The sequence below is a fragment of the Apium graveolens genome, chromosome 4 (genome assembly GCF_009905375.1).
Source record: "Apium graveolens cultivar Ventura chromosome 4, ASM990537v1, whole genome shotgun sequence".
NCBI lineage: Eukaryota > Viridiplantae > Streptophyta > Magnoliopsida > Apiales > Apiaceae > Apium > Apium graveolens.
The window spans coordinates 316,565,418-316,637,506 of NC_133650.1; the positions used below are offsets into that span (position 1 = coordinate 316,565,418).

General features: G+C 35.3%; 1 protein-coding gene and 2 non-coding genes across 3 annotated transcripts; 2 read left to right on the plus strand and 1 right to left on the minus strand.

Moving 5' to 3' along the window:
- Nucleotides 1-14,413: 14,413 nt before the first annotated feature.
- On the minus strand, nucleotides 14,414-14,520 carry LOC141722573 (small nucleolar RNA R71). Its single transcript, XR_012575586.1, has one exon. It is a non-coding gene; the product is annotated as a small nucleolar RNA R71 (small nucleolar RNA).
- A 12,470-nt stretch (nucleotides 14,521-26,990) lies between these two features.
- On the plus strand, nucleotides 26,991-27,097 carry LOC141722397 (small nucleolar RNA R71). The gene has a single exon (XR_012575417.1). It is a non-coding gene; the product is annotated as a small nucleolar RNA R71 (small nucleolar RNA).
- A 10,951-nt stretch (nucleotides 27,098-38,048) lies between these two features.
- LOC141720315 (putative Histone-lysine N-methyltransferase ATXR5) lies at nucleotides 38,049-40,684 on the plus strand. Its single transcript, XM_074522654.1, has 6 exons — nucleotides 38,049-38,487; nucleotides 39,024-39,098; nucleotides 39,660-39,874; nucleotides 40,012-40,112; nucleotides 40,201-40,422; nucleotides 40,525-40,684. The coding sequence occupies exons 1-6, from the start codon at nucleotides 38,049-38,051 to the stop codon at nucleotides 40,682-40,684; spliced, it is 1,212 nt and encodes a 403-aa protein (XP_074378755.1).
- Nucleotides 40,685-72,089: the final 31,405 nt, after the last annotated feature.

Sequence of the window (72,089 nt, forward strand, 5' to 3'; positions counted from 1 at the left end):
ACACAACACTGTAGAACGGGGTTGAATACAGTGTTACTACAATCAAATCAATTTTGAACACAAGTAACAGTAAACAGATATATTCAATATGATAAACTCTGTTACAATGGAACTGTTCTCTCTCAGTGATAAATAAATATCACTAAGAGCTGCTAGGTTACAATATATAATTTTCTCGATAATGATAACACATATAGTGTAAAGCCTAAGTCTGTGTTTATATAGTACACAGTTATAAGATAACTTCTAATTGATATGGAATATAATTCTGTCTCCTAAAATATATCAATCAGATATCTTCTACAAGTCTTCCAGTCTTCTAACTCTTTCCATGCATATCTTTTTTTGTTTTATTCTCGATCTTTTACTGTAAATCAGCTTCCTTCCTTATATGAAAGTCTTCCCGCACTTAAGTTCTGATATGACCTTAAGTTCTGATATTAAAATCTGACTTCCAGTAAGTCCTGATTTCAGTAAGTCCTGATTTGTCATGTTATTAAGTTCTGAAAACTAAACACAAATTATATTAGATATGACATCTTAAATATATCTAACACATATCATCTTGACTAAGATGGTCTTCATGTTCAGCTACTAGCCCTTTTCCCTTTCCTTCACAAACTCTAGGGTTTGGTGCAGAATCCACAGCTTCAACCTTTATCTCTTGCTCTTGCTCAGCAACCAATGCAATGGACCCTCCTTTTATTCTTCCTTTCTTTAGCTTCTCATCTTGCTCTATTTCAAGCTCATAGGTCTTTAGAATCCCATACAGTCTTTCCAAGGTGAATTTCTTGTAATCTTGAGAATTTCTTAATGACACTGTCATAGGCTTCCATTCCTTTGGAAGAGATCTATGGAATTTGAAGTTTGAGTCTTTTGTCTGATAGACTCTTCTATGCAACTTTAGAGCTTTAGTAGTTTTTGAAATCTACTAAATATGTTAGTGAGTGACTCACTTTCTTCACTATGAAAATGCTCATATTGCTGAATCAAGAGTTGTATTTTGTTTTCCTTTACCTGCTCAGTTCCATCACATATAACTTGAATTGTATCCCAGACATCCTTAGCAATTTTGCAGTTTATGATGTTGTCAAACATGTTACCATCAATACCAGTAAACAGGATATTAATGGCCTTCTTATCCTTGTGAACTTGCTCAATATCGAAATCAGGCCATTCTGCTCTAGGCTTTGGGATGGATGGCTCATTTCCTGTAGCAACTCTCATAGGGACATGTGGACCTTTTTCAATACAATCCACATATCCTTCATCTTGAGAAATAAGATGCAGGTGCATTTTCAACTTCCAGTGGTGATAATTGTCTTAGTCCTGAAAAGAAATCTTTACTCCCACACTTTTTCTGTTCATCTTGTTAGTTGTTGTGATCTTTAAACTCCTTGTACTTCAAGAGCTTGCTCTGATACCAATTGTTATTCTCAAACAATCTAACAAAGAATTAAAGAAGGGGGGTTGAATGTAATTCTAGCTACTTTTTTTATTTTTAAGAACTGTTCTACTATGAATATATATCAGTGTTTGTTTTAGCTAAAGTGCGAAATGAGAGTATTAAAGAAATTAAACATAAATTAATCAAATACAAGTATTTAAAAAATTTCTGGTGGATTGAATTTATCCACCAGAGATATCTTAATATAAGAACTATGTGATGTAATGTCTTTGCACACAGCTGCTTACAAGTTGAACTTACAAGAATACAAAAATTCTTTACAGATATAGCTTTATCTATTTCTCTGATAATTGCTTACTTACTTGGATACTATTCTACTTGCTACACTTGGTTTATATATCACCAAGTTACATGATAAAAAGACAAACAAATTAAGACAAAATATTTCTAGTCTAATTTCATGCTTCTTTATTTCTTAATCCAGTATCTTAGAATATTTTCAGTTTAGAATGGAAATGGAAATGCTTTTTTGTTCTCTAAAACCTGTAAATAGGCTGCTACATTCCATTTGCATAAATCAACGCATGTGACTGTCAAGTCACTATCAACTATTTTTTTTGAATGTGTTCATTCGTTGGAACTCAGTTGGATCATCCGTTGAAACTCAGTGGGATCATCCGTTGAGATTTGTTGGATCATCCGTTGAGAGTCTAGTTGATCATCCATTGAGAGTTTGGTTGATCATCCGTTGAGAGTTTGGTTGATCATCCGTTGAGATTTTAGTTGATCATCCGTTGAAGCCTTGTGGAACATCCGTTGAGACTATCTTCATAGCAGTTAACTCCATTTCATTTAGACAAGATTACAAGGCATCTAATATTTAAAATTAGCCAACCTATCTTGTATATCAATCTAGTAGTCAACATAAATTAAAACATTCTACAAAATCTAGTTCTCTAAGGCATTAAAATATGCATAAATATGCTACTAAACTTATTAATACATAAGGTACCCTTTCAACGGATATTGAAGTGATCATCCGTTGAAAGCTGCAAAGTCACTAAATAAAATCTACTTAATGTTTTGTTTAACTTATCATCAAGTACACAATATATTCCTAACACCAATCTTTCCATTCCTATTCTTCTTTTTCTTTCTTGCATCTTCAGTTTTTATTTCCTTGACAGGTGTCTTGGAATCTTGGTTGACCATGGGCTTCTTTTCAGCTTTGGAAGTTGGAGTTGTTTCTGCATTTTTCTTCTCATTGTTTTCATCAGCAATTTCTTGCTTTATGATCAACTTTTCTTCACTGAAATCTACTTCACATGCTTTGAACATAGGTGAACCAACCTTTCTCAGCATAGCTGGGACATCTTCATTTTCTATTGCTTTTCCTTTATCACCTATAGCTTTCTTGTTGCTATTCAAAGCATCATAATCAAGACCAATAGCTATGTTAGCACATGGTTTGTTCTTCTCATGGTACTGACCAACCAACTCAGATGCATTTTTGAATGATTTTAGTTTCACCTCATTCTTCTCAAATTTTTCTCTTAACACGGATTCAATCTCACTTGCACACTTCAGCTTGTTTTTCAGATATTCATTTTCTTGCTTGACTGATTCAAGCTCCACAAGCAGTAGATCCATCTTTTGCTTCTTACTCTCAAGATTCTCATTAGCTTTTGTTAGCCTACTGACTTCCTCAGTAGCTTCTACTAAGCTAGTGTGTATATGAAACATCTCCACACTCATCTTTTCCACAGTCTCCTTATATTGACTAGCATTTAAATCAATGGTGGTTAGAGTGGGTACCTTTGATTTTGAGGTGGATGCTTCTCCATGCTCAAAAGCCATAAGTGCATAGTTTCCAACCTCTTCATCCTCATCATCAACATCAGTATCATCCCAACTCTTTCCTTCTGCAATATAAGCTTTTCCAAACTACTTCTTCAAGAGAGATTCATACATTGCTTCCAGTTCCAGGTAAGCTTTATCTTTCTTCACCTTCTTAGGATTTCGGCATTAAGTAGCAAAGTGACCCAACTCATCACAATTAAAGCACCTTATCTTTGATTTGTCCACAAATCCTGTTTTGTAGCCACCTTTGAAGAAGAAAGATGTGGAGTCTCATAAGAACTAATACAATTACAATGCACAAGTTTGCATCCACTCTATTCCTCGGGGAATTACCTTGAAGTTTTAAATCAGAGTTACAAAAGGTGCTAGTTGGATAGGTTGAATATGCTATTAGCTTTTTCTAAGTACAAGCACCTACATCCTGCGTAATTCATATTATTGAAAAAAGATAAGACAAGAAATCACTTATATGGCCAACACTTAAATAACCCTGATGCAAACTTGTTATAACTAAGCTATAATTTTTTCTGCAAAATCGGCTTATTAAGCCTCCTAAAGACCTGAAGCACACTGCAACACACCAAATAGTGCTCTAAAATAACATTATGTAAACATTAAAGACATGCATAACTAATATGCAATTCAAATAGCTCAAACAATATGATGTTATCCACTTATCTTGAATAGAAACACCCCCACCACCAAGACAGGCAAAAGAACAAATCCTATTTCAAATACCAACTCTCATTCATATCTACACATACCATCGCAGTCGCATAGAAAATCAAACTTTTTAAAAAATAAATTGTTCATTTGAGGGTTAGTAAGTATATTATAATATTAATTTTGTTATCTGATATGTAGAGACATAGGAGTGACCTCGGAAAATTCTTCCACAATGCCTTGGAGCAATTCCTTTGTAAATTTGCTATGCTTAGAACTGTAAGTGAAGTAATGCTAATAGTATTTAACTAAATCTATCACTTACTACATTTTTTTAAGATGAAGGTCAACTTTATGTTGGCGAATGTAAATATGCGAGACCTTCTTAAGCACATGAACACATAAGAATCTACAGTAACACATTGCGGGTTGTGGGCTCACCCAAATCGAGTTTAAGTCCTAGATTTTTTAACAAAGCCCTACTTTTATGATCTACAGGAAAAAATTGTTCATTTATTTAACGAATCCATTTACGGTGGGAGTATATATAGTTAAATATTAAAATTTTATATTTATAACAGTCTGATATCCGGACATTTTGTTCCAAGTTATCAGCAGATCGAGTTTGAAGACAACCAATCTAAGTCCTAGCTTTTTTTAACAAGGCTTCACTTTCATCTACAGGCAAAAAATGTTCATTTGTTTAACAAATATGTTTACGGTGGGAGTATACATAATTGAATATTAAAATTTTACATTTATAACAGTCTGGGTATCCAGACATTTTGTTCTAAGCTATCAGCCTGGACAATGATATTTTTGTTTATGACATCATTTTGAGACTATTGATTTTTTGTCTACAAAAAAATTGCTTCACAAAGAACACAGAGTAGGCAACAAAAAGTACATTCAGAATTTAGGGCCTACCCACAGAAAACACAAATACATGAATCAACAACATAATCTTCTGCCACAACACAATACTCAGGCTTGAATTCTTATCCATACCTTACACATATCACACTAACATAAGCACACATGCATACAAACACGTCAAGGTCACCAAACAAAAAAATTGATATTTAGCATCTAAAAATTGAAAAAGCCAAATAACCAACTTACTATGCAGCGCCCACAATCGAGCCCTTATTCAATTCACCGCACAAGAACAGACCCCAAATCTGATACTGAATTACAATTTCATATATGATGGCCTATCCCTATTTTGTTTTAATATATTTGTGTACCACTAAAATAGAACCCGACTCATGTAACCGAGTGGAAGGTATTTTTGTTAATCCAGGTTATCCAAGGGTAAATCAGTCTTTTCACAAGGTTTTTTTGGCACTTTTTACCCTTCTTGTTCTGCTTTCATATATAGCAAGAGAAGAAGAGAAAATAAGAGCGGGACAGGTGGAAAAAGTATCATTTGGTTGTATTTAACAGTTGGGTTGAGCCCAAAACAAAACACGCATGCACTATATATACACATGTACAGAAAGAAAGAAGTATGTAGTAAGGTTTTACATTAGGGTTTTATAATTAAATTAAGAACCGCCGCCGCATAGCGAAAAAATCGAGTGAGAGAATACTGAAATGTCAAACCTAAGACTCGTTCAAAGAATCAGGCTCGGTTCCCGAGGCAAATCCATTACCTCTTTCTTCCAACTAAAAACTTTGTTAGAGTTAGATCTGGAATTAAAAATTTGTTTTGTATTGGATATCTATGAAAAAGATGCTATCTTTATTTAAACTTCACTTGATCAATGTACTTTTATTATATTAAATAAGTCAAATATGAATGAAAATGCCAACTTTACTTGTTTAACAATAGATCTGGTAGACTACTCGATTTTTATTGAATTAAATACGTCTGATCTTCATAAAAATGTTACATTTACCGTAGATCTGCCGTAATAAAAGTTAACAATATCCACGGCTTTCATCGACTAAATATTACCAACTTTAAACATCAAATATTGATTAATCTCACGGAATTATTCATCTTAATTACCGTTGACAACTAATTTACCCGTTTTCTTAATTTTCGTGCCAACCTAAATGTAAAGAATTATGGGGTAATTTAACAAAAATGGAAAAAAATGTGGGAAACAGAGAGAATAGAATTTACTTTTACAGCCGCCGCAGAGTAAGAAAATAATAATGTAAATAAAAAGCTTTGAAATTTAAGAGAATTTTTACGTTATACGTGGAAGAATTATACTTATTAAATACAAGAAATAAGGGAATTTAATAAAATAAAGAAAAGAAAGTAAGTGTGGGGCGGGTGGAAAAAGTATTATTTGGTGGCATTTACTGTAATACCCCGACTTTTCAGAAAATAATTATACTTAAATATTCAACTAAAACTCCAAATTAAATCCATAATAAGAATAAGTTTCTAGTTTTCCATAAAATTCTAAAATCCGACAAAGAAATAAAATCATCTAAGCTAAAAATAAAGCAAATCCTGGGAGACGCAGCTCCAATACAAACATAATCAATAAAATATTATTCCCAAGCAAGCTCAAATCAAGTCCACCTTTAAGATTTCCCAAAAGCTAATCACCTGAAAATTTGTAAGTAATGAGCCAAGGCCCAGCAAGAAAACAATTCTACACTAGTGGATCAAGTATCATAACCTTACTAAGGTATCATAGAGTGTGCGCTCCCGAAGGCATCATAAGTAGCACTAGGTATCAAAGGCTAGTTCCAGAACTATCGGCAATTAGTAACCGGTTCATGAGTCAGAGCTCACTCGGAATTCTTATTTCTAAAATAGGGTACTTGATCCATAAATTTTAAAACAAAAGCAGTGCAAAAATATTTAAAAGATTATAAAATAAAATAAAGTGCGAAGAGTTAACTTACCTTAGCTGCAAAAATGGTGATCCAAAATATTGCCAAAAAAATCCTAAGTTTCAATTAATCAAACCAATTAAAATTAATAAATAATCCATATATAATGGTAAGGCGTAAACAATATTACTTCAATTTTTATATAGGCTATACAGTGCTAAACCATACTAGTTAACAAAGAACATATACCATTTTGATAATTCTGAACAATAAATAAGAAAAAAAAGTACTTAATACACTTTAGTATAAAATTATATTTTAGTAACATGCAATTTACAAAATCATATAATAGTTTGAAATTAAAAATATATCAATTCAACTAAAATATAAAATCATGCATCATTGTTCCAAAATAATTGAAATCACATATAAATAATGTATTGCATTTTATGTATAAATCATTAATAAAAAAATTATTTATGCATAAAAATCTTAAGACTTTCTAAGTATATATATGTAGAGAGATCCATTTATATAATATTATATTTACTATCTAATATACAAAAATTTTAGTGACATAAGAATGCATATTTAATACAACTATAGCTTTGGGAGCACATGAAAATTTATACGACCAATGTCAAAAAAAATAAAAATAATAAATATCTTTTAGGAAAGAATATATTAATAATTAATTTGAAAGTAATATCATTGACATATTTGTACAAAGAATGTAAACAAAAACATGCTCTATAAAATAAGGAGAATGATTTAACCATAGCTAAAAAGTAAACACTACATGAGTAGTAATAGTTCAAGTGCATAGTAAAAATATAAAATAATATATAAAACATGTATGTATGCTGAAAAAGAAGAAGTAGAATAAAACATACCTTGATACTTGATAAAAGATTGATGTGCAAACAAAAATGAACTTGATACAGCTGTATTTATTTAGAAATTAGTTAAAGCCCACTCCTAGGTTTGTGGGTATGGGTAGTTATCACCCACTAGTTTTGAACTCACGTACACATTATTATCTTTATAGTAGTAGTTTTTGACTAAGTAAAACATCTAAAGATTTAAAAATAAAGTATACTTAATTATATAGATATTTATAACCAAATAAATTATTTTGTAATGTATTAAATAAAATCTACATACATAACATGTGAATCATACTAATATTATTTTTTTATCAAAACAAATAATATAAAATTCCAAAGATAGATATATATTTGTAACGAAAAATAAGGGTTATCACATTTAACAGTTGGGTCGAGCTCAAAAGAAAACACGCGCGCACTGTATATACACATTTATAGAAAGAAAAAAGATTTTAGTAGGGTTTTACATTATGGTTTTACAATTAAATTAAGAACCGCCGCCGCATAGTGATATAATCGAGTTAGAGAACATCGAAATGTCAAACTTAAGACTCGTTCAAGGAATCAGACTCGGTTCCCGAGGTAAATCCATTACCTCTTTCTTCCGACTAAAAAATTTGTTAGAGTTGGATCTGGAATTAAAAATTTGTTTTTTATTGTAGATTTATGATAAATGTGCTATTTTTATTTAAACTTCAAATGTTCGATGTACTTTTATTGTATTAAATAAGTCAAATATGAATAAAAATGCCAACTTTATTTGTTTAACAATAGATTTGGTAGACTACTCGATTTTTATTGAATTAAATACGTTCCATCATCATAAAAATGTTACATTTACCATAGATAGTAATAAAAGTTAATAATATTCACGGCTTAGATCGACTAAATATTACCAATTTTATACATCAAATCAAATATTGATATTCTCATGACTTTATTCACTTTTATTACTTTTGACAACTAATTTACTCGTTTTCTTAATTTTTGTGACAACCTCAATATAAAGAATTATGGGGTAATCCGACAAAAAGAGAAAAGAAATGTGGGTGATGGAGAGAGTAGAATTTACTTTTACAGCCGCCACAGAGCAAGAAAATAAAATTGTAGATAAAAAACTTTGAGTTTTAAGGGAATTTATACATTATACGTGGATGAATTATATCTGCTAAATAAAAGAAATAAGGGAATTTAATAAAATAAAGAAAAAAAAATAGGAGGGGGCGAGTGAAAAAGTATCATTTGGTAGAATTTTACAGTTGGGCGCCCAAAATAAAACATGCGCACAAAATATATATACACATTTATAGAAAGAAAGACGTATGTAGTAGAGTTTTACATTGGGATTTTATAATTAAATTAAGAACTGCCGCCGCATAGCGATAAAATCGAGTCAGAGAATACCGAAATGTCAAACCTAAGACTCGTTTAAAGGAATCAGGCTCGGTTCCCAATGTTAATCCATTACCTCTTTTTTCCAACTAAAAAATTTTTTAGAGTTGGATCTGGAATTAAAAAATTGTTTTTTATTGTAGATCTATGATGAAGGTGTTATTTTTATTTAAACTTCACTTGATTGATGTACTTTTATTGTATTAAATAAGTTAAATATGAATAAAAATGCCAACTTTACTTGTTTAACTAGAGATCTAGTAGACTACTCGATTTTTATTAAATTAAATACGTCTGATCTTCATAAAAATGTTACATTTACCGTTGCATTAATCCTCCAACTTCAGTTGATTAAATACCTCAGATCTAAATAAAAATCTAAACTTTACTAAAAAGTTCAATTTTTATTACGTAATAGATTTAAACATTTTAGTTATAAAATTGAATTTTTCCATATATATATGAGCATATGACAATAAAAAAATTAATCTTTTAGCCAAATCTGCTTGAAAAAGTCAAAAATTTTATAGAGACATCTAGAAAAAATAAAAATATTCAATAGATAGTCAAAAATATTATTTAATACACTATAAAGACTTTTAATATGTATATGGACTTACTTGTAATTTCTCATGACTGAATGGAGTAAAATATTATTGCATTTAACACAAATTATAAAAAATAATGAAAGAAGAAAGGGGAGGGGGTGCAATCGTAGCCGTAAAAAAGAAGAAGATAGAATCAGAGGCGTTGAAAGTGTGGGCTAGGTAAAGTAGAGACGGAGGATCCAATATAAACCAAACAAACCCAATCCTCCCCCAATTCAATTTAACCCTAGTCTCCTTCTTTCTTACTCTTTCTCCCTATAACTTGAAATTTTGTATTTGTTTTCTGTAATTGGTGATTTTTTTAAGTTTGTTTTTGTCAAAAAGTTTTGATCTTTATTAGGCTCGCCTCTCCAGTTTTCATGACTGGTCTTGAGTTAAATGTTTTTCGATTTAAAGGTTTGTTTATTATTCAATTGCCCCCTATTAATTGTTTTTGATTTCAAGCTTTGAAATTTTCATTTTTCAATTGATTTTTATTTAAAGCTTTGAATTTTTGAATTTGATTAAAGCTTTGAATTCTTGAATTTGATTTGTATGTCAATTTTGTTTAAGTTTTTGATTGATTAATTTGATTCAATTTGTTTTAAGGAATTGATTCTTGCACAGTTTGTTATTTTTTAGTTGAGAGAAAGGGAGATAATGGATACAAGGCTTTAACAATCCCTTACTGAGGAAAATCAGGAATTGAATAGATGTATGACTGGAATCTTCCAGCTCTTTGATCTCCAGCAACATTTAGCGATTGATAGGCGTATCACAGGGTCACACGAGAAGACTCCCCCCCGGTAATTCATTGTTAACCCGTGCTTGTTGCTTTATTTGATTATAGTTCCAATTCTATACTTGTGATTTAAACCATGTCTAGGTACCCGAGATTCTAATTTGTTTTAGTCAGCATTTGAACATTGATTGTGCGGACGCAATATAATTGATCCAATTAATTCTTTAAATAGAATGCTTCTAGTGTCTAAAGTTCACCTCTTTAAAATAACTTTCATGTGTAATGCTCTCAGGCAATGTTCTTTAAAGCTTAAAATAATTCTTTAAATAGAATGCTGTTAGGAAATGAATAAGGGGGGGTGAATGTGTTTTACAGTTTTTGAACTTTTCTTGAACTTTTATAGTTGAACAAAATAATTAAATCTTGTAGTAAAAAATGTGTTCATGCAGAAATTAAGCTTGCAGAAAATAAAGAACACAAATCTTCAAAACTCACTTAATTTTATATTAAAATTAAGAATGTTTTGCTATAAAATTTCTAGGCTCTTTGTTGATAAAGAGCTTAGCTTTTCCTTGAGAGTGTTACAAGATTTTCTATCTAAATTGTTACAACTGACTAAAGGACCATTATTAACTTTATAACTCAGTTAACTGCTAGTTTACATAGTGTACAATAAGACATACTATTAACTTTACTAAATTGTCACTTGTAATTTCCATTTATAGAAAAGTATATCTTCTATTTCTGGCTTAGCATATCTTTAGCATCCTGTGATTATCTTGATCTTCCTTTGTCGGTTAATCTTCACCATTGATCTTGCATATTCTTCAAGCTGCTTTTGTAGACTTGTCAATCCAGCAGTTTGGATTGTTTGTTGATTGTTAATCTTGGATATTGAACTGATCTGCAATTTTGTACTTTGAGATTTTACTTCGAGATCTCCATTTGGTCTATAGAGATCTTGACATCTTGATAAGTATATTGACTTATCAAAATCTCTAATACTCCATAGGTAATTTGACTAGTAGAGGTCTCTGAGTTCTCTATAAGAGAATTTGGCTTTTAGAAAACTCTAGTCTTCATATCTTCACTTTGTCTTATCGATATCTCTGAGTTCTTCAATGGTTTACTGACTTGTCGATAGCTCAGAGTTCTCTAGTCAAATTTGACTTATCGGCAACTCATAGTTCTCTAGTGAATTTTGTCTTATCGATATCTTTGAGTTCTTTGGTGAAATTTGACTTATCGATAACTCAGAGTTCTCTAACGAATGTTGACTTATCGATAACTCTGAGTTCTCTAGTGAAGAAATAACTTTTCGATATCTCCAAACTCCATGTCTTCAATTTGGCCTGTCGATATCTCCGTGAGTTCTCTAGTGCCTTTCCTAACTTCTCAATAAGTCATTTTGAGTTCTCGAATGACTTTTTTATAACACTAAATATGTGACTTGTAGAGATCTTGACTTAGAATATTTTTCCTAAAACAGATTTATTCAACTCCAAGCTTCTTCATAATTCTTCTGAGGCATGATCTTCTTGATCTTCTTCCAGATAGAATTCTTAGGCTTAACACTGTTTATAGAAAAATTCTCCAATCTGCTCCTTTGACATTTTTATAGACTTTATGTGTTACAAGTACAAAATACAAATTAAGATAACAATACAACTTACTTAGGGTTGACAAAATGTCTTAGTCTTGTTAAAGTGGAGGCATGTATTATACAACAATCTCCCCCAATTTGTGAGAAGATTGCTTAACACAAATTTATGCATGTTAACAAGACTAACCCCAAAGTTTAAAATGATGGAAAATAAAATAAAATTAATACACAAAGCTTGATAGAATTACAACTTTTGTACAACATAAGATTTATAAGATTCAATGGTTACAAGTATCAGGTTAAGACAGTTTTTGTGTCTGCTTCTTGTTGAGTGGCATTTATGACACTTTATAATGCTCTAATAAGCTTTGGATTTGTGCATTTGTACTCAAGTTGTTAAGTGTTTTAACGTATTTTTGAGTGTTTTTGCATTTCAGGCATGATCTAGGTAATCAGGTGAATTAGCATTGTTTTGGTGCTAATATAGTGTCTAGGTAGTGTTGGAATAAAAGCTCGCGAAGACCGGCTCGAATCTGCAAGAAAAATGGAAGAAGTCAATTTAGGCAGAAGCCCAGCACGCCCGTGCTGAACAAGCGCACGGCCGCGCCAAAGTACAGGAAGCCAGCGCGCCCGCGCTGATGAAGCGCGCCTGCGCTGATGAAGCGCGCATGTGCTGATGAAGTGCGCGACCGCACCGTGTTGGGATAATAAAATCCTGATTCTATTATAATTCTGTTTTCTGGACTCCTGGGTTGATTGAATTGCTATATATTGATAACTGAAGATCGTTTTTTAAGAAGGAGACTTACCAGAGCACAAGGAAAAGACGACAAGAGACCTATAGCACAATTCAACAAAGGCGAAGACGATCTAGTTTATTCTTGTGAATCTTCGTTTTGAGTTTTAATCTTGGATGCTCATTTCTTGTTTGTTGAACCTATACTCTTGTTTGTACTTGGTTTTGTTTATTCGTTATAATGACTACATTTTATATACCATGCTTTCATCGAAACCCGCATTGATGATGGGTCTGATTATGGGCTAATCGTTATCGTGGGGTTCTAGCGGATTTATTTATGGATTTATTTAGTTAATTGGTTTGATGCCTTAGTATGTGGTGATTGTATGATACCCTAGTAATGGTTGTGCGTATTCGTCTTATGAGCGTCGCAAACTTATAAGATAGTGTGTTAATTCATAATGAAGCAAAAGTGAATTTAAGGATTCAGAACATGCCATTCTAGCATAGGTTCATGTATTGTCATGCATGATTCGTAGGTAATTTTAACCATCTTACTTGCCCTGTGTAATCAAGATAGATAACTTGCGCTTAAACTGTTATGTTGTCAAATTCTATAGGCATATAGGGTCTCAATATAATTGGTGTCTATTCAGTTTCTATCTCTTTTGTGGATGCTTTGTAGTAGGGTATTTGTACAATGAAAGTTGGCGTTTACTAGTTTCGTGTTATTTGATTAGTGTCATCACCATTACATGCTAAGGTTAAGATCAATAAGGCTATTGAATGAAGTATTTAATAAAGTTAGAATCCCATATTTGTCATACTTATTAATTCAATCAATCTTATTCTCGTAGTTATAATTATCAGTTTAATTCTTAGTTATAAACATCCTCAATTAGTTATCGTCTTAGCATTGAATAATAACCATACATTATTGCTTAACTGTATGAATTAGTTAGTTAACCAATACAGTCTCTGTGGGAATGAACTAGAAAAGATTCTATACTACTTGCGAGCTCGTATACTTGTGTGTATTATTAGTGCGTGTTTAGCGACTAAAAAGTTTTTGGCGTCACTGCCGGAGACTACAGTGTTAATTGATAGTTTATGTGCTTTCCATCAGTGGTTGTTAAAGTTTATTGACTCAGACATTGTTACTTATCTGTTTCCTTGTCTTATTTTAGGTACTCTAGCGAGGGTGTATGCATATGCGTTCGCGTACTCGTAAGAGAACACTGGATAAAGCCGAGGAAGAAGTTGTGGTAGTTCGAAAGGAAGTTTTTGAGGAAGAAAAGAAGCAAGGAGAAGAAGAGAAAGTCGAAGAACCAGTTGTAGTAGCGTTGGGAGATTAAGCAGAAAATCTGAAGGCTTTGATGGACTATTCTCAGCCCATGATTAATGACATTCAGTCAAGCAACATCAGATCGGCCATCAAGGCTAACACTTTTGAGATCAAGTCAAGCACGATTCAGATGATACATAACTCAGTTCAGTTTGGGGGTTCTCCTATAGAAGACCCCAACATGCACATCAGGGATTTTATAGAAATCTGCGACACTTTCAAATTCAATGATGTGACTGAAGATGCTATCAAGCTACACTTGTTCCCATTCTCTCTGAGGGACAATGCTAAGTGTTGGTTACATTCTCTGCCAGCAGGATCTATCATCACTTGGGAGGATATTGCACAAAAGTTTCTCACTAAATTCTTCTACATAGCGAAGACTGCTGCAATCAGGAATGCTCTTACCCGGTTTGCTCACCAAACAGGGGAATCTCTATGTGAGGCTTGGGATCGATATAAGGAGATGCTAAGGAAGTTCCCATAACATGGCATGCCTGATTGGATGATTATTAATTACTTCTACAATGGATTGGGTGCTACTTCTAGACCCATGCTTGATGCAGCATCAGGAGGAGCCTTGTGGGCTAAGAGATACGATGAAACTTATGAACTTATTGAACTGATGGCTGCTAATGAGTACCGGAATCCGTCCCAGAGACTAACTCAAGGGAAAGTCACTGGAATTCTGGAGTTGGACGTAGCTACTGCTATCGCTGCCCAACTTAAAGCTAATTATGGAATAAATCAAATCGCAAGTGTTTGTGAGCTTTGTGCTGGTGCCCATGAGACTGATCAATGTGCAATTTCTAGTGAATCAGCTCAGTTCGTGAGCAACTTCCAACGATCGCAGCAACCAGTGCCAGCCACCTATCATCCTAATTTCAGTTGGAGCAATGCTCAAAATGCGGTTCAACAACCTTATCAGCAGTACCCAGCTAAACAGTACAACCCCCCTGGTTTTCAGCAACCACAGTATGCACCTAGACAGCAACTCCACCTGCAACAAGACAATGAAAAATCTGAATTAGAGGATTTGAAGCTTATGTGCAAGAGTCAAGCTGTTTCTATCAAGACCTTGGATCAAATTGGGCAAATTGCCAATGCCTTGCTAAATCGTCTGCCTGGTACATTACCTAGTGACACTGAAGTGCCAGGAAAGAGGGAAGCTAAGGAGCAGGTAAAGGAAATCACTTTAAGGTCTGGAAAGGTTGCGAATCCCGAAGAAACTCAAGATTTGACTGAAGAAGTTGGTGCTGAGAAAGAAGTAGTGCAGCAGGACGGAGAAGTGGAACCAAGGAAGACTATTGTTGAGCACACTCCGCCTGAGGGTAATACAGGGGAGAAACAGATCTATCCTCCACCGCCTTTTCCCAAGAGGCTCTAGAAGAAAAAGTTGGACAAGCAATTTGAGAAGTTTCTGGAGGTGTTCAAGAAACTTCATATCAACATACCTTTCGCCGAGTCTCTCGAGCAGATGCCTAGTTATGCAAAGTTTATGAAAGGTATTCTCTCTCAAAAGGTGAAGCTAGATGATTTAGAGATAGTTGCTCTCACGGAGGAATGCAGTGTCATGCTGCAACAGAAGTTGCCTCCGAAGCTTAAAGATCCAGGAAGCTTCACTATTCCATGTACTATTGGAAAAGTGTATTTTGACAGATGCTTATGTGACTTGGGAGCTAGCATCAATTTGATGCCTTTGTCAATTTTCAAGCAGTTGGATTTACCTGATCCCAAACCGAATTATATGACCTTACAATTGGCCGACCGTTCTATTACATATCTGTGAGGTATTATGGAGGATGTCTTGGTCAAGGTTGATAAACTCATCTTTCCTGCTGATTTCGTAATTCTTGATTTCGAGGAGGATAAGAAGATTCCTATAATCTTGGGAAGACCTTTCCTGGCGACTGGCCGAACCTTGATAGATGTGCATAAGGGTGAGCTCACCATGCGAGTTCTGGATCATGATGTCACTTTTAATGTGTTCAATGCTATGAAATTCCCTACTGATAATGAGGAGTGCTTAAAAGTGGAGTTGGTCGATTCGGTGGTCACATCGGAACTTGATCAATTGCTAAGGTCTGATGCCTTAAAAAAGCCTTATTGGGGAATTCAGATAGTGTAGATGACGAAGGGGAAGAACAATTGCAATATTTAAATGCTTCTCCCCGGAAAAGGAAAATTGATATGCCATTTGAATCTCTTGGAATGGAGGAATTGAACAAAGCTCCTAAACACCTCAAGTCTTCTATTGAGGAAGCTCCCACTCTTGAGCTTAAGCCTTTACCTGAACATTTGAGGTATGCATTTTTAGGTGATGCATCTACTCTGCCTGTTATTATTACATCTGACCTTTCAGGTAGTGATGAGGAAAAGGTTTTGAGGATCCCGAGAGATTTCAAGTCAGAAATCGGATGGACTATAGCAAATATCAAGGGAATCAGTCCTTCTTATTGTATGCATAAAATTCTGCTAGAGGAAGGTAGCAAACCTATGGTTGAACAGCAAAGAAGACTTAATCCTATCATGAAGGAAGTAGTGAAGAAAGAAATTCTTAAGTGGCTAGATGCAGGGATCATCTACCCTATCTCTGAAAGTTCATGGGTAAGCCCGGTTCAATGTGTGCCAAAGAAAGGTAGAATTACTGTGGTACCAAATGAGAAGAATGAGCTTATTCTTACAAGGACAGTCACGGGGTGAAAAGTTTGCATGGATTACAGGAAGCTAAACAAAGCCACTAGGAAGGATCACTTTCCTTTTCCCTTCATTGATCAGATGCTCGACAGGTTGACCGGTCATGAGTACTATTGTCTTCTGGATGGATATTCAGGTTACAATCAGATTTTGCTTCATTTTCATCAAGGCATTCCAAGCCTGGGCACTTGTCATCATCAAAAGTAACATCTGTACTTTCCATAATTTTCTTTTTTTCAAGCACATAAACCTTGTAGGCAGTTCTTTCCAATGAATATCCCAAAAAAAATTGCCTCAAAAACTTTAGAGTCAAATTTTCCCATATATTCAGAGTTGTCCTTCAAAACATAGAACTTGCTTCTAAACACATGAAGATGCTTCACAGTAGGCTTCCTTTTAGACAAGATTGAGTAGGGTGGTTTTCCAAGATTCATGTTAATGAGATATATGTTTTGAGTATAACAGGCAGTGTTCACAGCTTCTTCCCAAAAACTAGTTGGTAACTTTGCATCTTGCAGCATTGTTCTAGCAGCCTCTACTAGTGTTATATTCTTTCTCTCAACTACTCCATTTTGTTGAGGTGTTCTAGCAGCTAAGAATTCTTGAACAATGCCTTTGTATTTGCAAAATTCAGTTAAGGTTGCATTCCTGAACTCTGTTCCATTATCACTCCTCAATCTTTTCACACAATTCCGATCTTCAATCTGCTTCTCAATCTTCGTCATGTGCTCAATTATGATGTGTGGATTTTTATCTTTAGAGTGCATAAATTCTACCCATGTATATCTTGAGTAGTCATCCACCATCACAAGTGCATATCTTTTTCTTGAAATTGACTGGACATTAATTGGTCCCAATAAATTTATGTGAATAAGTTGCAAAGGTGCACTTATCGAATTCACAGATTTACTCTTGTGACTTGATCTTTTTATTTTACCTTTTTGACAAGCATCACAGACTTCAACTTGAGCAAATTTCAGATTAGGCATATCTCTTACTAACTCATTTTTAACTAGAGTATTGATTGCCTTGAAATTCAAGTGAGATAGCTTCTTATGCCATGACTTGCTTTGCTCTACAGATGCCTTGGTATAGAAGCAACAAATTCCATCCTCATTTGCTGAGTCCAACTCTGCAACAAACAAGCTTCCCTTCCTTGTTCCTTTCAGAGCAACTTCACCAGTTTTCTTGCTGATAAAAGTGCATTCTTCTTTGTTAAATAAAACCTTAAAACCCTTGTCTGCAAATTGGCTGACACTGAGAAGATTTACTTCAAGACCAGCTACCAGTGCTACATTGTTAGGGCGAAAACACGCACTAATATTCACGCAAGTATACGCGTTCGCAAGTAATATAGAATACTTTCTAGTTCGTTCCCTCAGAGACTCAGACTAATTTATTGTCTAATTTAACTCACTCACCAATGTATGATTACTTCTCAATGTTAAGATAATAACACTTAAAATTGTTGATTAAATATTAACTATAATTAACTACTTAATTAACCACTTAACTAACACTTCAATTTATCAATAATAAAACACTCATGAGATCACAACTTCATTATTACTTCCTTCTATAGCCATTGTTATTACCTTTAGCATGTGACAGTGATGATATTAATCGAATAACACGAAACTGATAAAAGCCAACTTTCATTGTACTAATACCATTCTACCAAGCATCCACAATTAAGATAGAAGTTGAGTAGTCATCAATCATGTTGAGTTCCTATATGTCTACAGAAATTGACAACATAACGATTTAAGCACAAGTTATTCCTTTTGATTACATAGGGCAAATAAAACTGTTAGAGTTACCCACTAATCATGCACAACGTACATGAACCTATGCTAGCATGGCAAGTTCTAAATCTCAAGATCCACCGTCGCTTCACAAGAGATTAACACCCTATCTTATATGTTCGCGACGCACATAAGACGAATACGCACAACCAATACTAGATATCATGCAATCATCACACACTAAAGTATTAAACAATTAACTAAAGAATTCCATAATAAATCCGTTGCAACCCCATGATCAAAATTAGCCCATAATAGAACTTATTGCCATCATGGGTTCATATGAAATCATGATAAACAACATAAGAAAATAATAACTAAACTAATTATATTAAAACAGAGTACGTCACAAGAGTAAATAAGTCAAAGCAAGAAAACTAGCATCCAACATTACAACGAAACAAGAGTCACAAGAAAATATGCTTCCTCTTCGCTGCAGTATGTTAAATCGGTCTTCTTCCTTATCTCCTTCGCTCCTTGTGCAAAACACAATCTAAAACATAATCTCCTTCTTTTTTCTCTATGAAAACGTCTCAAATCTACTTATATAATAGTCCCATAAAACTCAGATTACATAGAAGTTGGAAGCCAAACAGAAGTAGAAGTCTAAAATAATTCAACTTTTTCCCCGACCCTGCGCGGCCGCTCAGCATTTCTGCGCGGGCGCGCAAGGCTGTTGCGCGGCCGCTCAGCATTGCTGCGCGGGCGCGCAGGACCCTACTGGAAAATTCCAGGTTTGCTCCGTTTCTTCGCCGTAATCTGCCCGTTCTTTTCCTCTCTCAACGGTGAACACATGCCAAGGCTTATTCTTGATGATTCCTCCTCCGAAATGCAACTAATACCCTGAAATGCATAAACACTAGAGAAACGCATCAAATACACAAAATACTTGATTTCAAGACACCAATTTAAGCCATTTTAAGACGTTCTAAGTGGTATAAAATGCCACTTATCACACCCCCAAACTTAAATCGATGCTTGTCCTCAAGCGTCACAGACTCAAAACAAATAAAAATATGCATGAATACAATCTATATGAAAATGCAACGATCCCCCTTACTACAATTAACCAACCAAATTGTCACATCTCAACGAATGCAGTTAGACACTAAAGATCAATAAACTCATGCAAACGGACATACAGCCAGAAACGTGGTGTGTGCAAATGCTTAACACATATGCTTCGGAACTAGACCAATTACTATGACTAGACTATCTTCAAGGCAATCCTACGATTATACAAAGAATAAAAATTCTAGGCACAAAGTGATATACAACACTACAAGAACTCTGGAGCTTACTACGGAATCGTGCTTTTTATTTACAACTCAAATGCTTATTTGACCGTGCAATGAGTGAGGTCCACAAAAGACTTATACAATGGTATCCATGTAACGAGCGTTAGATTAGCGGATCCCAGACTCTAAAAGCCTTAGGTCACTAGGCACAAAGTCCCCTAAGAACTTAATAACTCGAATACCAAAGAGCCCACTCTTGATCAATTATGCAAAAAAAAAAATTTTTTTTTTCTCTGAGCAAGTGCGTTTCGCTCCATCTTGCTCAACCCTAGACTACTCGCATAACATGCGAGCCGGCTACTAGCCATTTGACGCCTAGCCACAACTAGCAACAAATTCCATTTTTACTCCATTCTTTTTCTTTTTCATGCCTTTACCACTAAGAACCTATTATCAAATTCAAAGCATAATAAATAGATTATCCTCGAAAATAATCAGATCATAACAACAATCTAGCCCTTAAGCATTCTCTAAGACTTAGTGAAAATACAAGTGCTTCTAGCATGCATATCAACCTACACAACTTAATATCACTTTAATGCTATCACTACACTCGCATCAATATCATAATTCAGTCGATAAATCATTGCAAAAGGGATCATGGTATATGCATGAGCTATATGATATGACAAACAAATAAAGCTATATAAAAAAACTATATGGCAAAAATTATGCAACTATATGAACTAACTATCATGAATATGCAGCTATATGACACACACAAAATATTCCTTAACTACCACCCCCAAACTTAAAATCTTCACTGTCCCCAGTGAAGGTAGTAGAAAGGAACACAGGGTATACCTACTCGGAGTCATCATCATCATCACCCTCAGTGGGTGGAGTATCAGGCGGCGGGTATGCAGAGTCCTCACCAAAAACTGGCCACTGGATATCAGCTCCAAGGCCTCGAAAAGCAGTCCCTAACGCAAGAGTGAGCTCCTGAGCAAACCTGCTCTGCATCTCATACATGGCATCCATCCGCCGTGAAAGCCTCCTATACTGGGCATCACCCATCCCAGCACCCTCCTGAGCTCTCGAAGAACCAGCCTCACCACGCCCTGGCCTAGCCATAGTAGCACCTCGTGCTGGACGCCCTCCTGGAAGACGATAACCCAGCCCATGCTCCTCAGGCTCACCACCGGTCCACTCCTGCATCCCATTCAGAGTGCCAGAATCTATCGGAGCTGCTGGCAACTGCAACTGCTCATGAGTCGGCCAGTTCACTCCTACTGTTCGGCATAGCTTCGTAACCGTGGATGCATAAGGGATGTTCATATGCTTTGCTCCCCTCAAAAACTTCAGAATCCCTTGGTAGATAAACTCACCAAGGTCCACATAGTATTCCTCATTCAGAATTCCCCACAACAACTGTGCTCTCTCAACTGTGACCTCGTGTGCATGTGAAGAAGGCAAAATATTAGCACATATAAATGCATTCCATGCACGGGCATACCTGTTCATGGCGATCGCCGGAAAGTGACGATACTCATTATTGGCTGGACTGCGGTTCCAAACTGTGCCCGGTCGACAGAGAGTCGCACAAATCAAATCCAAATCAAAATCCTCAACAGTCTTCTCATTCCAGTTCTCCTCCTCGGGCTTCCTCTCTCGCTGTCCAATCACACGGCGAATTGCCGCAGGATGATAATCAACCGTCAGCCCACGAACTACAGAAAACCCATTCTTTTCATCCTTCGCATTCGCGTAGAACTCGCGAACAACACTCATCGGTACTGCTTCGGGTGACTCACAAAAAGCTATCCACCCCTTCTCTGCAATCATGGGCAACAACTCACCATCCCTCCCTGATGGTAAAAACCCCCTCTCCTTCAGAATCGGCTTCCCCAACAGCCTAGTGTACTCCTCCTCCGCAGCTCTGTCAGTTTACCGAGGCCTTGCAGCAGTACCCCTTGATGAATCAGCAGTAGGAACTGTGTTGCTACTGTCAATAGTGCGTGCTCTCTTGGGTGCCATTGATTTGTGAATAAAAGTGTGTAAGAACTGATTTTTGAGGTTTATGAGAGGGTTTAAGTGTAGGAAGTTTGTGGGAGATATGTAGGATAGGTGTATGTATATATAGGGTGTGGAGTAGGTTAAATTAGATTAGGAGTGGGGTTGAGGGATAAAATTATGGGGTAATGGGAAAAGAATTCGTGGGTTTATGGGTTGTGATGGGTTTTTGTGTTTTTTTTTTTTTTTTCTGAACTGCAAAAAAATTTCTGGAATTCGACCCCTGCGCGGCCGCTCAGCATTTCTGCGCGGGCGCGCAGAGGGTCTCTGGAAAAAAAAATTTCAGCCCCTGTTTTCTGATTTTTTTGTGTTTTTGGATAGGTTATTAACTTCTAAGGGTTCCTGTAACAACAATTCATGGGTTGCCTCCCACGCAGCGCTTCTTTTTCGTCATTAGCTTGACGTTCCGTACCTTTCTCAAGTAGTCAACAAAATGGCACTAACCACCTCTCGGTTTGCCATGTCCCCATAGTAGTGCTTCAACCGCTGACCGTTAACCTTGAATGCTTGGTCCGAATCATTCTCAAAAATTTCCACCGCTCCATGTGGAAACACAGTTTTGACAATAAAAGGTCCAGACCACCTTGATTTCAACTTCCCAGGAAAAAGTCGGAGCCGAGAGTTGAATAACAGAACTTGTTGCCCTGGCACAAATAACTTAGGATGTAGCTTCCTATCGTGCCACCTCTTCACCTTTTCCTTATACATTTTGTTATTCTCGTACGCTTGAAGTCGAAATTCATCAAGTTCATTAAGCTGAAGCATTCTTTTCTTACCAGCTGCATCTAAATCCAGGTTCAATTTCTTCAATGCCCAGTAGGCCTTATGCTCAAGCTCCGCCGGTAGATGACATCCCTTACCGTACACCAACTGAAACGGTGACATCCCAAGTGGAGTTTTGTATGCTGTTCTGTAAGCCAAAACAGCTTCATCGAGCTTTAAAGACCAATCCTTCCTTGACGGACAAACAACCTTCTCTAGAATGCGCTTTATCTCTCTGTTAGACACTTCCGCTTGACCAGTTGTTTGCGGATGATAGGCAGTAGCTACTCGATGATTCACATTATAACGCTGCATCATAGAAGTGAACTTACGGTTGCAAAAATGCGATCCTTCATCACTTATGATTACCCGAGGCGTTCCAAACCTTGTGAAAATTTGCTTATAAAGAAAATTTAGCACTGCCTTTGCATCATTTGTCGGTAAAGCTTTAACTTCGACCCATTTTGAGACATAATCGACTGCCAGCAAGATGTACTGATTATTGCAAGACGAGATAAAAGGCCCCATGAAATCGATTCCCCATACATCAAAGACCTCGACTTCAAGCATCACATTTAATGGCATCTCATCCTTCCTTGACAAATTTCCCACTCTTTGGCAACGATCACACCTTAAAACAAACTGATGAGCATCCTTGAACAAAGTAGGCCAGAAAAAACCTGCTTGCAGAATACGAGCTGCCGTCTTCTCACCTCCATAGTGTCCACCATAAACCGTGGAATGGCAGTCTCGTAATATCCCCTCCGTCTCACAGAACGGGATACATCTCCTGATGATCTGGTCAGCTCCTTGTCTAAACAAATATGGTTCATCCCACATATACCACTTCACCTCATGCAGAAACTTCTTCTTTTGAGCGGATATCAAATTAAGCGGCATTATATTGCTGACAAGATAGTTTACAATATCTGCAAACCATGGTTCTTCCTCCTGAATTGCAAACAACTGCTCATCCGGAAAAGATTCATTGATTAACGTCCTATCTTGTGAAGTAGAATCGGGATTCTCCAACCTAGAGAGATGGTCAGCTACTTGATTCTCAGTACCTTTTCTATCTTTGATCTCTAACTCAAATTCCTGAAGTAAAAGCACCCAACGAATGAGTCTCGGCTTCGAATCCTTCTTAGAAACCAGATAGCGAATAGCTGCATGATCAGTGAATACTGTTACTTTCGTACCAAGCAGATAAGATCGAAATTTCTCAAAGCCAAAGACTATAGCCAAAAGCTCCTTCTCAATAGTGGTGTAGTTCAATTGGGCCCCATTTAAAGTCTTACTCGCATAGTAGACCACATGGAAGAGATTTTTCTTGCGCTGTCCCAGAACTGCACCTACCGCATAGTCACTCGCATCACACATCATCTCAAACGGTTCTGTCCAATCTGGTGCTGTAATAACTGGTGCCGTGATCAAACTCTCCTTGAGAGTCTCGAATGCTGCCAAACATTCATCATCAAATTTGAAAGGCACATCTTTCTCAAGTAAATTGCACAACGGCTTAGATATCTTTGAAAAGTCCTTGATGAATCGCCGATAAAAACCCGCATGACCGAGAAAACTACGGATTCCTTTCACCGAATTAGGTGGGGGAAGATTTTCAATGACTCCCACCTTGGCCTTGTCCACCTTCAGACCTTTGCTAGAGACCTTATGCCCAAGGATAATGCCTTCACGCACCATAAAATGACATTTCTCCCAATTAAGCACCAAATTAGTTTCCACGCATCTTTTGAGTACGGCGCGCAGATTATTCAAACATTCCTCATATGAGTGTCCAAAGACGGAGAAGTCATCCATGAACACTTCGACGTTATTTCCAATCATGTCAGAGAATATAGCCATCATACATCTCTGAAAGGTGGCCGGGGCGCCACATAACCCAAACGAAACTCTATGAAAAGCAAATGTGCCAAATGGACAAGTGAAGGTAGTCTTTTCCTGATCCTCTGGTGCAATACAAATCTGATTATACCCGGAATAACCATCCAGAAGATAAAAATACTCATGTCCCGCCAATCTGTCAAGCATTTGATCAATGAATGGGAGAGGGAAGTGATCCTTCCTTGTGGCTTTGTTCAATTTTCTATAATCCATGCATACTCTCCATCCTGTAACTGTTCGAGTAGGGATGAGCTCATTCTTTTCATTTACGACCACAGTGATACCTCCTTTCTTAGGTACACATTGCACGGGGCTCACCCACGAGCTGTCAGAAATAGGATAAATGATGCATGTATCTAGCCATTTCAGAATTTCTTTCTTCACCACCTCCGTCATGATCGGGTTCAGTCTTCGCTGCTGTTCCACAGTTGGCTTACTACCTTCCTCTAACAGAATTTTATGCATACAATATGAAGGACTTATCCCCTTGATGTCTGCTATGGTCCATCCTATAGCCGATTTGAATTCTCTCAAAATCCTTAAGAGCTTGTCTTCCTCACTACCTGAAAGGTCAGCTGAAATAATAACAGGTAATGTAGATGAATCACCTAAAAAAGCATACCTCAAGTGTTCAGGTAATGGTTTGAGCTCCAAGGTAGGTGCTTCCTCTATTGATGGTTTGAGCTTTCCTTCAGCATTCTTAAGGTCAGAAGTACCAAGAGATTTAAATGGTATGTCGAGCTTTCGCTTCCATGGAGAAGCGTTCAGATATTGTAATTGCTCGTTGCTATCTTCATCATCGCTGTCAAAATCCCCCACTAAGGCCTTTTCCAATGCATCAGACATTAGCATGTGATCGAGTTCCGAAGTAACCGCAGAATCAATCACATCCACTTTTAAGCACCCCTCATCTTCTGTAGGGAATTTCATTGCCTTGAATACGTTGAAGGTCACATCCTGATCTTGGACCCGCATAGTAAGTTCCCCTTTTTGCACATCTATCAAGGTACGGCCAGTAGCCAAGAAAGGCCTCCCCAAGATTATGGGAATCTTCTTATCTTCCTCAAAATCCAGAATAACAAAATCTGCAGGAAAGAAGAGCTTATCCACCTTGACGAGCACATCCTCAACTATGCCCCTTGGGTAAGTAATGGAACGGTCAGCCAATTGTAGCGACATGTATGTGGGTTTTGGATCAGGCAGATCCAGCTTTTTAAAGATCGATAACGGCATCAGATTAATGCTTGCTCCCAAATCACAAAGGCATTTGTCAAAAGTTAGATTGCCAATGGTGCAAGGAATGGTGAAGCTTCCTGGATCTTTTAGTTTTGGTGGTAACTTTTGCTGCAGAACAGCGCTGCATTCTTCCGTGAGAGCAACGGTTTCAAGGTCATCCAGTTTCACCTTCCTTGAAAGAATAGTCTTCATAAACTTCGCATAACTAGGCATTTGTTCCAGAGCCTCAGCGAAAGGTATATTGATGTGAAATTTCTTGAACACCTCCAGAAACTTCCCGAACTGTCTATCCAGCTTTTGTTGCTGCAATTTCTTAGGAAAAGGTGGTGGAGGATAGAGCTGTTTCTCCCCTGTATTAGCCTCAGGCAGAGTGTGTTCAACAGTAGTCTTCTTTGGTTATGCCACTTTCTCCTTTTGCTTAGATTCTTCATCTCTAACTTCAGCTTCGACTTCTTTTGCCTTTTCAGCATCAGATACTTTTCCAGACCTTAAGGTAATAGCCTTGACTTGCTCTTTAGCTTCCTTCCTGCCTGGTACTTCCGTGTCACTGGGAAGAGTGCCAGGTTGACGATTGAGCACTGCATTGGCTAATTGACCGATTTGATTTTCCAAGGTCTTGATAGAAACCGCCTGACTCTTGCACAACAGCTTAAGTTCCTCAAAATCAGCACTAGTAGGTGCAGCTGCACTTCCCTGTTAAGGATATGATTGCCTTGTAGCATACTGCTGTGGTTGCTGGAATCCAGGTGGGTTAAACTGTTTACTTACTCCTTGCTGATATGTTGGCTGAATAGCATTCTAATTATTCCCCCAGCTGAAATTTGGATGATTTCTGTTGTTAGGATGATAGGTCGCTGGCACAGGCTGCTGTTGTTGCTGATAATTATTCACATACCGAACAGATTCGTTGACAAGAGAACACTGATCCGTAGCATGAGAACCTGCACAAAGCTCACAAACCATAGCTATTTGATTAACTCCATACATAGCCAGAGAATCAACCTTCATTGATAGCGCTTGGAGCTGAGCTGCAATAGCGGTGGCTGCATCAACTTCCAGAATACCTGCTACCTTGCCTGACATCATCCTCTGAGTTGGGTTTTGATGCTCGTTTGCAGCCATTGTCTCTATAAGATTATACGCCTCAGTATAGCTTTTAGCCCATAAGGCTCCTCCAGCTGCTGCATCGAGCATGGGCCGAGATTGGGCCCCCAAACCATTATAAAAACCAGTGATTACCATCCAATCCGGCATTCCATGATGTGGACATTTTCTCAACATTTCCTTGTAGCGTTCCCAAGCCTCGCACATAGATTCTGTAGGTTGCTGCGCAAACTGAGTAAGAGCACTCCTCATAGCAGCAGTCTTTGCCATTGGATAAAACTTTACCAGAAACTTTTGTGCAAGATCTTGCCACGTAGTGATGGACCCAGCTGGTTCAGAATGTAACCAGTCTTTAGCTTTATCCCTCAGTGAGAATGGGAAAAGCCTCAACTTGATAGCCTCATCAGTCACGCCATTATACTTAAAAGTACTGCAGATCTCGACAAAATTCCTTATGTGCATGTTGGGGTCTTCAGTTGCCGCTCCTCCAAAAGAAACAGAATTTTGCACCATCTGAATAGTGCCCGACTTGATTTCAAAGGTGTTAGCTTGAATAGCCGGATGAAGGATGCTTGACTGAATGTCATCAATTTTAGGCCGAGAAAAATCCATAAGAGCTGGATCAGCTTGAACAATACGATATCCCATATTTACTGGTTCTTTCTGCTCAGTTCCTGAATCCGAATCCTCAAAATCTAACTTCTCCGGAGTATCAAGAACTTCGTCTTTCTCCTCAGCTGTATCTAAGGTCCTCTTGCGAGCACGAGAACGAGTTTGCATAAACGCTTGCTAAAGTACCTGAAACACAACCGAAAAGAGTAATTAACTACTACGTCCTAATCACTGAGTCCTAATGACCAATGATGGTAAGTACATAAACTAAACAAATACGCCGAGTCCCCGGCAGCGGCGCCAAAAACTTGTTAGGGCGAAAACACGCACTAATATTCACGCAAGTATACGCGTTCGCAAGTAATATAGAATACTTTCTAGTTCGTTCCCTCAGAGACTCAGACTAATTTATCAATAATAAAACACTCATGAGATCACAACTTCATTATTACTTCCTTCTATAGCCATTGTTATTACCTTTAGCATGTGACAGTGATGATATTAATCGAATAACACGAAACTGATAAAAGCCAACTTTCATTGTACTAATACCATTCTACCAAGCATCCACAATTAAGATAGAAGTTGAGTAGTCATCAATCATGTTGAGTTCCTATATGTCTACAGAAATTGACAACACAACGATTTAAGCACAAGTTATTCCTTTTGATTATATAGGGCAAATAAAACTGTTAGAGTTACCCACTAATCATGCACAACGTACATGAACCTATGCTAGCATGGCAAGTTCTAAATCTCAAGATCCACCGTCGCTTCACAAGAGATTAACACCCTATCTTATATGTTCGCGACGCACATAAGACGAATACGCACAACCAATACTAGATATCATGCAATCATCACACACTAAAGTATTAAACAATTAACTAAAGAATTCCATAATAAATCTGTTGCAACCCCATGATCATAATTAGCCCATAATAGAACTTATTGCCATCATGGGTTCATATGAAATCATGATAAACAACACAAGAAAATAATAACTAAACTAATTATATTAAAACAGAGTACGTGACAAGAGTAAATAAGTCAAAGCAAGAAAACTAGCATCCAACGTTACAACGAAACAAGAGTCACAAGAAAATATGCTTCCTCTTCGCTGCAGTGTGCTAAATCGGTCTTCTTCCTTATCTCCTTCGCTCCTTGCGCAAAACACAATCTAAAACATAATCTCCTTCTTTTTTCTCTATGAAAACGTCTCAAATCTACTTATATAATAGTCCCATAAAACTCAGATTACATAGAAGTTGGAAGCCAAACAGAAGTAGAAGTCTAAAATAATTCAACTTTTTCCCCGACCCTGCGCGACCGCTCAGCATTTCTGCGCGGGCGCGCAAGGCTGCTGCGCGGCCGCTCAGCATTGCTCCGCGGGCGCGCAGGACCCTACTGGAAAAATTCCAGGTTTGCTCCGTTTCTTCTCCGTAATCTGCCCGTTCTTTTCCTCTCTCAATGGTGAACACATGCCAAGGCTTATTCTTGATGATTCCTCCTCCGAAATGCAATTAATACCCTGAAATGCATAAACACTAGAAAAATGCATCAAATACACAAAATAATTGATTTCAAGACACCAATTTAAGCCATTTTAAGACGTTCTAAGTGGTATAAAATGCCACTTATCATACATCTTCAATGACAACATTTCCAGAAATCAATTTGCCATATATATCCCATTGTGAAACCTTTGCTGTTGTCTCCAAAAGTCACTAATGGGCCAGCCTTCTCCTCAAACTGTGATAGCAGGGCCATATCACCTGTCATATGTCTTGAGTATCCACTATCTGTGATCCATATGACTTTTTTCTTTTTGCCCTACGCACAATGAGTTTAAGTGGGTTTAGCAACCCAAGCAGTGTTGGGTACTTTCTTCTTGTTAACAGATTTGATAGAGGTAGAGTTTGATGATTCAGAAAGAATAGAGTTCATTGAATGATGTGCATTATCCTTTTTAGCTGAAGAATTAATATTGATTTCCTTAAGATCAACTGTTAGCTTGTGGCAACTTATCATTACTTTCATGTTGCAAGGTATGCAATCAAACTTATCACAGAATGAGTAGGGATTTTCAGTTTTTGCTTCATTGTACTTGCATGCTCCCATTCCTAGCTTACTAACAACCTTTTTACAAAGGTGAGTTAGATAATTAACAGAGCCATATTTTTGACATTTTTTTCTTGGAGCATCTGCAACACAAGCAAAGTTGTTGCTCTTGTTTATCCCAATTTTTATTCCTAACAAACATAAGGGGAGTTGAATGTAATTCTGGCTACTTTTTCAATTTTAAAAACTATTCTACTATGAATATATATCAGTGTTTGATTTAGCTAAAGTACGGAATGAGAGTATTGAAGAAATCAAACACAAATTTATCAAATACAAGTATTTAAAAACTTTCTGGTGGATTGAATTTATCCAACAGAGATATATTAATATGAGAACTCTGTGATGCAATATCTTTGCACACAGCTACTTACAAGTTGAACTTACAAGAACAGAGAAATTCTTTACAGATATAACTTTATCTATTTCTCTGGTAATTGCCTACTAACTTGGATACTATTCTACTTGCTACACTTGGTTTATATATCACCAAGTTACATGATTAAAAGACAAACAAATAAGACAAAATATTACTAGTCTAATTTCATGGTTCTCTATTTCTCAATCCAGCATCTTTGAATATCTTCAGTTTGGCATGGAAATGGAAATGCTTCTTTGTTCCCTAAAACCTGTAAATAGGCTGCCACATTCCATTTGCCTATAATCAACGCATATGACTGTCAAGTCACTATCAACTGCTCTTTTGAATTTGTTCATCTATTGGAACTCAGTTAGATCATCCGTTAAAACTCAGTGGGATCATCCATTGGGATTTTGTTGGATCATCCGTTGAGAGTCTAGTTGATTATCCGTTGAGAATTTAGTTGATCATTTGTTGAAGCCTTGTGGAACATCCTTTGAGACTATCTTTATAGCAGTTAACTCCATTTCATTTATACAAGATTATATGACATCTAATATTTACAATTAGCAAACCTATCTTTTATATCAATCTAGTATTCAACATGACTTAAAATATTCTACAACATCTAGTTCTTTAAGGCATTACAATATGTAGAAATGTGCTACTAAACTTATTAATACATAAGCTACCCTTTCAACGGATATTGAAGTTATCATCCATTGAAAGCTATAAAGTTACTAGATAAAATCTACTAAGTGTTTTGTTTAACTTATCATCAAGTACACAATATATTCCTAACAATCTTCACAAATTTATGTCTACTGGAATTATAGCCATAAATTAAGAGAAACTTGATGATAACAAAACACCCTATGAATACAGACTGAATTATAGTAGATAAAATTTACAAGTGCTGCAAATTAATGACAAACATATAGAGGAAGGTTTGTAGAGAGTCTCACAAGCCATTTTCAAGGTGCTACTCTAGACTGAGCAGATTTAGATTATTTCCTTGACTGTCTGAACTTCTTACCCAACTTCTCATTATTTTCTTCAATCTGGTGTTAAAATTGCTTGTAGAATTCAGATTTATCCTCATTTATCTGATCCAGCTTTTCTTGCATATCCATGAGAGTTTCATTGCTTGAAATCTTAAGCTGATCTTCCAATCTGAAGAATCTTCTGATGCATTTTTCATCTTTGAACTCTATTATCTAGTAAGGCCTCAAATGCACTCTTTATCTAGTGAATAGAATAGTTAATGCTCTTGGGAGTGCATTTGGGTTTCTTTTGATGTTCATTATCTCCTCAATTTTATTTAGTACCATTTTCTTGGCAACAATGTTGAATCCAAAATTCTTCTTTATTGAGGAGAAAATTTTCACCAAAACAGATTAGCCTTCATTGAAAATTCTGTGAAGTGGCCAAGTCATCTCTTTTCCACCCTTGTACCTAAACACTAATCTTTATGGAAGATGTTTATAAGCATCAATAGCTCTACCTTCTTCTAGCTCATCCAGATAAAGATTTATGTCTGAGAATTCTTTGATGTAACAAATGAAGAGTTGATCTCCCTTATTGACAGTTGGTTTGGGTTTGGCCAATGATTTGGATTGAAGTCTGACAGGCTTGACCTTCTTGATTGCTCTTTACTTTGTCTTCTTTGGCTTGGATATGATTGGAATGTTTAGATCAGGAAGAGGTAGGCTTTCTCAATCTATAAGTTTATCCTTGAGAATTATGGTTTCACCATGGAAATTCATGTCAGGATAAACCTTGAATTCATCTTATTCCATTTTGGGCATGGCTATTTGACTTGAGGTAGTAGATTGGGTTGGCATATATTCATCCTCGTCTTCATTGAAATCCGACCTCCTATTTGGTTTGAGCTTGTATCTTTGTTTCTTAGTCTGCTTTGATTCTACTTGCTTTTTTTCATTCTGAGTCTTAGCTGTTATAGTGGGCATTACAGAATCTGTGGTTGCAGGCTTCTTAGCTTGGTTCTTGGCCTCTAAAGCAGCTTGCTTTTGTTATTGTTTGAGCCCCACCTTTTCTTTTTTCTTAGCCTCTGGAAACTGTGGATGTCCAACCACCACACAGATTCTGCGAGTCCTGTAACAGATATATTATCGAGTGCTACAACACCAGATACGGTTTCTGATAATGAGAGCAGCAGCACAAATTCTGAAGGTAGCAACGAACCCAAGAAGCTCAGATAACAGGAAGTCAGGTGGGTCCCGTGATTTTATATCAGGATAATAGATCTGCTACCGACTTAGCAAAAAATCTTGTTTTTCATGGGAGAAGCAAACATATAGACATTAGATACCACTTTATACGTGAATGTGTAGAGCGTGGGAAAATAGTCATCAAGCACGTGAGCACAGATATGGAGCGAGCTGATACCTTGACAAAGGCTCTGGTTACAGTGAAGTTCGAACGCATGCGCAGGCTTCTGGGTGTTAAAGACTTGTGCACAGAAGTTTAGATTACGGGGAGATTGTTGGTTTTATTTAATCTAAACTTGTTTATATATATTTTATTTATGTTTTTATTATGTTTGAAAATAGCTGGTGGACGTGCATTGCAGGTGCAGTAGTAGTTTTGATTAAGTCTTTAGCTGTTAGAGTCTTTTTAGGATCATGGAGAAATAAATGGAATAGTAGAGTACGTGTAGGAGTGTTTTCTATGTCTCAGCTACCACTATTGTTGGAAGCTTATTTATTCTGTTATGTATCTCATTTTATAAACATCAGACTTTCTACGTACTTTTCCTCTCTCTGTTAATATAAACACCTATATATATATAAGTTGATAGTTCAGGTTATTTCATCAAAATGTAGCTTAAATTGTTGCAAAACGTATCAATTTTTGAATGATATCCTACAAATATCACAATTTTATTGAAAATTTTGCAGATTGCACAGATTTTACAAGTCGAACGTTGCAAAATATATTATTCTACAAAACATGCTTACTTTGCACAAAATAAATGTTCATGTTCCAGAATATACATATTGTACTTGTAAATATATGAGATTTGCATGATTTTATTGAAGTAATGATATTTGTGAAACATGTTTTGCAAGATAACACATTTTAGAAGATATTTTATTTGCACAACATAGATGGACTTTATAAGGTGAACTCCATACAACTTTACTCTATAAGTGACTCATAACTTAACAATATTCAGTCACTAGTCAACTGTTTTTATATTTTAAAGCATTTTTAATCACATATTAAAAGATAGATGCACACGTTATACTTTACTACCCTATAACTAGTACCATTTATGTTTGTTAAAATAATTATTATTTTATTATTTTTATTTTTAATATTATATATATTGTAGACACAGATGAAATATAATTATATGAATCCATTATATTAACGAAATTCAAGTAATTATATTGAATTTATTTTATTAAATAAAAAAAATTCATAAAGAATCTCTCTTTTCTTCTTTTTTTTTAAAAAAATATTTTAAATATTCCCAATCTCATCGATTAATTTATAAAATTCATACAAGATTGTGTAATTATATCGATTAAATTTTGATCACTGGGAGGATAATAGTTTTAAAATTATCAAAGATTAATTTTTTAATTTCCAATCAAAAATCAACCAGAAATCGATTTATTTTATTTTTTATTATATATAATTACAAATTTTAATTACCAAAATTAAATCAAAGTTGCACAATTTTTTAATTTAAAAAATCATTGAACTTTAATTATAGAGTTTAGAGTAATTTTACAGTAGGAATCATAATAAAATCACACTTATCAAAAATTATTTTAAAGTAAAATTAAATTTAAAATTATTTTTTTCCAAATTTTAGTTGTTAAACTTTTTATAATCCCATACAGTCTATCCAAGGTGAATTCCTTTTAATCTTGAGAGTTTCTTAATAAGATTGTCATACATTTCCATTTCTTTGGTAGAGATCTGAGGAATTTGAGGTTTGAGTCCTTTGTTTAATAGACTCTTCCATGCAACTTTAGAGCATTCAGCAGTTTTTGAAATCTACTGAAAATGTCAATGAGTGGCTCACTTTCTTCACTATGAAAATGCTCATATTGTTGAATCAAGAGTTGCATTTTATTTTCCCTTACTTGCTCAGTTCTATCACATATGACCTGAATAGTATCCCAGACCTCTTTAGCAGTTTTACAGTTTATGATCTTGTCAAACATGTTACCATCAACACCATTAAACAAAATGTTCATGACCTTCTTAACCTTATGAACTTGTTTAATATCTGGATCAGACCATTCTACTCTAGGCTTTTGGATGGATGGCTTATTTACTATAGCAGCTCTCATAGGGACATGTGGGCCTTTCTCAATGCAGTCCACATATTCTAAATCTTGAGAGAGTAGATGCAGGTGCATCTTCACCTTCTAATGGTGATAGGTGTCTTTGTCCACAAATGGAATTAACAAGTGCTGCAATTTTTTGACAAACACAAAGAGGAAGGTTTGTAGAAAATCTCACAGGTCATTTTCAAGGTGCTCCTCTAGATTTAGAAAATTTAGCTTATTTCCTTGATTGTCTGAACTTCTTTCCCAATTTCACATTGTTTTCTTCAATCTGGTGTTGGAGTTGCCTGTAGAATTCAAATTCATCCTCATTTGACTCATCCAGCTTTTCTTGTATCTCCTTGAGAGTTTCATTGCTAAAAAGTTTTAGCTGATCTTCCAATTTAAAGAATCTTCTGATGTATTTTTCATCCTTGAACTCCATTATCCAATATGGCCTCAAATGCACCCTATCTCCAGTAAAAGGAATGGTTAATACTCTTGGTAGTGCATTTGGATTTCTTCTGTTGTTCATTATCTCCTCAATTGTGTTCAGTACCATTTTCTTGGCAACAATGTTGAATCCAAAATTCTTCTTTACTGAGGAGAAAATCTTCACCAAAACAGAATAACCTTCATTGAGAATTCTGTGAAGTGGCCAAGTCATCTCTCTTCCACCCTTGTACTAAAGTCTAATCTTTCTGGAAGATGTTTGTAAGCATCAATAACTCTAACTTTTTCTAGCTCATCCAGGTAAAGATTTATGTCTGAGAATTCATTAATATCACAAATGAACAGTTGATCTCCCTTGTTGACAATGGGTTTGGGTTTGGTCACTGACTTGAATTAAAGTTTGACAGACTTGACCATCTTGACTGCTCTTTTCTTTGTCTTTCTTGGTTTGGCATAGATTGGAATGTTTAAATCAGGAAGAGGCAGGCTGTCCCAATTATAAGGAAATCTGTGGAGAAAGGAAACACACAAAGTCTATTAACAAAGTTGCATTATGGTGATGTACAGATCCTAGATGAAGCGATTATTTTATTACAGTCCGTAATTGAAGATAAAAAGAATATTCCAGTACGCTTTGTGGTATATATTCAATATGCATATTCATTCTTATATTGGTTAATTGGTTATTTTTTGTTTTTAATATCATGGTCGTATCTATATAATCTGGCTTGTTACTTTTCATGTCATTTATACTAGTTGATTTTTACCTACTACTATTGAAGGAAATAATGGAAACTAAACATAGTCTCTAGTCGTTAGTCCACCTTTTGAAGAAATCTATCTATTTATAAAATTAGATGTTGAAGAAATCTATCAAATAGTTGAATTGGGGTTGCCGGAAAGTGTCCGGAATGCTGCTAGATTTTTTTAAACCTGAAAATACCAACTTACGACGGTTGTTCATCACATATTCCGTCGTAAATAGGCCCTAATTCCTAAAATATGACGTTTTTTCTGTCAGAAATTTCTAACTTACGACGCATTTTTCTGTCATAAAATTATGTTTTATCTTATTAAAAGTGGGTCCCGTAAAGTAATATCCGACGTTTTTTCTGTCGTAAGTATATAACTTACGACGTTATTTTTCATCTTATTTTGGTATCTTACGACGATATATACCGTCATAAGTAGATTTATTATTTTATTGATCATGTGGGCCCCTACTTTCTAACTTGCGACGCAATTTTATCTTCTCACAAAAAAATGAACTTACTACTCAACCAAAAATGACGATTTTTTTCCTTCGTAAATGGCTCAATTACGACAATTTCAGTTCAAAAAAACCGTCGTAAATGGCCAGATTTGTTGTAGTGTATCAGGTACAAGCTTTTAGATATTTTTTAAAACTTGGATATTGTGTCATTCTATTGTGTAAAATATGTACATCTTAAATGCCTTTGATGTGGTTTACATAATACCAAGTTTTGTGGTTTTCATTTATAGATGCTGGCCACAGTTTAAGTTGGGATACATCAAATATAAAGATGATGGTTGATTTTTTAAATTATTATCAGAACTGGGATCCTTCCTACACAAGGCATAGGACATTGCATAGCTGCTACACATGTTTCGTCCCAAACGACGTACCGGCTTAAAAATTTGGATTCTTAGTTTTCTTACAACTTGTATCATATGTCCTACGCTAGAGTGTATTGAAGATTATAGATGTATTGGTTGAATGATAATTAGTTGAATGTATTTTCTAAATTATGCAATGGACATATATTTAATGACTCCAAGGTTTTTAATTTTGTTAATGCATCAATTTTCTTGTAACAAAATGGATGTCTAATAATTCAATATACATCATTTTTACTGTGAAAAAGCTTATGTAAAAGAATAAAATATACATCACTTTTGTTGTGTTAAAAATGATGTCTAAAAGTACAATATACATTAGTTTCTCTGTGTTGAAGTCGAAGTCTAAAAATTGATAGACATCACTATTTTGAAGGAAATATATGTCTAATGGGCTCAAAGACATCGGTGTATGACCAATGTCTACAATAGACATCACCGACATCAATATCTGTTGTAAAACAACATAGATATGGTCGAAAATCGATGTCTATGGACATTTTTCTTGTAGTATATTGATTCATAGCAATTTTTATGGATCTTGTACATTATATCATAAAGGTGAGATGATGGGATGAGATTATCATTAAAGATACATCTTATAAAGCACATTCCTATGATGGGGTAAGTGGTGTAGGAAATGTAACAGGTACACATGGAATAGTGGACAATGTGCCAAGGAGAAAATCATGTTTAATTGCTACTTGAAATATTATGATCAAACAAGATTTCTTTCATGCTACTTTTATAGACCAATTTTTTTGCTTTTCTTTAACTCACCTACTAGCTAGATTTTACTTTTTTTAGGGGAATTTGATTTTAGTTTAATATTTTCTCAATGAATCAATGAAGTATTTCTAAAAAAATTGCATGCAAGTTGTCAATGAAATGAAGGAATTAAGAATTCTAAGAGTTTTGAATAAAGAACTTACATATCTTAAAACAATCCAAAAAAATTCAAAAAGTAAAGTGACCACTTTTTATTTGGGGGATTGAAGTTGGTAAATAAGCTCACTTTCATAATTTTATTCTTTTGATAACTTAATTAAATATTCACCTTTGATTTTTCAATAATGAAATTGTTGACTTTGTTTTATTATTGGTAATCTTGTAATTTAAATGTGAATTGGAGTTTACATTTTACATCATTTCTCTCTGGGAAAAAAAGACTTTTTGAGAAAAAAAAACTCGTACCTTCACCTATTAAATTAAATATTATTTACTTGAAAATAGTTAATTTTTTGAAACATGTAAATTTATGATGATATATAGAGGGTGTGCATATTGTGTATTGAGAGTGCTAAATTTGATCTTTAAGGAAGAAATAAAAATGATAAAATAAATGATAAATTTGCTTCACACATATCATTTTTTGGAATAACAATTCAATTAAAATAATAATTGACAAAATACATTTAATATTATCAAGTATTATAAAATATTGTAGAATTATTATTAAAACTACAATGATATATGTTGAAAAAAAAGATAATGTGTAAATTACTAAAATATATATTGATAACGGCTATATTGGTAACGGCTATATTGCTAACCCTAGAAAACTCCGCTCCTAGAAAACTCAGCCCCTAGAAAACTCCCCCTGTATTGTATCTATAAATCCCTTTTTCACAAGCCCTCTCCCTATCAACATCTTCAATTACAAAAATCCCCAATTACAAAACACAAGCTCAGACATTTCACAACAGATCTGAAGATGTCTTCATTCAACACACCTATAGCTTCCCAACCCAACCACCCCCCACATTCTCAACCCAACCACCTCCCACAGTTTCCACCTAAGAAGGTCCCGCGTGTGCACAAGTTTAGGTCAGTGGCCGATTTATATCAGGCCACAAAACAAGTTAATTTACCAGTCGATTCTCGGCCCCATCTTCCCAACATCTCCTGCCCCCCAGTCCACCCAAAAGAGAAATATATAGAAGATCTCCTGAAGGCAACCATAGTTGTTGTGGCTCCACATATTTATTATAATGAGCTCACATGTAAGATATGTGGATTTGGGGACAAAGAGGACCAAATATTGATATGTGATGATTGTGATAATGGGTTTCATATGAAGTGTCTGAGACCGGCTGTTCTTGAAATTCCCCCTGAAAACTGGTATTGTGATGGTTGCCGCAGTAAGCCAGAAGGTATCTGTCACTCTACTTCATTACATTTTATGTTTGTGCGGGTCCTAATAAAATTAATATCTAAGTTTTAGTCGCACTGATCTGAAATACAAGTTAGTAATAATTGTTGTGACCTAAGTGTTGATTTGAGATTACAATTGTTACAATTGTTAATAAACCACTGGTTGTAGAATTCTGATTTCAAACTAAAGGCAGATGATAATAATAGTTTGAAATTTTAATATATCTAAATGTAAATAAATTTTAGCTAAAATTCATTTATTATTATTATTATTATATTATTAAATTAAATATACAAATAAATGTAATTCACATAATTAAAATCTACACATTAAATGATAAATTTGTATTTTCAGTTTCAATAATGAAGAGTTTCTACTAAAAAAGGTAGAACTTTGTGTGTTTGTGAAAATTATAGAACTTGTGTAACTTTAAAAATCAAAGTAAGGTAAATAGGAAAAATGTGGTCCTGAATTTATTTTTATTTAATTTTACAATTGGGAGTTCTTTTTAAATTTGATTTGATTATATTGCAGAATTAACCAGAGATGGATCTAGTAAATCAAGGAAGAGGTATTTTGGGATTATAGCTAAATACATTTCACCGGAAGGTAAGATTTTATTATTTTTAAATCAAGTTATTGATCATTTTTGGAATTGTGTATATATATATATGTTGTTAATCTTTTATTATTGTTATTTAGTATATGAAGTGTTTTAATTTTAATTTTAATTTTGCTAATTTCCATATTATGTGACATAATTTTGCATTTTATCAATAGCATATTGTTTTATTTGTACTAATCTTGTCGAAAGCAAAAACAGACCATAAATCCGCCTAACTTCTTTGTAGCAGGTAGGGGCCTATTTCTCAAAGTTGTGTACATCATTTAAACTAACTAGGTACAACTAAAGATGTGCTAATTTTTCACATATACATTAAAAAAAATTGTTTCTTTACAAATGTAAATAATTGACATTTATCTTACTTGAGCTTTATTTAAAATATATTTAAAAATATAAACATGATTCATAATATTTTTTCTACTTATAGTTATATTATAAATTACTTAGTTGTATTATGAATTATTGTAATGACCTCATATTTTTGAATCCATGCCACTAATATTTTAATATTTTGATAGCTATCTTATATATTGTTGATATTCTAGGTCCTCAAAAAAGGCGTAAACGTTTGCCAAAAAAATCTACAAAATTTCTTCCGTACGTTCCAGCAAATGATGTTGAGAGTAGGAACAGACAAATGGATTCTTTACGTTTTGCTCTGCAGAGTAAGAACGTAGCATTTAGTGATAAACTGACATACTCACATGACATGGCTCCTAAATCTGCTAATCAATCCAAGTATGAGGCAGATGACATCCAGGTATATACATTTTAAATTTATACTTGGTAATTATATGAGCACAACTTGTTTCCTTTGTTAAGTAATGTTCTTTTCTTTTCGAATTTATCTTAATTGAATGCACATTGTATTTAATGTTATATTTCTTATATGGTTAGGAACTATCTACAGAAGATTACATAACAATAAAGAAATGTAAAGCAATGATGAAAGAAGGAAAATGTCCTCCTCTTAAAGTTGTTTTTGATGAAGTGGAAGGGTATAAAACATATTTCATAGATTAATTGGGTTTTGTTATTAATTATACAGATAGAATGTATATTAATTATGCATTTTTGCATTTCCAGGTACAAAGTTGAAGCAGATGGTCCAATCAAAGCCATGACTTTTCTTGCTGAGTATACAGGAGATGTAGATTTTGTCAGGAATCGAAGAGATGATGAGAATTTTGATAGCTTTATGACCCTCCTTACTTACAGAGACTCAGAAGAAGAAGATGGTCTCTTTATTTGCCCTGACAAGCGGGGAAATATAGCTCGCTTCATCAGTGGCATTAACAACCATTCTGCGTAAGTATTTATGTGGTTCATACCCTTTAATTCTATATTTTTCATTGTCTAGAAAATATGGATACCCATACCAAAATATTGACTAGTGCTGTAAAAATACAGGGAGGGAAGAAAGAAGAAAAACCTCAAATCTGTGAGGTACAATGTTCGTGGTAAATGTCATGTTTATCTTATCGCTCTTCGTAATATAAAAAAGGGAGAACGACTTTGTTACGATTATAATGGACAAGATAATGGATATGATACACAACATTTTATTTAGGAGGCATCGTAGGAATGAACATTTTTTTACCAATGTACTCATTCTTCATATTTGTTATTTTGTTATATATTTTAGTAAGGCTAAATGACTTATAATACATGTAGTTGTTGATATGTAGTTTCACATTAATGACTTATAATAGTTACAAATTTTAGTATCTGCAATGAATAGAATAAATTTGTAACAACTAAATCAAGAGATTACATAATATATTTTGAAACCACTGTATTGTATAAGTCACATATAAAACATTAAGAAAGTGCCACAACCTCTCCAGCATTACACACATATAACCTACATTCGGGAGCTAATCTACAGTTTCCTTTTTCACCACCATGAAGAAACTGCAAGTAATTATTTTTTAGAAAAATTGTAATTTTATTCTCTAACCCCTAAAACTCACATTCTAATCAACTTCCATAAATTTTTTTTCTCCAAACATAGAATTATGTTCCTTCCTCTTGCAAGTTTATATATTTATATATATATTCTTCTTCATTTGACACATAAAATCATAAATTTTTGAAGATCAGTTTTATGCATAGGGGCAAGTTTACTCACAAAAGTACTTAACATGTTTTATATTGTATTAAATAAGTGATAAATTTGACACTGAGTCAAACTTTGTGAGCTCCTTCATAAGTTTGATACCATATTAAGTAAAGAATTCATTTTAAAACTATAAAGTGTTAAAATTAGAAGGCCTAATAAAAATGAATTTATATTACAGTCTAACAATGGTAAGTGTTCATGTAGTTTTCATAGTCCATTGGTGTAGCACCTGCCTATACTTCCAAGAAAATTACAAATCAAATTTTATTATAATAAAGAGCAACTTCAACAAATTTCTAAAACTTTATGTGAAATATATATATATATATATATATATACTTAGTCCTCTAAGATACAAAACTTGTCTGATTCCAAGCAATATCTAGTTTTCTACGTCCTAACTTATTTTTTAATAATCAAATTTACTTGTGAATTGGGGGAGAGAGAAATGAAGCTATCAAAAAGTAAAAAGTAAGTGATATGTACTAGTTAGGGAAGATATCACACTACACGAAACACACAATACAAGAAATATGGCTTTTTTTGACCAGCTTATTTCGACCAACTCAAAATAATGACAAGAAATGACCGTGCAGAAATATCGGTCGGAATTTAAAACATAATAATGACCTAAAGATAATGGCGATCAGTATATGTGTATTACCGACCACTTATTCTGACCACGGTCAAAGGTTGTCAAATATTTTTTACTCTTGCTCGTGTGGTGTCTAGATCAAATAAAAATTCTGATCAAGTAAATTGAATGTTGTTCGGTCGATAAATGTAAAAGTCAAACCTTGTTGAATAACCGTTAAACTGATCTACACATCAGCTAACTTCGACCAGTATACCAATCGGGTGTTGGTCGGTTTTTCTCGGGTGAAAAAGATGATCTTTAATTTTCTCTGCAGTTATCAGAAAATGAAGTGTTTATGTTTTTTGACCGATTATGGTTATATATACATGCATATGATCTATTTACTTATAGTTTATATCATCTTTTGATTTTGTTTCAAAATTTATAAGTTAATCTTGAGGTATATTGCATACACACACATATATATTGATGATGGTTATAAGTGTGTGTGTTCATGCGCGCATGTCTTTATGTATAAATATGGAGTATATATGTGATCTAACATATTTTGTTTGTATTTTTTATAAATGTAGGCATGGATGCGAAAGATCGTTTCTACAGGGAAGTCGTCCGGTAACTCACCGAAGCGAAGGAAAACTTATCAAAGCTTGAACAAAAGATGTAGGAGAAGAAGATCAAAAATCAACTAATTTATGAGATGGACAAGTGTGGGATCAGGATGGAGGAATTTGAAGAGCAATTGAAGGTGATCGAGTATTTAAAGATGACTTACATCCATATTAGAGAATGTTGAATGTTGTTTTTTTTTGTTTTAATTATGTTAATTTATTCGGTGTAGGTATGAACTGCGATTTAATTCTTTTTGGATTGTAAATGATGAACAATGGATTTAATTATTGGTTTTTTATTTGAAATTTAAAAATTTTCCTGATAGCTTTAAAACTATCGGGCAAATTTTTAAGACATGATATAACCAATACCGACCAACTATTACAACTGATCTACTTAATCATGACCGATTGTGGCTTTTCTTGGGATTTATGCGAACAATGACTATATTCATCGTATATCGATCGAACTCATACAATACGGTCGATATCAGCCAGTCATTTCTATTTTTTAATCTAACATATCATCTGACTCTATACCAACCACATTGGTCGGTAATTACACAGACAAATTTACCGACTGAGGCAACAGTCGGTAATATTTATCTATTACGACCAACTTTAGGACCAAACATGATTGCAATTAGACATATTAAAATTTTTCAACCAACCTATTTGATTGATTGGTGTGAGATATAATATTTTAATCACATAAAAGTTCGGAAAGTGACCAATGGGGTTGCTTTGGAGGTTTTCCAATTATTTTTGCTTTTAGTACTTCTTGACGTCATTTTTTGTATAAGTTTAAGCTATTTACACACACAGACATATATATATATTCCTCTATAGCTTGAGATATCTACACTCTTTCCCTTTTAATCTTCATCCAACTTTGTAGCTGTAGATATGGGCGTAGATGCAGGTGAACAATCAACCATACCAAACTTTTTCAATAAATCTTTGATATACTTAGTGTAGCTGATGAAGATTCCATCACTTCTTTGACTGACTTGAATTTCAAGAAAGTAACTCAATATCCCCACCATACTCATTTCATATTCACTCTGCATAAGCTTAGAGAATCTTTGGCAAAACTTTTCATTTGTAGAACCAAAGATAATATCATCCACATAGATCTGAACTATGATCATATCATCACCATGCTTCTTGTAGAAGAGAGTCTTGTCAATAGTACCTCTAGTGAATCCATGCTTAATCAGAAATTCTGACAGTGTGGCATACCAAGCTCTAGGTACTTGTTTTAGTCCATAGAGAGCCTTGAGTAACTTGTATACAAAATTTGGAAATTCTAGATCTTCAAAGTCAGGTGGTTATTGCACATAAACCTCTTCTTCCAACTCACCATTAAGGAATGCACTCTTCACATCCATTTGATATACCTTGAAATTTGAATGTGCAACAAATGCAAGAAAAATCCTTATTGCTCCAAGTCTTGCAACTGGAGTAAAAGTTTCATCATAATCAGTTCCTTCTTCTTGTGAGTAGCCTTTTGTAACCAACCTTGCTTTATTTCTGGTGACTGTTCCATTTTCATCCATTTTTTTCCTGAACACTCACTTTGTTCCAATTATACTTCTGTTCTTTGGTGCAGGAACCAGTTTCCAAACTTGGTTTCTCTCAAACTGATTTAGCTCTTCTTGCATAGCAGATATCCAATCAAGATCAAGAAGAGCTTCCTCAGTTTTCTTTGGCTGAACTTGTGAAAGAAAACATGCATGAAGGCATTCATTTGCAGTTGTAATTCTAGTCCTCACTCCAGCAGTTGGATCACAAATAATTGCTTCTTTAGTGTGACTTCTATCCCTCATTCTGGTATGAGTTTGTTGACTTGAGTTTTATGTGTTTTCTTCACCATTGACATGACTTGCAGAACCTTTCTCTCTTTCTCCCCCTGAGTTTGTGCTATCAAATTCAGGTCCATGAGCTTCCATTCTCATGATTCACTTGTTAGTTGACTTTCCATCTATTCTATGATGTGTGTTGACTTCAGCTTCAGAATCACTATCAATGTTCAGATTTTCAAACTTTAGGGCTTCTGCTTCATTTTCATCAAGGCATTCCAAGCCTGGGCACTTGTCATCATCAAAAGTAACATCTGTGCTTTCCATAATTTTCTTTTGTTCAAGCACATAAACCTTGTAGGCAGTTCTTTCCAATGAATATCCCAAAAAAAATTGCCTCAAAAACTTTAGAGTCAAATTTTCCCACATATTCAGAGTTGTCCTTCAAAACATAGAACTTGCTTCTAAACACATGAAGATGCTTCACAGTAGGCTTCCTTTTAGACAAGATTGAGTAGGGTGGTTTTCCCAGATTCATGTTAATGAGATATATGTTTTGAGTATAACAGGCAGTGTTCACAGCTTCTTCCCAAAAACTAGTTGGTAAATTGCATCTTGCAGCATTGTTCTAGCAGCCTCTACTAGTGTTATATTCTTTCTCTCAACTACCCCATTTTGTTGAGGTGTTCTAGCAGCTAAGAATTCTTGAACAATGTCTTTGTATTTGCAAAATTCAGTTAAGGTTGCATTCCTGAACTCTGTTCCATTATCACTCCTCAATCTTTTCACACAATTCCGATCTTCAGTCTGCTTCTCAATCTTCGTCATGTGCTCAATTATGATGTGTGGATTTTTATCTTTAGAGTGCATAAATTCTACCCATGTATATCTTGAGTAGTCATCCACCATCACAAGTGCATATCTTTTTCTTGAAATTGACTGGACATTAATTGGTCCCAATAAATTTATGTGAATAAGTTGCAAAGGTGCACTTATCGAATTCACAATTTTACTCTTGTGACTTGATCTTTTTATTTTACCTTTTTGACAAGCATCACAGACTTCAACTTGAGCAAATTTCAGATTAGGCATATCTCTTACTAACTCATTTTTAACTAGAGTATTGATTGCCTTGAAATTTAAGTGAGATAGCTTCTTATGCCATGACTTGCTTTGCTCTACAGATGCCTTGGTATAGAAGCAACAAATTCCATCCTCATTTGCTGAGTCCAACTCTGCAACAAACAAGCTTCCCTTCCTTGTTCCTTTCAGAGCAACTTCACCAGTTTTCTTGCTGATAAAAGTGCATTCTTCTTTGTTAAATAAAACCTTAAAACCCTTGTCTGTAAATTGGCTGACACTGAGAAGATTTACTTCAAGACCAGCTACCAGTGCTACATCTTCAATGACAACATTTCCAGAAATCAATTTGCCATATATATCCCATTGTGAAACCTTTGCTGTTGTCTCCAAAAGTCACTAATGGGCCAGCCTTCTCCTCAAACCGTGATAGCAGGGCCATATCACCTGTCATATGTCTTGAGTATCCACTATCTATGATCCATATGACTTTTTTCTTTTTGCCCTGTGCACAATGAGTTTAAGTGGGTTTAGCAACCCAAGCAGTGTTGGGTACTTTCTTCTTGTTAACAGATTTGATAGAGGTAGAGTTTGATGATTTAGAAAGAATAGAGTTCATTGAATGATGTGCATTATCCTTTTTAGCTGAAGAATTAATATTGATTTCCTTAAGATCAACTGTTAGCTTGTGGCAACTTATCATTACTTTCATGTTGCAAGGTATGTAATCAAACTTATCACAGAATGCGTAGGGATTTTCAGTTTTTGCTTCATTGTACTTGTATGCTCCCATTCCTAGCTTACTAACAACCTTTTTACAAAGGTGAGTTAGATAATTAACAGAGCCATATTTTTGACATTATTTTCTTGGAGCATCTGCAACACAAGCAAAGTTATTGCTCTTGTTTATCCCAATTTTTATTCCCAACAAACATAAGGGGAGTTGAATGTAATTCTGGCTACTTTTTCAATTTTAAAAACTATTCTACTATGAATATATATCAGTGTTTGATTTAGCTAAAGTACGGAATGAGAGTATTGAAGAAATCAAACACAAATTTATCAAATACAAGTATTTAAAAACTTTCTGGTGGATTGAATTTATCCAACAGAGATATATTAATATGAGAACTCTGTGATGCAATGTCTTTGCACACAGCTGCTTACAAGTTGAACTTACAAGAACAGAGAAATTCTTTACAGATATAACTTTATCTATTTCTCTGGTAATTGCCTACTAACTTGGATACTATTCTACTTGCTACACTTGGTTTATATATCACCAAGTTACATGATTAAAAGACAAACAAATAAGACAAAATATTTCTAGTCTAATTTCATGGTTCTCCATTTCTCAATCCAGTATCTTTGAATATCTTCAGTTTGGCATGGAAATGGAAATGCTTCTTTTTTCCCTAAAACCTGTAAATAGGCTGCCACATTCCATTTGCTTACAATCAACACATATGACTGTCAAGTCACTATCAACTGCTCTTTTGAATTTGTTCATCTATTGGAACACAGTTAGATCATCCGTTAAAACTCAGTGGGATCATCCATTGGGATTTTGTTGGATCATCCGTTGAGAGTCTAGTTGATCATCCATTGAGAATTTAGTTGATCATCTGTTGAAGCCTTGTGGAACATCCTTTGAGACTATCTTTATAGCAGTTAACTCCATTTCATTTATACAAGATTATATGACATCTAATATTTACAATTAGCAAACCTATCTTTTATATCAATCTAGTATTCAACATGACTTAAAATATTCTACAACATCTAGTTCTTTAAGGCATTACAATATGCAGAAATGTGCTACTAAATTTATTAATACACAAGCTACCCTTTCAACGGATATTGAAGTGATCATCCATTGAAAGCTATAAAGTTACTAGATAAAATCTACTAAGTGTTTTGTTTAACTTATCATCAAGTACAAAACATATTCCTAACAATCTCCACAAATTTATGTCTACTGGAATTATAGCCATAAATTAAGAGAAACTTGATGATAACAAAACACCCTATGAATACAGACTGAATTATAGTAGATAAAATTTACAAGTGCTGCAAATTAATGATAAACATATAGAGGAAGTTTGTAGAGAGTCTCACAAGCCATTTTCAAGGTGCTACTCTAGACTGAGCAGATTTAGATTATTTCCTTGACTGTCTGAACTTCTTACCCAACTTCTCATTATTTTCTTCAATCTGGTGTTGAAATTGCTTGTAGAATTCAGATCTATCCTCATTTGTCTGATCCAGCTTTTCTTGCATCTCCATGAGAGTTTCATTGCTTGAAATCTTAAGCTGATCTTCTAATCTGAAGAATCTTCTGATGCACTCTATTATCCAGTAAGGCCTCAAATGCACTCTTTATCTAGTGAATAGAATAGTTAATACTCTTGGGAGTGCATTTGGGTTTCTTTTGATGTTCATTATCTCCTCAATTTTATTTAGTACCATTTTCTTGGCAACAATGTTGAATCCAAAATTCTTCTTTATTGAGGAGAAAATTTTCACCAAAACAGATTAGCCTTCATTGAAAATTCTGTGAAGTGGCCAAGTCATCTTTTTTCCACCCTTGTACCTGAAGACTAATCTTTCTGGAAGATGTTTATAAGCATCAATAGCTCTACCTTCTTCTAGCTCATCCAGATAAAGATTTATGTTTGAGAATTCTTTGATGTAACAAATGAAGAGTTGATCTCCCTTATTGATAGTTGGTTTGGGTTTGGCCAATGATTTGGATTGAAGTCTGACAGGCTTGACCTTCTTGATTGCTCTTTACTTTGTCTTCTTTGGCTTGGATATGATTGGATTGTTTAGATCAGGAAGAGGTAGGCTTTCTCAATCTATAAGTTTATCCTTGAGAATTATGGTTTCACCATGGAAATTCATGTCAGGATAAACCTTGAATTCATCTTATTCCATTATGGGCATGGCTATTTGACTTGAGGTAGTAGATTGGGTTGGCATATATTCATCCTCGTCTTCATTGAAATCCGGCCTCCTCTTTGGTTTGAGCTTGTATCTTTGTTTCTTAGTCTGCTTTGATTCTACTTACTTTTTTTCAGTCTGAGTCTTAGCTGTTATAGTGGGCATTACAGAATCTGTGGTTGCAGGCTTCTTAGCTTGGTTCTTGGCCTCTAAAGCAGCTTGCTTTTGTTGTTGTTTGAGCCCCACCTTTTCTTTTTTCTTAGCCTCTGGAAACTGTGGATGTCCAACCACCACACAGATTAATTTTCCATTCCTGTACATTTTATCAATTCTTTTCTTTAGCACTGAATCTCTAGGATCTTGGAAGAAAGAAATAAACCTTCCAAGCAGCTTCTTCTCATCAGGCTTGGGAGTTTTATAGGCGAGATCCAATGGATTTTTGTCTGAGTTCTTAGGATAATTGTTTTTTAGCTGAAAAATCACATTGGCATTTGGAGATTTGATTATTGAGGATTGACCCCTTTCCAAGTTCCCCAAGCTCATGTCATTGGCTGAAATTGGTCTCAATTGAGAGAAATGAGAAAAGGCTTTGTCTTGTTTCTCAATTGGACCAAATTTCTTCCTGATGTTCTCATCAAGCTTATCCCATTTTTCATTCAACTCCAATTCAGCTGTTGCTATTTTGATTAAATCAATGTTGTCAAGCATTGGTGGCTTTGTGAAGGCAATTGATAGAACTATTACCATGCTAACATTTATGTTGAGCACTTTCTTTCCCTCATTAAATGACTCTCCCTGGCTAATTGGAATGATAGAGTCTGTCTCCCCCTTTTTGTTAGCATCAAGTTGAGCAGAGTTTGAGGTCTGTGCAGCCACCAACTGTTGCAGTAAACTTGTTTGAGTTTCCTGATTCGTAAGTATATTGGACATTGATTTCTCTATATTTGTCAATCTTGAATCCATGACCTCAACCTTCCTGTTCAAATCAGTTTCCTTCCTTAGCTTTTGAGCTATTTCTGTCATTGTGGTGTTAGGGAGCCTGGCATCCAACCTTACTATAAAGTCTTGTTTCATTTTAGAAAGTTCTTGCTTTGGAGCATCCACATCTTGACTTTATTTGAGAGCTTGTATCTTGTGTAGTTGAAGAGATTCCAAGTGAGCTTTAAGTAAACTTTTGGTGTTGGCACTTGTGGATGCTTGAATTGTTGTTTGGGTGTCATGAATGAGCTTGAAATGTGTGGATTGGAGATGTGAATAAGAGCATTCCTTGTGCATTATCCATGATGGAATATCTTCATCTCCCCCTGTGTTCATGCCTTCTTCTTCATCATCCTCACCATCATCCCCAAAGGATTCTTCAGCATATTCAAAATCATCACTAGTTGTTGCGGGCATGGTAGTGATTGCATCCTTGGACCTTTGCATGGAGGCAGTTGTGTGCACCAAGTTGAGAATTCTCTCAGTAGCCACATTATCCTGTTCATCCAAAACTTGATAAGCTGGGACATGGTGAGTAAATGCCTCAGCTTCATAAGAAACAGAGTCTAAAACAGCTTGATAATCTTGCTGAAATAGCTGTTTCTTTTCAGCCTCATTGACATCCCTTAACTCACTAACAATGGGCTCTTACCATTCTTATGTACCTACTTTTCTCTCATGATCTCCCTTTTCTTGCATCAAGTGCTCCCCTTGGCTTCCCACCCTCACCTTCACCTACTAAGGTAGGACTCCACTCACTCACTTTTGCAAAGCTAGAAGAAATAGCTTGCATAGATTCACTCTTTTTCTCTCCTTTTGCCTGAGAGCAACTCAGCCTCTCACTCTGTTCACTCCCTTCCCTCAATCCTAGGAGTGATTGTACAACTACTAAATCATTTGCACTTGTAACAATAGTTGAGATTTCAAGTGGTGCAAAGATAGTCAACGGATGAGAAACATCCGTCGAAGTAGTAGTTGAGAGTTTCAACGGATGACTACTGTTAAGCACATTTATCAGGTGTGTAGTTGTTATGTTTATTAATTCTTACTTTCCCATTTCTATTGTTTTTCTTTTAGATTTTGCTTTACCCTCAATTTTCTCCAATTTTTCATTCAATTGCTTGATTGACAGATGGCCTACGTTGACTCTCTTATCCTTTTTCACCTGACTTGTTTCTCCTGGAACAAAGTTCTTGGAAACTAATCCATACTTCTCATTTAACTTAGCTAGCTGGGATTTGCTAACTAGCTTTATTTCACTTAACAGATGTGGTTCCTTGTCTTTCGACGGATAATTCTTTTGATTATTCGACGGATAACATTTATCATCCGTCGAATCCACATCCGTTGAAAGTCCTTCTTCCAAGTTGGAATTCAGTTTCTCTTTGCTCTTTTTCCAGGCTTCATCACAAAAAGATTCTATACCTTGAACTTTAGTAATTTGAGCATGAACGTCTCTGGATGATTTCCATGCCTTGATTACTTCCTGTTCTTGTTCAAGCTGCTTTCTTAAAATCTCCTCTTTCTTTAGGGATTCAGTTAGTTCCTCTTTAGCAGTCTTGCATTCTATCTTCAATTTCAAACTCAACAAATTGAGTTTCTAACATATTGTTTCTTTCACTTAAAAACAGATTGTTCTCTTTAATTTTAGTGTTTTCTTTAGTGAGAGATTTGAGTGTAACACGCATATAATATAATTCAGTAGACATGTCATTTATAGCATCATTACACTCAGCTTTAGATAAATGTGCTAGATTAGTGGTGATTACCTGATTACTTGATGAACTAACTTCTGCTTCATTTTATTTGGCCATCAGGGCTAGATTGACATAGCTTTTATCCTCATCTTCATCCATCCGCAGCCCAGTCATTTTTTTGAGTTAGAAAGGCCATTTATTTTTGTTTGAGCAAATCAAAATACTTTTTTTGTAATACACAGGCTCAAACTTCTTTCTGTCAGAATCAGGCTTTCTGCATTCACTTGCAAAATGACCACTCAAGCCACACTTAAAAAATTTGAATTTTGACTTGTCAACTATGTTTCTGTTTGGTTTGGTTGCTCCAAATTTTTTCTTGAATTTGAGCTTGGCAAACCTTCTGGATAGAAAAGCTAGATGTTCATCTATGTCATCCATATTGTTAGGTCACACAACACTGTAGAAGGGGGTTGAATACAGTGTTACTACAATCAAATCAATTTTGAACACAAGTAACAGTAAACAGATATATTCAATATGATAAACTCTGTTACAATAAAACTGTACTCTCTCAGTGATAAACAAATATCACTAAGAGCTGCTAGGTTACAATATATAATCTTCTCGATAATGATAACACATATAGTGTAAACCCAAAGTCTGTGTTTATATAGTACACAGTTACAAGATAACTTCTAATTGAAATGGAATATAATTCTGTCTCTTATAATATATTAATCAGATATCTTCTACAAGTCTTCCAGTCTTCTAACTCTTTCAATGCATATCTTCTTTTGTTTTGGTCTCGATCTTCTACTGTAAATCAGCTTACTTCCTCATATGAAAGTTTTCCCGCACTTCAGTTCTGATATGACCTTAAGTTCTGATATTAAGTTCTGACTTCCAGTAAGTCCTGATTTCAGTAAGTCCTGATTTGTCATGTTATTAAGTTCTGAAAACTAAACACAAATCATATTAGACATGACATCTCAAATATATCTAACAATCTCCCCCAACTTGTAAATTATGCAAAATATATAAGTTAATAGATTTGATGATGTCAAAAACATTTAAGTACAAATGCAATAAGAGTTTAACTAGATACCTAACTAAAACTTACAGTCCTTGTAGCTTTTACCAATCTCACTGAGTCAATCTGAATTCATAATGATTCTTGACAAAGCTTGATATCAGCTTTTCTTCTTTAATCCTCGGGACTTGAGAGAGTGTAGTCTTGACTTGCTTCATCTCTTCACTCTGATTTCTAATCTGGTAGATTACAGTCCTTAAAGCAGATATATGGTTTCTTTCTAAACCATCATTCAGTCTTATTACCCTAGGATAAGAAGAATATTCATTGTAGCATAGACATTTCTCATTCAGTAATACTTCAAGCTTAGCAAAATCCTTCTTCATTGGAGTTTCACTTCCATCATCTTCAACAATATTAGGAACGAATTCTGTAACTCTTGAACCAGAAATTCTTGCTTTATCTCTGTGGTCTTCAATATGAAATTTGACCATCTCCTAGTAATATTAGATTTTACCTCTAAAAGGTAATGAAAGAATTGAAGTTCTTTCAGTGATTTATTTAACACGTCTGATTCTGACATTTGATATGTCCTTTTATCTTCAAGAAATAGAATCAGATTTTCCTTGACATTGTGCTTGTTATGAGCATCCAGTACCACTTGAACAGAGATAACCTTATCAAGGTGTTTCTGTGTAACATCTTCAAGAGGTCTGTCAGTCAATAGAAATGGATCTCTAGTAGCAACTTCAACTCCTTGTTTTAATCTTAGCTTCATCAGAACCTAGTCCAACCCTGTCTCTTGGTTCTCTAGCATTTAACCCAATAGTCATGAAAGTAGATAGTAATTGACTTTTCTTTGGATCTGATGATTTGACATTTTTCCACAGAAGTTTCTTTTTATCAGCTACTTCCATTTTGTCTAAATCAACTTGAGCACTGTCAGAGGTTAATGTCTTGATGACTTTATCAGAACTCGATGTTTCTATTGTAACTTGCTATTCTTGACTCTGAACAACTTGAGCCTTGTCAGAGGTTGTCTTTGATTCTTCAGAAATCTTCCTTTTCTTCAGAGTTTGAACATCTTCATCTTCAACAATAGTTTTATCAATAACTTGAACCATTTTGCACACTGGCTTTATCATAATTTGAGGAATTTTTATCTCCAGTGGCTTGGTTGGTTCATCAACTTTTCCTTTCCCTTTGTCTTTGGGATCAATCTCAGATTGTGATCTTGTTTTAGGATTTGATGCCTCAATATTTGACTTCTCCTTGATCACAATGCCTTTTACCTTAGGCCTTGGAGGTTTCTTTGCAACAGAAGCTTTTGGCTTTAGATTTTTGTTTTCAGCTTTAAATCTAGCTTCTTCCTCCTTGAGATTTTCTAAATCCATTCCTGGATTATGCTTCAGAAATAATCTTCTAGCAATTTCCTCATCAAGTGTCTGAATCTTGGGATCCTTGTAGTAGACAATAGTCTTCTTTTCCTTGAGCTTCAGAGTTTGCATAAACCTTTAAGAATCTTGACTTCCACTTTGTATTAGAACATCAGGCTTTGTCATCAGATTTTGGTCATCAGAACTTGATATCAGATTTTGAGTTTCAGTACTTGCTATCAGATTTTGAGTTTGAGCAGCTTCGGAACTTGTCTTCTTTTGAGTAGAAGATTTGCTTACTTCAGTAATTAGTTTCCTTGAAGAAACCTTGATGCTCTTCCTGCTCTGCCCTTTACTTTGAACTTGACCTCTACCCTTGCTAGGGTTTCCCTGGTCATAAGCTTCATCATCTTTCTTCTTCAGTATTTGATCATTAGAGCATTTAGACTTAAATATCTTCTCCCCCTTTTTGGCATCATCTGATAATAGGAGTGAGAGAAGAAGTTTCACTGAAGATTGAATATAATTCAATTGAGCCTGTTGAGAAGCTTGATTTTCCAGGATCTCAGAGATTTGGGCTTGTTGCTTCTCTTGAGCTTTCTTAATTACTTCTAACTTTTCAGAAATAGGTCTAATAAACCTCTTTTTATCAAGCTTGGTCTCCATATCTAGATTTTAGCTTTTTCAAGAAGCTTATCAACCTTTTCTTCAGTTTGTGAGTGTAGACCTTGAAGGTTCTTGGTAGATAGAGCAGTGATCTTGAGCTGTGTCTTAACATCCGAATTTATCACAAGCTCATCAGCTTTAGCAATGTGCTCTGTCAGTACTTTAGAGCTTGGAATGAAATCAGTTTCATTCCACTTCTTAGTCCACTCTACTCCCCTATGAGTTTCATCCCAAGGTACAAAAGCATCTTGTTCAACAAATTTCTTGACCAATGCTTCTTTTTCAAGCACAGGAGCTGGAGTATGTACTGAGACACTATCTCTAGAGCTTGATGAAGACTCATTATCCTCTGATAACACAACAGTGTGTGAGGCTATAGGAGTTTCTACTTTATCTTCATCTAAATTCTGATCTTCAGGTTCTTGATCCAGAATTGGTGTAGATGGTATCTCAGCATCAGCATTTAAGATTGGAGAATTAGTTGGAGATATCTAAGTTGTTGTAGGTGGAGCTTCCAGATAAAGAACATTTAGTATATTCAGATTGTGAATATCTATTTCAGAATTTGTAACTTGTTCTTCAGCATCATCTGTAGCTTTCATAGGAGAGACATGAGGTGTTGGCACAGTATCTTGAGCTTGAGTAGGGGATGGCAGAGTTTCAATTACAACAGGTTCTGATGAGATCAGAGATTCCTGATCCCCTTCCTCAGCTTCAGTTGTATCCTCAGATGTAGGCTTAGCATTATACCTCTTTGCCCTCATTTTCTTCAATCTTCTTGCCAATGAAGGAGTCGCTTTAGCAGCATCAGAACTTACAGTTCTCTTTCTTTTCAAGGAATCAGAATCTTGAGCTGCAGTTTCTTTCTGAGAAGTGACATTCTCAGCTTCAACTTCTTTCTGAAAAATCACATTTTCAGCTTCAACAATCACAGGTTCTGATGCATGAACCTGTACTGGCTCCTCTTCACTATCAGATTCATCCCTGAGAATCATTTTCCTTCCCTTTTATGGAGGTTGAGGAACAAACTTTGTCCTCTTAGATTTGGAAGATGAAGGTCTGATTTTATGTGTTGATGGTTGAGGTTGAGATGACTATGTTGGTTTGAAATATGTCATGATGGTAGGTTATAATTGAGAAGTGGTTGGTCGTGCAGTGGTTGGAGGTTCTGATGGAGGTTGGGATGGTTGGACATCAGGATATAGAGCAGTGTATGTGGATGGGTCAGAGTTTACCAAAAACTGTTTGACAGATTGTGGGATTTGGAGGGGTCTCAAAACAGTTTTCTTATTATCAGCAGATAATAAGTCAGTAAATGCTCTCATTGCTAGTTTAAATGGTTCAATTAACTCACTAGCTAATTGGGGTGCATCAGAACAACAAGAACTAAAATAAGCTGACATGATCTAGCAAAATATATAGTGTTTCTATCTTCTGTCATCCTATCCCCAATAAAGCCTAAAACAACATTTTCATAATCAAAATGAGTTTGATTTATGAGAGAATACCCAATTTGTTGACTGAGAATTGGGATTGGTGATGCACTCGAAGAAGAAACTCCATTCCCTCCTTATGTGGGGTCTCTTCAAATATCCCAGCTTCGCCAGAGTCTTTTCATAGCCCAGATTGGCCATTAGCTATTAAAGAACTGGCTCTTCAACTATTGAATATGTGCAGTTCTCTGGAAGATGGAGTGCTTGTCGAACTGTGGCTAAGGTCACCACATGGGCATCCTCCCCTGTTGTATATACAATACTTGGGGACCCATTGGCACCACCATCATTATACACGCCTGACCTCCAAAACTCCAGCACTTGAGTTCCGGAGAATGTGTCTGGTTGGGTGAGTGCATAACCTATCTCAGAGTTAGCGAGAAAGTCCTGAACGAAATGAAGATCTGATGGGGCTTCACTCTTGCTAAGAATAGCCAAGTAATTGTTGGGGACAAACTTTGCTCCATTGAAAATAATGTCTTTTGGTGCCATTTCTGTAAGAAATAAGTGAGAAAATATATTGTGCACAAAGTGTTTGATAAAAGTCCTGTATGAAAAAGCTTCAAAGAATATTAGAAAGAGAGAGAATAAGAGAGATCAAGAATAGAAAAGTAGGTAAAAGATTAGAAAATCCTTCAACTCCCATATTTATACTCTATCCACTCAACAGTCCTTTTTAGAAGTAAAACTGACACTTGTACACCTGTCAACCAGTAAATAGTTAAAGCAGAGTTAGTGGGCACGAGAAATAAGCAATAATTAACGTGCACATTTAGTTTTTCAAGACAAACACGTTTACCACTAACCCAAATGATTATGACTATTTTTATCTCACCTATTTATATTCTGATTAATTATGACTGTTTCAGAATTTACCACAAATAATTCAAGTAAAGAATAATGCCACGTAAGCATCAGATATTCCATCAGGATTTAATATCAGAACTTGACTATTATCATATTTTAACAGTCATCAGAATATGGCTTCTATACTCAAAAAGTGAATGTTTATATCTGTGATTCTTTATACAAATACTGACTTATTTTCTTCAGAGTTTAATCATCAGAACTTCCATCAGAACTTATCCTCAGAATTTATGCAAATGACACTTAGTTGTTTGTCAAAAACAACTTAATCACCACAGTAATTTTCATCATTCATATGGAGTGAGAGTGTGTGCATTAGCAAATTATCATATAAAGATTAAAGTCTGATAAACTGCAGTACATCTTAGAAATAAGGCATAACTAAGAAAAGTGCTTAAAATATGTCATTAATAATGAAGTCTACTATAGGATAAATTTGTGCATGAGTCCACCTCAACTGTTTGTGCTCATTTTATGCATATTTTAGAATTCTTTTTCACAGTGGCTTCTCAGTGTAAATGAGTCACAACTGCTATCAAAATTTATTCTATTATCAGAATATTTCTCCAGTAATCAGAGAATGTGAAAAGTCACCAAGAAAAAATTATTTGCTTTTATAATGCATATTACTTAATACCGGCAATGCACTTGGGTCTTCCCTTCCACAAATTTACTCTAGATCTCAAAGGAGTACCTGACTTTAATTTTTTTTTCTTTTCTTTTGATAAGTGAGGCTTATCAACCATGTGGTTCATCCTTAAGATTTACTAACATCAGAATTTGACAGATAAGAAGCAAAAATCTAGTTTGTGACTTAGTAATAAGATACACAAAGTAAACTTGACTAAACTCAAAATCAGAATTTGCTTGTATTAATGAATTTCCACATAAATAACTAATTCAAACATGGGATTTGTAGTATGTTAAAGACTACTAGGTCAGCATCAAACACAGTTATCCTCAATGGATTGAATAGTCATAGAACATTCAAATCACTATTAGAGTATAAAGATCCACATCATATAACAATCAACATTTAATGTATTTCAATTTTAAGCACAGATTACATGAAGATAAGACAATCTGTAAACACTGATCATAAAGTCTAATACATGAGAACAAAAACTAAGCAGATTTAGAGAAAGAACCTGAAACCATTCCAAGTTCATTTACCAGTCTTGTAAAAGTAGCTTCACATAGTGGTTTTGTGAAGATATCTGCTAGTTGTTGATCTGTTGGAACAAAATGCAATTCCACTGTACCTTCCATCACATGTTCCCTTATGAAATGGTACATAATGCTGATGTGCTTTGTCATTGAGTGTTGAACTGGATTACCTGTCATAGCAATAGCACTTTGATTATCACAGTAAATAGGTATTTTAGAAAATTCTAACCCATAATCCAGTAACCGATTCTTCATCCAAAGAGTCTATTCACAACAGCTTCCTGCAACAATATATTCTGCTTCTGCAGTTGATGTGGAAATTGATTTCTATTTCTTGCTAAACCAAGAAACTAATCTGCCTCCAAGAAATTGGCAGCTTCCACTTATGCTTTTCCTGTCTATTTTGCATACTGCAAAATCTGCATCTGAGTAACCTATTAGCTTAAAATCTGATTCTCTAGGATACCACAATCCTAGATTAGTTGTACCCTTGAGGTACTTGAAAATTCTTTTCACAACTATTAGATGATGTTCTCTTGGATCAGCCTGAAATCTTGCACAAAGACAGGTAGCATACATGATATCAGGTCTACTTGCAGTTAAATAGAGTAAAGAGCCAATCATATCTCTGTAGTTAGTAATATCTACTGATGAACCAGTATCTTTATCTAACTTGATTGCAGTGGCCATGGGAGTGGATGTAATTGAACAGTCTTACATTTTAAATTTCTTGAGTAAGTTTCTGGTGTACTTGGATTGACAGATAAAAGTACCTTCTTCATTTTGCTTGACTTGAAGTCCCAGAAAATAACTAAGTTCTCCCATCATATTCATTTGATATCTTGACTGCATTAGTTTTGCAAACCTTTCACAGAGTTTGGCATATATAGAACTAAATATGATATCATCAATATATATCTGTACCAAAAGTAAGTCCTTTCCATTGTTGAGGTAGAACAGTATTTTATCAATTGTACCTCTGTGAAATCCACTTTCGAGAAGAAATTGAGCTAAAGTATCATACCTTGCTCTAAGAGCTTTCTTAAGGCCATAAAGTGCTTTGTCTAATCTGTAGACATGATTTGGAAATTTTGAGTCTTCAAATCCTGGAGGTTGTTCAACATATACCTCTTCTTTCAATTCTCCATTGAGAAATGCACTTTTCACATCCATTTGAAAGACTTTAAACTTTTTGTGAGCAGTATAAGCCAAAAATATTCTTATGGCTTCCAATCTAGCAACTACTGTAAAATTTCATCATAATCAATACCCTCCTGTTGAGAGTAACCCTTAGCAACCAGCCTTGCTTTGTTCCTTGTAATTATGCCATCACTGTCAGTTTTGTTTCTGAACACCCATTTTGTGCCAACAATAGATCTGTTCTTTGGTCTTGGTAGTAGGGTACAAACTTTATTTCTTTCAAATTCATTCAACTCTTCCTGTATTGCTTGCACCCAATCAGCATCTTGAAGAGCTTCTTCCACTTTCTTTGGTTCAGTCTGAGATAGAAAAGAATGATAGAGATATTCATTTGATGTTGCAGTTCTAGTTCTGACACCTGCTTCAGGATCTCCAATTATCAAGTCAGGTGTATGTGATTTAGTCCACTTCCTTGCAGATGGAAGTTGTTCTCTAGAACTTGATCCTCTCCCATGATCCATGCTGTCTCCATCAGCATTTTCTGATGCTCCCCCTGTAGTTATGCTCTCTGAAACTTCAGAATTTGAGTTGGATCCTTCAGGATTTGAAGTATCAGAGTTTCCAAAATTATCATAACTTGGCTCATCAGAACTTGATGAATCAGAACTTGAAGAGCCAGTGACAGGTTCTGATGCTTCTTGAGAGTCTTGAGTTGTGGTAGGATCTTCAGCTTGCTCCCCCTGGACAGGTGTATTTTCCTTTGGAGTTGTTACCACAGTTTCAATGACATCAGAACTTAACCCGTTAGAACTTACAGGATTAGAGTTTAAGTCATCAGAATTTACAGAATTAGAATTTAAATCTTCATTTTCAAATCTCAGTTGATCATGATCATTGAAATCTTCAAGTCCAATAATCTTCTTATCATCAAAAGATACATTGATAGATTCCATGAAAACCCTTGTTCTTAAATTGTAGACTCTGAAGGCTTTTGTGAAAAGTGGATATCCAATGAAAATTCCTTCATCAATTTTTCGATCAAATTTTGACAGCTGTTCAGGATGAATCTTAAGAACAAAACACTTACATCCAAATACATGAAAGTATTTCTGATTTGGCTTCTTTTTCTTCATCATCTTATATGGTGTTTTTCCATGCTTGTTTATGAGTGTAGCATTCTGTGTAAAACAAGCAGTTTGCACATCTTCAGCCCAAAAGTAGGTTGGTAGCTTTGCTTCATCAAGCATAGTTCGTGCAGCTTCAATGAGAGTCCTGTTCTTTCTTTCTACAACTCCATTTTGCTGTGGAGTTCCAGGTGCAGAAAATTCCTGTTTGATTCCATGCTCTTTGCAAAACTCTTCCATGATTGAATTCTTGAACTCAGTGCCATTATCACTTCTTATAATTTTAACATAATCTTTGACCAACTTATCCAGCTGTCTGACATGATCAGTTAGAGTAGATGCAGTTTCATTCTTCTTGTGCAATAAATACAACCAAGTGTACCTTGTGAACTCATCCACTATAACCATAGCATATTTCTTCTTTGCAATAGACACGACATTGACTGGACCAAATAGATCAACATGCAGTAGGTGATAAGGCTCAAGAATTCAAGATTCAATTTTGCTCTTGAAAGAAGATTTTCTTTGTTTTGCCTTTTGACATGAATCACAAAGGCCACCAGGAGCAAATACTGATTTTGGCAGTCCTCTCACAAGATCTTTCTTTACTAGCTCATTTATATTGTTGAAATTTAAATGAGAGAGTCTTTTGTGCCAATTCCAGCTTTCTTCAATTGATGCTCTACTCAATAGACAGATTGCAGATCCATCAGAACTTATTAAAAGTCTGGCTTCATAAATATTACCATGCATGTAACCTTTCAGAACCACTTTTCCTGTAGAATTGCTTACAACTTCACAGTGTTCTTCAAAGAAATCCACATGATAACCTCTGTCACAGATTTGACTCACACTTTGCAGACTGTGTTTAAGTCCTGAGACAAGAGCTACTGATTCAATGATGACATTCCCAAGATTTATATTGCCATATCCCAGAGTTTTTCCCATGTTGCCATCTCCATAAGAAACTCCTGGGCCATCTTTCTCCACAAAGTCTGATAGCAGGGCTTTATTTCCAGTCATATGTCCTGAACATCCACTATCCCGTACTAGGATATTTTTCCTGTTGCCCTGCAATCACAAAGACCACTAATGGTTAGTTTAAGGACCCAGACTTGCTTGGATCCTTTGGCCTTTTTAAGTTCGTTAGCATTTGCAGCGGATTTAGTTTCAGAGTTTATGCTGACATGATGTTTATCAGAATTTATATCAGACTTTGCTTCAGACTTTACACTAGAAGGAATTAAAGTAACTTTCATCAAAGAAGTTTTTATTTGATAATAATCATAGTACAGACTATGATATTCCTTACAAGTATAAATGGAATGCCATAAACTACCACAATGAAAACAAGGATTTTGTGGTTTAAACCTAACAGACTGACTCTTAACTCCTGATCTAGGAGGTAAAGAGTTTAAATCTTTATTCTTCCTGCAAAAAGAAGCAAGATGGTTAGAGTTTCCACAGTTTTAACATTTCTTTCTAGGAGCATTAGGAACAGACATATAATTATTGCTTTTGTTCACACCTTCATTTCCATTCCTATTTTTTCTAGCTTCCTTTAACTTGTTGACATTCCTAATCTCTTTCAGCTTATGTTTAAGCTGCTTTTTTATCATTAAGCCTATGTTGACTTCAGCTGGTTTATCATGTTTTAATTTGTCAGAAGTTGACTTATCTTTGAATTCTGTCACAGACTCTTTCATCTTTTCAGAATCAGATTTTATAGTTTTTGCTACAAACTTAACAGGATTTACTTTTGGCTTAGCAGTCTGTTTAACAACAATTGACTCAATTTGTTCATCTCCATAACCTAAGCCCTCTTTTCAGTTTCCATTACTTAATAAATTTTGAGTTGTTCTGCCAGAGTAAGTCCAAGTTCTGATAATCTCTCTTTCCTTTTCTAAGTCAGCTTTTAGAGATTCATTCAATTTTAACACTTCATCTCTAACATATAAAGCATCATCTTTTTCTTTCTTAGTTTGATGAAGAAAAACTAACTCCTTTTCTAAATAATCATTTCTATTTTTATAAGCAAGATTTTCAGATGTTAATCTTTCACATGTTAAAGTCTGATCTCTATAACTAATAAACATGGTTTTAAGATATAATCTCAACTCAGTAATATCATCAGTATGGAAGGCATAAGTTGTTTGAGGTACCTTCAATTCAGCAGTTTCATGACTGCTATCAGCATTTGCCATCAGGGCATAGTTCACCTCATGTTCAGAATCTGAAGTGTATGTCCAGCTTTTCTTCTTTGTGACAAATGCCTTGCTTTTGTCACTTTTTCCTTTCTTGCAGTGGCATTAACAACCATTCTGCGTAAGTATTTATGTGGTTCATACCCTTTAATTCTATATTTTTCATTGTCTAGAAAATATGGATACCCATACCAAAATATTGACTAGTGCTGTAAAAATACAGGGAGGGAAGAAAGAAGAAAAACCTCAAATCTGTGAGGTACAATGTTCGTGGTAAATGTCATGTTTATCTTATCGCTCTTCGTAATATAAAAAAGGGAGAACGACTTTGTTACGATTATAATGGACAAGATAATGGATATGATACACAACATTTTATTTAGGAGGCATCGTAGGAATGAACATTTTTTTACCAATGTACTCATTCTTCATATTTGTTATTTTGTTATATATTTTAGTAAGGCTAAATGACTTATAATACATGTAGTTGCTGATATGTAGTTTCACATTAATGACTTATAATAGTTACAAATTTTAGTATCTGCAATGAATAGAATAAATTTGTAACAACTAAATCAAGAGATTACATAATATATTTTGAAACCACTGTATTGTATAAGTCACATATAAAACATTAAGAAAGTGCCACAACCTCTCCAGCATTACACACATGTAACCTACATTCGGGAGCTAATCCACAGTTTCCTTTTTCACCACCATGAAGAAACTGCAAGTAATTATTTTTTAGAAAAATTGTAATTTTATTCTCTAACCCCTAAATCTCACATTCTAATCAACTTCCATAAATTTGTTTTCTCCAAACATAGAATTATGTTCCTTCCTCTTGCAAGTTTATATATTTATATATATATATTCTTGTTCATTTGACACATAAAATCACAAATTTTTGAAGATCAGTTTTATGCATAGGGGCAAGTTTACTCACAAAAGTACTTAACATGTTTTATATTGTATTAAATAAGTGATAAATTTGACACTGAGTCAAACTTTGTGAGCTCCTTCATAAGTTTGATACCATATTAAGTAAAGAATTCATTTTAAAACTATAAAGTGTTAAAATTAGAAGGACTAATAAAAATGAATTTATATTACAGTCTAACAATGGTAAGTGTTCATGTAGTTTTCATAGTCCATTGGTGTAGCACCTGCCTATACTTCCAAGAAAATTACAAACCAAATTTTATTATAATAAAGAGCAACTTCAACAAATTTCTAAAACTTTATGTGAAATATATATATATATATATACACTTAGTCCTCTAAGATACAAAACTTGTCTGATTCCAAGCAATATCTAGTTTCCTACGTCCTAACTTATTTTTTAATAATCAAATTTACTTGTGAATTGGGAGAGAGAAATGAAGCTATCAAAAAGTAAAAAGTAAGTGATATGTACTAGTTAGGGAAGATATCACACTACACGAAACACACAATACAAGAAATATGGCTTTTTTGACCAGCTTATTTCGACCAACTCAAAATAATGACAAGAAATGACCGTGCAGAAATATCGGTCGGAATTTAAAACACAATAATGACCTACAGATAATGGCGATCAGTATATGTGTATTACCGACCACTTATTCTGACCACGGTCAAAGGTTGTCAAATATTTTTTACTCTTGCTATTGTGGTGTCTAGATCAAACAAAATTCTGATCAAGTAAATTGAATGTTGTTCGGTCGATAAATGTAAAAGTCAAACCTTGTTGAATAACCGTTAAACTGATCTACACATCAGCTAACTTCGACCAATATACCAATCGGGTGTTTGTCGGTTTTTTTCGGGTGAAAAAGATGATCTCTAATTTTCTCTGCAGTTATCAGAAAATGAAGTGTTTATGTTTTTTGACCGATTATGGTTATATATACATGCATATGATCTATTTACTTATAGTTTATATCATCTTTTGATTTTGTTTCAAAATTTATAAGTTAATTTTGAGGTATATTGCATACACACACATATATATATTGATGATGGTTATAATTGTGTGTGTTCATGCGCGCATGTCTTTATGTATAAATATGGAGTATATATATGATCTAACATATTTTGTTTGTATTTTTTATAAATGTAGGCATGGATGCGAAAGATCGTTTCTACAGGGAAGTCGTCCGGTAACTCACCGAAGCGAAGGAAAACTTATCAAAGCTTGAACAAAAGATGTAGGAGAAGAAGATCGAAAATCAACTAATTTGTGAGATGGACAAGTGTGGGATCAGGATGGAGGAATTTGAAGAGCAATTGAAGGTGATCGAGTATTTAAAGATGACTTACATCCATATTAGAGAATGTTGAATGTTGTTTTTTTTTTGTTTTAATTATGTTAATTTATTCGGTGTAGGTATGAACTGCGATTTAATTTTTTTTGGATTGTAAATGATGAACAATGGATTTAGTTATTGGTTTTTTATTTGAAATTTAAAAATTTTCCTGATAGCTTTAAAACTATCGGGCAAATTTTTAAGACATGATATAACCAATACCGACCAACTATTACGACTGATCTACTTAATCATGACCGATTGTGGCTTTTCTTGGGATTTATTCGAACAATGACTATATTCATCGTATATCGATCGAACTCATACAATACGGTCGATATCAGCCAGTCATTTCTATTTTTTAATCTAACTTATCATCTGACTCTATACCAACCACATTGGTCGGTAATTACACAGACAAATTTACCGACTGAGGCAACAGTCGGTAATATTTATCTATTGCAACCAACTTTAGGACCAAACATGATTGCAATTAGACATATTAAATTTTTCAACCAACCTATTTGATTGATTGGTGCGAGATATAATATTTTAATAACATAAAAGTTCGGAAAGTGACCAATGGGGTTGCTTTGGAGGTTTTCCAATTATTTTTGCTTTTAGTACTTCTTGACGTCATTTTTTGTATAAGTTTAAGCTATTTACACACACAGACATATATATATATTCCTCTATAGCTTGAGATATCTACACTCTTTCCCTTTTAATCTTCATCCAACTTTGTAGCTGTAGATATGGGCGTAGATGCAGGTGAACAATCAACCATACCAAACTTTTTCAACAAATCTTTGATATACTTAGTGTAGCTGATGAAGATTCCATCACTTCTTTGACTGACTTGAATTCCAAGAAAGTAACTCAATATCCCCACCATACTCATTTCATATTCACTCTGCATAAGCTTAGAGAATCTTTGGCAAAACTTTTCATTTGTAGAACTAAAGATAATATCATCCACATAGATCCGAACTAGGATCATATCATCACCATACTTATTGTAGAAGAGAGTCTTGTCAATAGTACCTCTAGTGAATCCATGCTTAATCAGAAATTCTGATAGTGTGGCATACCAAGCTCTAGGTACTTGTTTTAGTCCATAGAGAGCCTTGAGTAACTTGTATACAAAATTTGGAAATTCTGGATCTTCAAAGTCAGGTGGTTATTGCATATAAACCTCTTCTTCCAACTCACCATTAAGGAATGCACTCTTCACATCCATTTGATATACCTTGAAATTTGAATGTGTAGCAAATGCAAGAAAAATCCTTATTGCTCCAAGTCTTGCAACTGGAGCAAAAGTTTCATCATAATCAGTTCCTTCTTCTTGTGAGTAGCCTTTTGTAACCAACCTTGCTTTATTTCTGGTGACTGTTCCATTTTCATCCATTTTTTTCCTGAACACTCACTTTGTTCCAATTATACTTCTGTTCTTTGGTGCCGGAACCAGTTTCCAAACTTGGTTTCTCTCAAACTGATTTAGCTCTTCTTGCATAGCAGATATCCAATCAAGATCAAGAAGAGCTTCCTCAGTTTTCTTTGGCTCAACTTGTGAAAGAAAACATGCATGAAGGCATTCATTTGCAGTTGTAATTCTAGTCCTCACTCCAGCAGTTGGATCACAAATAATTGCTTTTTTAGTGTATCTTCTATCCCTCATTCTGGTATGAGTTTGTTGACTTGAGTTTTATGTGTTTTCTTCACCATTGACATGACTTGCAGAACCTTTCTCTCTTTCTCCCCTTGAGTTTGTGCTATCAAATTCAGGTCCATGAGCTTCCATTCTCATGATTCACTTGTTAGTTGACTTTCCATCTATTCTATGATCTGTGTTGACTTCAGCTTCAGAATCACTATCAATGTTGAGATTTTCAAACTTTAGGGCTTCTGCTTCATTTTCATCAAGGCATTCCAAGCCTGGGCACTTGTCATCATCAAAAGTAACATCTGTACTTTCCATAATTTTCTTTTTTTCAAGCACATAAACCTTGTAGGCAGTTCTTTCCAATGAATATCCCAAAAAAAATTGCCTCAAAAACTTTAGAGTCAAATTTTCCCATATATTCAGAGTTGTCCTTCAAAACATAGAACTTGCTTCTAAACACATGAAGATGCTTCACAGTAGGCTTCCTTTTAGACAAGATTGAGTAGGGTGGTTTTCCAAGATTCATGTTAATGAGATATATGTTTTGAGTATAACAGGCAGTGTTCACAGCTTCTTCCCAAAAACTAGTTGGTAACTTTGCATCTTGCAGCATTATTCTAGCAGCCTCTACTAGTGTTATATTCTTTCTCTCAACTACCCCATATTGTTGAGGTGTTCTAGCAGCTAAGAATTCTTGAACAATGCCTTTGTATTTGCAAAATTCAGTTAAGGTTGCATTCCTGAACTCTGTTCCATTATCACTCCTCAATCTTTTCACACAATTCCGATCTTCAATCTGCTTCTCAATCTTCGTCATGTGCTCAATTATGATGTGTGGATTTTTATCTTTAGAGTGCATAAATTCTACCCATGTATATCTTGAGTAGTCATCCACCATCACAAGTGCATATCTTTTTCTTGAAATTGACTGGACATTAATTGGTCCCAATAAATTTATGTGAATAAGTTGCAAAGGTGCACTTATCGAATTCACAGATTTACTCTTGTGACTTGATCTTTTTATTTTACCTTTTTGACAAGCATCACAGACTTCAACTTGAGCAAATTTCAGATTAGGCATATCTCTTACTAACTCATTTTTAACTAGAGTATTGATTGCCTTGAAATTCAAGTGAGATAGCTTCTTATGCCATGACTTGCTTTGCTCTACAGATGCCTTGGTATAGAAGCAACAAATTCCATCCTCATTTGCTGAGTCCAACTCTGCAACAAACAAGCTTCCCTTCCTTGTTCCTTTCAGAGCAACTTCACCAGTTTTCTTGCTGATAAAAGTGCATTCTTCTTTGTTAAATAAAACCTTAAAACCCTTGTCTGCAAATTGGCTGACACTGAGAAGATTTACTTCAAGACCAGCTACCAGTGCTACATTGTTAGGGCGAAAACACGCACTAATATTCACGCAAGTATACGCGTTCGCAAGTAATATAGAATACTTTCTAGTTCGTTCCCTCAGAGACTCAGACTAATTTATTGTCTAATTTAACTCACTCACCAATGTATGATTACTTCTCAATGTTAAGATAATAACACTTAAAATTGTTGATTAAATATTAACTATAATTAACTACTTAATTAACCACTTAACTAACACTTCAATTTATCAATAATAAAACACTCATGAGATCACAACTTCATTATTACTTCCTTCTATAGCCATTGTTATTACCTTTAGCATGTGACAGTGATGATATTAATCGAATAACACGAAACTGATAAAAGCCAACTTTCATTGTACTAATACCATTCTACCAAGCATCCACAATTAAGATAGAAGTTGAGTAGTCATCAATCATGTTGAGTTCCTATATGTCTACAGAAATTGACAACATAACGATTTAAGCACAAGTTATTCCTTTTGATTACATAGGGCAAATAAAACTGTTAGAGTTACCCACTAATCATGCACAAAGTACAAGAACCTATGCTAGCATGGCAAGTTCTAAATCTCAAGATCCACCGTCGCTTCACAAGAAATTAACACCCTATCTTATATGTTCGCGACGCACATAAGACGAATACGCACAACCAATACTAGATATCATGCAATCATCACACACTAAAGTATTAAACAATTAACTAAAGAATTCCATAATAAATCCGTTGCAACCCCATGATCACAATTAGCCCATAATAGAACTTATTGCCATCATGGGTTCATATGAAATCATGATAAACAACACAAGAAAATAATAACTAAACTAATTATATTAAAACAGAGTACGTCACAAGAGTAAATAAGTCAAAGCAAGAAAACTAGCATCCAACATTACAACGAAACAAGAGTCACAAGAAAATATGCTTCCTCTTCGCTGCAGTGTGTTAAATCGGTCTTCTTCCTTATCTCCTTCGCTCCTTGCGCAAAACACAATCTAAAACATAATCTCCTTCTTTTTTCTCTATGAAAACGTCTCAAATCTACTTATATAATAGTCCCATAAAACTCAGATTATATAGAAGTTGGAAGCCAAACAGAAGTAGAAGTCTAAAATAATTCAACTTTTTCCCCGACCCTGCGCGGCCGCTCAGCATTTCTGCGCGGGCGCGCAGGACCCTACTGGAAAAATTCCAGGTTTGCTCCGTTTCTTCGCCGTAATCTGCCCGTTCTTTTCCTCTCTCAACGGTGAACACATGCCAAGACTTATTCTTGATGATTCCTCCTCTGAAATGCAACTAATACCCTGAAATGCATAAACACTAGAAAAACACATCAAATACACAAAATACTTGATTTCAAGACACCAATTTAAGCCATTTTAAGACGTTCTGAGTGGTATAAAATGCCACTTATCACACCCCCAAACTTAAATCGATGCTTGTCCTCAAGCGTCACAGACTCAAAATAAATAAAAATATGCATGAATACAATCTATATGAAAATGCAACAATCCCCCTTACTACAATTAACCAACCAAATTGTCACGTCTCAACGAATGCAGTTAGACACTAAAGATCAATAAACTCATGCAAACGGACATACAGCCAGAAACGTGGTGTGTGCAAATGCTTAACACATATGCTTCGGAACTAGACCAATTACTATGACTAGACTATCTTCAAGGCAATCCTACGATTATACAAAGAATAAAAATTCTAGGCACAAAGTGATATACAACACTACAAGAACTCTGGACCTTACTACAAAATCGTGCTTTTTATTTACAACTCAAATGCTTATTTGACCGTGCAATGAGTGAGGTCCACAAAAGACTTATATAATGGTATCCATGTAACGAGCGTTAGATTAGAGGATCCCAGACTCTAAAAGCCTTAGGTCACTAGGCACAAAGTACCCTAAGAACTTAATAACTCGAATACCAAAGAGCCCACTCTTGATCAATTATGCAAAAAAATTTTTTTTTTTTTTTCTCTGAGCAAGTGCGTTTCGCTCCATCTTGCTCAACCCTAGACTACTCGCATAACATGCGAGCCGGCTACTAGCCATTTGACGCCTAGCCACAACTAGCAACAAATTTCATTTTTACTCCATTCTTTTTCTTTTTCATGCCTTTACCACTAAGAACCTATTATCAAATTCAAAGCATAATAAATAGATTATCCTCGAAAATAATCAGATCATAACAACAATCTAGCCCTTAAGCATTCTCTAAGACTTAGTGAAAATACAAGTGCTTCTAGCATGCATATCAACCTACACAACTTAATATCACTTTAATGCTATCACTACACTCGCATCAATATCATAATTCAGTCGATAAATCATTGCAAAAGGGATCATGGTATATGCATGAGCTATATGATATGACAAACAAATAAAGCTATATAAAAAAACTATATGGCAAAAATTATGCAACTATATGAACTAACTATCATGAATATGCAGCTATATGACACACACAAAATATTCCTTAACTACCACCCCCAAACTTAAAATCTTCACTGTCCCCAGTGAAGGTAGTAGAAAGGAACACAGGGTATACCTACTCGGAGTCATCATCATCATCACCCTCAGTGGGTGGAGTATCAGGCGGCGGGTATGCAGAGTCCTCACCAAAAACTGGCCACTGGATATCAGCTCCAAGGCCTCGAAAAGCAGTCCCTAACGCAAGAGTGAGCTCCTGAGCAAACCTGCTCTGCGTCTCATACATGGCATCCATCCGCCGTGAAAGCCTCCTATACTGGGCATCACCCATCCCAGCACCCTCCTGAGCTCTCGAAGAACCAGCCTCACCACGCCCTGGCCTAGCCATAGTAGCACCTCGTGTTGGACGCCCTCCTGGAAGACGATAACCCAGCCCATGCTCCTCAGGCTCACCACCGGTCCACTCCTGCATCCCATTCAGAGTGCCAGAATCTATCGGAGCTGCTGGCAACTGCAACTGCTCATGAGTCGGCCAGTTCACTCCTACTGCTCGGCATAGCTTCGTAACCGTGGATGCATAAGGTATGTTCATATGCTTTGCTCCCCTCAAAAACTTCAGAATCCCTTGGTAGATAAACTCACCAAGGTCCACATAGTATTCCTCATTCAGAATTCCCCACAACAACTGTGCTCTCTCAACTGTGACCTCGTGTGCATGTGAAGAAGGCAAAATATTAGCACATATAAATGCATTCCATGCACGGGCATACCTGTTCATGGCGATCACCGGAAAGTGACGATACTCATTATTGGCTGGACTGCGGTTCCAAACTGTGCCCGGTCGATAGAGAGTCGCACAAATCAAATCCAAATCAAAATCCTCAGCAGTCTTCTCATTCCAGTTCTCCTCCTCGGGCTTCCTCTCTCGCTGTCCAATCACACGGCGAATTGCCGCAGGATGATAATCAACCGTCAGCCCACGAACTACAGAAAACCCATTCTTTTCATCCTTCGCGTTCGCGTAGAACTCGCGAACAACACTCATCGGTACTGCTTCGGGTGACTCACAAAAAGCTATCCACCCCTTCTCTGCAATCATGGGCAACAACTCACCATCCCTCCCTGATGGTAAAAACCCCCTCTCCTTTAGAATCGGCTTCCCCAACAGCCTAGTGTACTCCTCCTCCGCAGCTCTGTCAGTTTACCGAGGCCTTGCAGCAGTACCCCTTGATAAATCAGCAGTAGGAACTGTGCTGCTGCTGTCAATAGTGCGTGCTCTCTTGGGTGCCATTGATTTGTGAATAAAAGTGTGTAAGAACTGATTTTTGATGTTTATGAGAGAGTTTAAGTGTAGGAAGTTTGTGGGAGATATGTAGGATAGGTGTATGTATATATAGGGTGTGGAGTAGGTTAAATTAGATTAGGAGTGGGGTTGAGGGATAAAATTATGGGGTAATGGGAAAAGAATTTATGGGTTTATGGGCTGTGATGGGTTTTTGTGTTTTTGTTTTTGTTTTTTTTTTTTTTTCTGAACTGCAAAAAAATTTCTGGAATTCGACCCCTGCGCGGCCACTTAGCATTTCTGCGCGGGCGCGCAGAGGGTCTCTGGAAAAAAAAATTTCAGCCCCTGTTTTCTGATTTTTTTGTGTTTTTGGATAGGTTATTAACTTCTAAGGGTTCCTGTAACAACAATTCATGGGTTGCCTCCCACGCAGCGCTTCTTTTTCGTCATTAGCTTGACGTTCCGTACCTTTCTCAAGTAGTCAACAAAATGGCACTAACCACCTCTCGGTTTGCCATGTCCCCATAGTAGTGCTTCAACCGCTGACCGTTAACCTTGAATGCTTGGTCCGAATCATTCTCAAAAATTTCCACCGCTCCATGTGGAAACACAGTTTTGACAATAAAAGGTCCAGACCACCTTGATTTCAACTTCCCAGGAAAAAGTCGGAGCCGAGAGTTGAATAACAGAACTTGTTGCCCTGGCACAAATAACTTAGGATGTAGCTTCCTATCGTGCCACCTCTTCACCTTTTCCTTATACATTTTGTTATTCTCGTACGCTTGAAGTCGAAATTCATCAAGTTCATTAAGCTGAAGCATTCTTTTCTTACCAGCTGCATCTAAATCCAGGTTCAATTTCTTCAATGCCCAGTAGGCCTTATGCTCAAGCTCCGCCGGTAGATGACATCCCTTACCGTACACCAACTGAAACGGTGACATCCCAAGTGGAGTTTTGTATGCTGTTCTGTAAGCCAAAACAGCTTCATCGAGCTTTAAAGACCAAT

Excerpts from the sequence above, each read along its gene's own strand:
- LOC141720315 (XM_074522654.1), top strand. The coding sequence starts at position 38,049 with ATGTCTTCATTCAACACACCTATAGCTTCCCAACCCAACCACCCCCCA. Across the intron at positions 38,488-39,023 it reads TTGCCGCAGTAAGCCAGAAG|AATTAACCAGAGATGGATCT; the intron begins GTATCTGTCACT and ends ATTATATTGCAG. Across the intron at positions 39,875-40,011 it reads ATGAGGCAGATGACATCCAG|GAACTATCTACAGAAGATTA; the intron begins GTATATACATTT and ends TTATATGGTTAG.